Here is a 72,089-nt window from a genome sequence, read left to right as displayed (position 1 = left end):
GAACTAAGGGGTACTTATTCTACTATTATAATACAACAATCTTACATTTGGGAGCAATTAAGCGAGAATATACACTGCATACCTTTTTTGTAATAATAGTATCAATACATACTGTATAGGCTTTTAAAAATTACAGGGTACCTATCTGTGCATTTATACAGTAATTTATGTATTTTTTATAGCAAAAGTGCAGATGTTTATGGGCTTGCATGTTTCAAGGCAAGTCAAAATAAAACTATCACAATTTTATTTTATTTTTTTACTGTGTAAATATACTCTTGTTCCATGTAGTTACAGGGTAAGTGTGACATTGCGGGTCGTAAATTAAAGTGATGCTTGTTACCCTCTTGTTCCATGTAGTTACAGGGTAAGTACAATAAAAATACAATATAATCTGATATCACTGACTCTGAAACCTTTATTTAAAAAACAAGTTAATACATTTGTTTAAAACGACTTTTTCTTCCATCTTTTTTTTTTTCTACGCGAAAGCAGGTAGCCTACATTCCAATCTCTAGCAATGACTCCCCTATTTCATTCACTGTTTTCCACCATTTCCCCACTTGCTCCATCAGGTTAGCCCCATGTTCGTCAGAACTCTCCCCCACATCTGCGATTGCACGCTTAATGTGATCAGTAATGAATTTTGCGTTACATTAAGCCTGAATAAATGGATGGACAAGCGCAGACTACAAGTGTCCAGGAGTCCAACCTAATCTAATGACAGCCAGGCAGAGACACAACCAATTAGAGGGGCAGAGAGTGGGCCACCGCAGGCTACTGCTGGGACTGCAAATGAATAGACCAAAATCAAATCAGGGCTCTAATAGATGCGCTGCAGAGAAAGAGGGAGAGACAGTCAATGCTAAGCATATTAAAGCCTTGTGACCTCCCTACTCCCACCACTGCTGCCCGCAAAATTTACAGTGGGCCAAATAAAAAGGCCTCATTGTTCACATATGGAAGGGGAAGACAGCACCGTGTCCCTTTGAAAGAAAAAGAGTGCTATCTAAGTCCTATAGGAACCTTCATTAAATGTCTCACTGTCCATAATGCTTGCGTAAAAGCATAAATCAAACGACTATGACACATGCTGGATTTTGCTTAGCTGCTGTGTTTGTAAAAGCGTACTACTGGAGTGAAAATAAAATCTCACAATGAGAATTGAGTTGTATTGTGGTGTTTCTTCAATACTTTTATGCACTTTTATGTACGGGTTTGATTTTTATTAAAACTTTTAGATTTCAGGTGTTGGACAATTTTACAACACAGCCTTCATCATTTATTTTAGCTGCTTTTCAAATGACTTTCCTAGAGGTAGACTTTTAATATTTTAATATTAAAATCTGTTAAAAAATATGATTACACGTTTATAACTAAACTAAGCAGAATAAACTAAACTAGTTAAATTAAGAGATTAGTTAAACTAAACTAAGAGAGTGCAGCAAATATACTATAAACAACTAAATATTTATTGTGTGAAAATTATGCATACATTTTTCAGAAATTGTGACTATCACTCAGCTAGGGTAATTTTGCCCTAATAAAGGTTTTATTTTATTTTTTAACTTGCACTTGTTTATTAAGACACAGTGGCAGTGAAGACCCTGAGATGAAATGGGACGTGTGAAAAAAAAAAAAAAAAAAAAAAAATTGTAAATATCGTATTACTTTTGAGCAGAATATTTTATTACCATTTCCAATCAAGATACAATTTTGTCAAATAATGCCAAAAAAGTGATACAAACTAAAAAGTTAGCAAGACAAACAAATCTGACACTTAATTCCAGAAATGTAACAGATGTCATTTGACAGTCATTTACATCACAAAATGCTATTTAACACAATACATGTTTTGAGATGTTGTGGAAATGAAAAACAGTAAGCATTCTGTAACTGATTTCATTTGAAGCCATGTGACTCTATACCCAACCCAATCTGACTGTAATGTAAACGTCAATGTTTTCAAATAATAAAACGTTAAATTTTTACAGCGCTGACTCGGATATGAGGAAGTGTGAATGTCTGTGCACGCACAAAATTAGTTTATAAAAAATTATTATAATAATAATATTTTTTTATAATTAGAATCCAGGTCCAACACAAACCTTTTTTTTTTTTTTTTGTTGAGTCTCAGGTCAGGTGTGTAGACCTCTAATTCTAACTCACCATGGTGAATGAAGGGGGGAAAAAGACAAGAGTGAAACAATGTGTAGGGGGAGAGGAAGTAGTCTGGTCTGGTGGATCACGGACCCACAGACAGCCAGCAGAGATAGTATAGAATTGAGAAAAGCAGGAGTATGGGGAGGTGGGGAGGTGGGGGCCGGGGCATTTTGCTCTGTGGAAAGATACCTCACACATGAAACACTGCTGGGTTATCTGGAGGAACTTTGATGTGGGGCCCAGTGGCTATCTACACCTGTGCCTGGGGCCTGGACTCCCTCAACCACACACTAAAGCCTCAGACAGCTGGTATTACACAGGGGAAAGCCTTGAACCAGCAGCCTCTGCACACTCGAGTGAGGGGTGGGGGACAACATGATTTCGGTATGGAGGGGCTGGAGAATGAGAAGACACTGCTATCTCCTGGTAAACACTCAAGCAAGCAGACTGCTGGACAGCAGATAGCAGACAACTATAAAGCTGTCTGAGCATGTCTGTCTGTGATTCTGCAAAGGGGAGGCACTGTTTGCAGAGTTGTGATTCTGTCAGCAAAGCACCTAAGGAAAGTAGTTGGATTTGGTTTGGACTGATGCATTGGAGAAATATCCTGGAATTCTAATTGAATTCATAATTTGGAATCATAATTTGGAGAATCTTTTTGGGATCATCAAACAAGCGTCTTATAAAAGCTGAAAGTCTACAAATATAAACTGAAAAATTAATCAGAAGTTCTAGTTCCAACAATTAGGTTACATGAGAACAATGTACTAAAAACTGAAACTTTTTTTTTTTTTTTGCGTTTTCCGCGTACAGGCGACAACATTGTCCAAAACGATCCCTGCTCACACGGATCCGTGGAAACGATTAAAAGCGCTCCATTATACTGCCAGGCCAGTAGTTGACGGGGTCACTTTGTGAAGAAAAACAAAGCAACATCTATCTCTAAAACAGCTTGTCCTGTAGAGTCGAGGAGGGAAACACCCTAGATGGGGGTCAGTCACACACAGATTCACATTTACACATACAGGCAATTTATTGTCTCCAATTCACCAATCCTACATGATATTAGATTCTCGGTAAACCTGGAGAAAACCTATGTCACTACAGGTAGAACATGCTGCTGAGACTCAAACCAAGGACCTTTTTTTGACAAAGGGAGAATTTGCCCTATTTCAGAAGACAACCACATGCCATATATGTACTATGTGAAATGTAGAGGCAAATTGCCATCTTATTGACAATTAGCCCTGGTCACTCCTATATATGTTGGTGTGATATCGGACTTAACATTTTTTTGATTTGTGTCCTATGCAAACATGCTTCCCACCACAAAGACATTTGACTTGAGTAAAGGAAAAAGCAGTACTTGCTACAATTATTTTAAGGCCTTAGTCCCAAGACAGGGTTATAAAATGGATTACCTGGATGTCAAGATTATGAGTTGTCCGATCCCAGATATTTTTCTTTTCGTTCTTCATGTCTCCCTTGCTCTTTCCTGATTTCCTCCTCACATCTTCTTTTTCCTCCCCTCTCCCAAACTGTCTGAGAGTGAAATATTGAATGCATTCCGTAACTTTCACACCCAGCTTTTAAAATGGCACAATGAAATAATAATGTGGAGAGAGATCGAGAGAGAGAGAGAGAGAGAGAGAGAGAGAGAGAGAGAGAGAGAGAGAGAGAGAGAGAGAGAGAGAGAGAGAGAGAGAGAGAGAGAGAGAGAGAGAGAGAGAGAGAGAGAGCAGCACTTGAAGCTGTGGCCTAGAAGGTTGGTACACATGCTCTGATGTGGGTGTCATGAGTTTGAATCCAGACAATGAGATTTCCTGATTCTGTTCACTCTTCTCCTCCTCTATCTCTAATTTTAGCTATAAATAAAGTGGAAAAAATCTCATCAATGAAATTTTAAGAAACAACAAAACAGCTGTTGGCAACCATCTTGGTTTATCTTAAAGCCTAAAGAATACTTCGGTCTCAAAAATTGGGCTGCGCGTGGACGGGGTTTGCGGTCGTCTGCGAACCCTCCTGATGACAAAAATTACGTCACGCGAACACCAGCAAACCCCGTCCACATGCAGGCCAATTTTTGAGACAGCACGGACAGTGCGGGTATTGCATTGCATTGTATTGCGCATGTGTTGAACTAAAACTCGCTCATCAGCAGTTGAGTCAAAGCCACTGGAAGACAAGCCTGCAACCTTTAGCCAAAAAAGTTATATTATAAGAAAAGGCAGTTATTTTATAAGTTATTTTATAAGAGAAGGCAGAGAAGGGAATGTCGCAACAGGTAGGACTAATTTGTGGCATTACCATAGTATTTAAAGGTCCTGTTCTTCGTGATCCCATGTTTCAAACTTTTGTTAGTGTGTAATGTTGTTGTTGTTAGAGTATAAATAATATCTGTAAAATTATAAAGCTCAAAGTTCAATGCCAAGTGAGATATTTTATTTAACAGAAGTCGACTACATCGAACGGCCGGATTGAACTACATCCCTCTACTTCCTTCTTTAATGACGTCACTAGAACCGTGTTTTGACTAACCTCCGCCCACAGGAATACAGGCGTATTGATGGCGAAATGTCAACAGGCGTGGTTGATGTTTATCTATAATCGGATACCGCAAAAGTTTAATTCGAAGTTGTTAGTTTGCTCTGTCCATTTCACCGCGGACTGTTTTTCTAACCTGGGACAATATCAAGCAGGCATCTCTCAGCGTTTCATACTGACGAAGGGGGCAATTTCAACTATATTCCAGCAAGTGGTAAGTAGTGATTTACTATGGAAGTAGTGATCAACTTCACATCGTTTCTCTTAGTAGGATGAAAATAATCTTACTTAAACTGTGATTAGTATATATACAGAAAGCGATCAAAGAACAATCCCTTTCCAATCGCCCAAGCTGTCAATCACACAGCGCGAGTTTATCTGGACACTTGCCAAAACTCGTTATGAAATCAATGACGCTGTTACACTGCACAACGAAGCTCTTACTGTATTTATATACCTCATGTTTGCATTGGTGAAATCATTGAGAGTGCAGAAACTGCGTTGCAATGATAAGATCTTTTTTCACGCGATCAACAGACTTTTATCTGCTCAATGCTCATCACTGCAACCTTTTATGTGATGGGAATAGATCTAAATACTTTAAAAACTTCTCACGATTCGTTAATCCCGATAGCTGTAATAGTAAAAACGTATAATAATAGCTGTAATAGTAAAAGTTTTCCAGATAGTTCCACATGTAATGCCAGATATTTCATATGCAAGCATGTCAGCCAATCACAGCAGTGGGCGTTTACACTGAAGTCTCACAGCAGACACGCCCCTTCAAACAGAGCATTCAAATCAGAAGATGAAATCAGGCTAGGAAATATGCCTTTTATTTCTAAATCATAACAACTTTTGATCTAAAAAACATACTAACATTATAAGAGCACCCCAGGAAACATTCTAAAATAATAAAATAATCCATGCAATGGGACCTTTAATAGTAATATTGATTGATATTGTAACAGATATTTGCTTTCTTTTGCTTTCAGGTTTTACCAGTTATGATGAATTGATTTGTAATGACTATTATAACGTCTCAGGTTACGACTGTAACCTATGTTCCCTGAGAACAGGGAACGAGACACTGCATCAGAGCGCTAGGGGAACGCCTCAGCGTGACTGATGACTGAAACACTGTATAATCACGACAATCATATTGGCCGGCATCAGCCATGACGTCATACACTAGCGTGACCAGGAAGTATAAAAGGGGCGCCTAGAGAACATGTCATCCACTTCTTCGCCTGAAGGGACTGTGCAAGCAGGCTGGAGGCATGGCGACGAGACGCAGTGTCTCGTTCCCTGTTGTCAGGGAACATAGGTTACAGTCATAACCTGAGACATTCCCTTTCAAAAGGGAACTCGCACTACCTCAGAGCGCTAGGGGGATGATCTACCCACGCTGCCATGCAGAGGGGATGCTTTGCCAATTATGGCTGTTACAAGCACAAACACATTTAACCCTAACCCTAACTAAGTTAAAACCCCTTACTGCTTACACGTTAGGCTGTCAATAGCACTACTCCCTACGGCCACTGCCCGAGCTTCATGCTAAGCGAGGACTTGAAGCTTCACACGAAGGACTTGACCCAGAACCAGCTCAAGGGCATGGAAACCACAGCCCGACTTTAGAGGGGGGCTCCTTTAAGGGATTACGGCCCAGAGCCTATGGGCCCTAGCCTGCTACTTTCGGGGGGACCGGTGTCAGCCTGTCTACGTTCGTTTTAACTGGTGGAGGCACAACTACTCTGCTAACGGCGCTGTGAGGCTACAGGGGATGTTTCTCAGTATGATCGGTTGGTCTTTGGTTGGTCACACAAAAAAGGCCTCAGCCAGACCGTCAGAATAGATTATCATCATCGGTCCAGCTCGTTATGGGCGAAGGGGGAAAGAGAAAGAGGAGGGTGTGCACAGGGAAGGAGGCGATTACCTGCCTCTACTTGCCAGGACGCTTGCATCTGGTCTGAGCTACTTCCCTGACACCCTGCCTCTTCCTCCTGGACTCGTGCCGACTGGCCCCGTCTACGATCCTCGGAACGAGACGGGCCAGGACCCCCAGGCTGTCTGGGTGTGGGCATGGACCGGCGCGGTATGCAAGATTTGTATGCCGCTGAGCGCGCCTTCACCTCCCTGAACTTTCCGACCACCGCCTCAACGGAGGCCCCGAAAAGCTCAGAGGATGAAAAACTGAGGCATTGAGGAGAAAAGCCTTCTCTTTCTCCCTGATGTCTGCCAACTTCACCCACAGATGCCTCTCCGTGGCCACCATGGCCACCAACGATCATGCGATCGTGGCAGCCGTCTGTTTGGTGGCCCGGAGAGCCAGGTCTGTAGTGTGCCACAACTCAGCTACCGCGTCTGGGGTTAAACCCTGACCCCGGTCCAGGTCCCTCAGCAAGTCAGCCTGGTACGCCTGCAATACTGCCATTGTGTGCAGTGCAGCACCAGCCTGACCTGCCGCCGCGTATGCCCTGCCATTTAGACGAGATGTGGTCTAAAGTGGTCTAGATGGCAGGGTTGGAGCTCTTAGTGTCGATGTCTCCCCTTGCGAGAGATAGCTTGCAAACGTCTCCTCAACGGGAGACATCGACACAAACCCATGTTGGAAGCGGTGAATGCGAGCAGAGTACGGGTTCTTCCATGCCTTCACGACCTCCGCGTGGAGGTCAGGAAGGAATGGAAGGCTCACTAGGGCTGGTGGGGTGTGGCCAGAGAGAAACCGACGCGCTGCCATGGCTCAAGCCTGGCAGTGGTGCACTCCATCACCTCCACCAACTCCGCATACGCGGGGCAGGGGGGCTGGGCAGGTTCAGCCATTTCGGCATCTTCACCCGCTTCAGCCCCCTCCTGCTCATCCTGGCTCGAAGCCAATAGAGCACTGGCTGTTGGACCAGAGGATGCATCAGAGAGCGCATCCCCACCCAACAGCTCATTATCGTCACCCGCTGACGAGTGTGAGAGATTCACTCCTCTCTCAAACTCGTCGGCGAGCTCCCTCTGAGATCCCCATGATCTGAGTCTCCTCTCGGCCTCGGCACGAGCAGGACCCGAACCGCGGCGCAGAGATGACTGTCCCTCCTCCCTCGAGAAGAGAGACAGACGAGAACAGAGCGTTCTCATTGAGAAACGCTCACAGTTTGCGCACAAAGTCCCTCCAAGGACCGAGCATGCATGCTCTTCACCCAGACAAAGCACACATAGGTTGTGAATGTCACTGGGTGGATATCAAACCTCTCACACGAGTCGGCACACTTCCTAAAGCGCTTGTTTCCAGCCATAATCGTAATCTTAACAGTGTAAGTGAAACAGTCCCTGAAGACGAAAAGAGGATGATATGTTCTCTAGGCGCCCCTTTTATACTTCCTGGTCGCGCTAGAGTATGACGTCATGGCTGACGACAGCCAATACGATTGTTGTGATTATACAGTGTTTCACGCTGAGGCGTTCTCCTAGCACTCTGACGCAGTGCGAGTTCCCTTTCGAAAGGGAACTGCATGTATTGCATATGACGCTGATATTATGTATTTTAATGAGTAAAGACAAAATGTATAATTTAATTATAAAATAATTCTGGGGGCCATGAAAGTTTTGTGAAAATGATCACAAATTATGGCGCTGACTGGCAACTTTTTTCCTAAAACACTGGCGGGAAAGAGTTAAGCAAGTGAAATTTCCACATAGATTTGTAAAGAATGCTATGAAGAAGCAACATCTCTATTTTTCCACACTGTTGCAGCAATAATACAATTCCCAACAGCGACTGTATCTTTCGGACACCTGAATTAACAAACTATGATAAAACTGCTTTCAACTTCAGCTACTTCAAAAGCACTTCTGCTCCATTTTATCACGCTTTTACATGGGAGATAACTATTTTCTTTTGATAAAGCTGTACAGTCACCTAAATTTGGCTTCGAAAGGTCGGTCCTACAGTTTGAGACCCCCAGGAGTTAAAGAAGAGAAATAACATTAATTTGAAACAGTGTAAAGTCAACACCTCCTTGTAGTCCCACCGTATAAATCACACAAGGAAAGGGAGTGTTCTGCCATTTTGAAATAACATTTATCAACTTAGAATAACAGGCATAAATTGTAATGCTGGATATCTGTGTTATTGGGTTCGACAAAGCTCCATTAGAGATTTGGTGCGCATATTCACATGTGGGAGGCGGGATTAGATGATATAGATCTAGTCGAGCCTTGATCAAGACCAGGATGAGACAGCAGCCTCAAGTTTTCTCATTAATTTATTGTCTTTCCATCAAAATCTACATCATCTTGTTCTGCTGGACCTTTACTCTCTTCCAGACCTTCAATCAAACTACTCTGTTTTCCGGTTTCTCAAAAAATCCTGGCAGCCACCACCTCCAGTGGCGCTCTGTGTGATGTGGGGGTGTTAATGCGGATGTGAGCCCTCTGGATTAGCAGAATGATGGGCAGTTCACAACACGATCTCTGATCTTCAGCACTTTCAGAGAGCTAGCTGTTAAATCATTTACACACACACACACACACACACACACACACACACACACACACACACACACACACACACACACACACACACACACACACACACACACACACACACACACACACACACACACACACACACACACTCTCTCTCTCTCTCTCTCTCTCTCTCTCTCTCTTTTTCTATCACTTCTGTCCTTAGGCTGAGAGAGTGTGAGTAATCCCATCAACTGACATCTGTGAAAAGACTTTTTACTTACGCTCCCATTCACACAATGCATCTGCCTTTCAGCTTGCTCCCTTCACGAACACACATACACATACATACACGCCAATGTCATCTTAAAAGCGATATATTGAGGGGGGAAGGAGGTGAGCTTGAACTCAAAGCATTAATGGAGGGGAGTGCACCCACAGCTGTTTGTTTATGTGCACATGGAGTGTGTTTAAGGATGTCTTCTCTATGTTTTAATAGCTCTTCTCTATGCCAAAGGGCATCACAGTGTGCTTTTAAAGTGTACAAAAGTTACATATGCATGTCCGACACCTCATGAAAGACTGGGGAAACAAAAAGCCATCCTTAGCGCATTGTACTGCAGCTCTGTTCTTGGGTTACTGAGTTCTTCAACACAAAATGAATTTTGCATACACCAGACCTGACCTTGCAGAGACACTGCAGATTCACTCAGTTTATACAAAACAAGCATTCACCAAGTTAAGCTGGTTCAATCATCACTTGGTACTCAGTCATCGTCAGCATTTGAAGATCTGTCATCCATTATACAGAGCTAACCAAAGTTTGTATGGTTGCCAACAACTAAGGACAAGTTAAGACATAGCTCAAATTTCAAATTTCACCTCAATAATCTAGTTTTCCAAATAAGCATGTCCAATTGACTATTCATCGACTCAAGCCACAGGACAGGCTAATTTTACCCAACTGTCTCTTTTCATCTGTGTTCTTAGGAATTGTCATAGAGAAGGATAATGCAGAGTTTAGTTCCAACTCTAAGGGCCCTATTTTAACGATCTAAGTGCATGGTCTAAAGCGCACAGCACAAGTTCACTTAGTCCGAATCAACTTTTGTTAGTTTAACGACGGGAAAAATGGTCGGCGCACCAGGCTCTTGGTCTAAAAGCGTTGTCCCTATTCCCTTAATGAGTAATGGGTGTGTTTTGGGATTTACGTGCATTAAGAGTCTCATCGCGCCATGGCAGATTCGCTATTTACATGACGGAATTTGATAGTGGAAAGACCGAATGCGTCTCCAGAGCGCAAACAGAACTGCTCGTGTGCGAGGTAAAAGTGCGCAAGCAGACCATCTACGGGACAAGCTGGATTCCACCATATCTTTATGTACACAATAATAATCTTTTACATTGTAATCCTTTTATTTTAAATATTTGGCATGTTTGTGTGCTGCTGTGCGTCCCTGTGTGTTTAATAAGCAGACTGTACATGCATTGTAGACCCGCCTATATGCGCACATTACTAACACGCTCATGAAATAACAAAAAAAAAATATTGCGCCATTGATTTTAGACCAGATTTCCCCAACAAGATTTCAATGTTGGTCATGCAGATTCGAGTAACAGCAAAAAAAAACAAAAAAAAAAAAACTTGATTTGAAAGTTATTTCTGTGTAAGCAGTGCTTCATACATCGCTGCACTATTGAAAAGATAATGCGGTAATTTCAACGAAATTTTGCAATTGTGATCACACCTGTGTAAAACACACCTGAAGAAAATCTTCATGATTACTAGAAATTTACAGGTAGGTGTGTTAAAGCAAGTTGAGGCTGAAGGTAGTTCTCCAACAGTAGGATTGGATATGCCTGTCCTAGATGGAATTCTTACCTGCACTAACATTGTAAAACTTTTGAAACTGTTGATTCTAAACACCCCAACCTGTTCAACAACATGCTTAGCCAATCACCAGCATCTGTTATGGAAGCTGAACACCAGCATCAAGTCACCAGCCTCCAAATATCAGTTGCTCATAACAGGCTTCCTAACTAACCTAACCAATAAGACTACTTGGCAAACATAACTGACCAGACAGATCATCCAAAACAGTCCATCCATTCTCAAACCACTTGTCCTCATACCTACAGGCAATTTACTGTCTCCAATTCACCTATTGTGGGAGAAACTAAAACACCCGGAGGAAACCCACACCAACACAGGAAAAACAAAACATGCAAACTTCACAAAGAAAGGCCTCCAAATCAGGGACCTGCATGTTTTGAGGTGACATTGCTACTCACTGAGGGACCTTGTTATGAAGTGACATTACTACTCACTGAGGGACAATGTTACCTTCCAAAAGCAACCAATCACAGCATACAGTGATAGATAGACCAGTGTGGAAAAATCCCAGCTCTAGACCGGATGTACAGAAACTGTGTACTGGACCCCTATAATACCAAACCACTGAGTTGAAATCTGTCTAATTATTGCAATGGCATTGACATCATGCCTTTTAGTAGGCTATTAGTTCTTAAAAGTTTTTCCACACAAAATATTAGTTGAGCATGGTTGTGTGTTAAACCTTTAATTGTATGTACTTATGTATAGTATGCTTCTTTCACCCCTTTTTAACATCTGAAAGGGGTTAGGGGTTGGTTAATAGTGTGCATGGGGGACTCGGCAAAAGCCCAGTCACAATTCAGACACTGAACAGAAAACACAAAAGAAATGAGCGGAAACATGTCCAGACTTTGTAATCACAATTTATGCCTGTCCAAAAGTAATAAATACTGATTATTTCACAGACATTAGATTTGCTGTTTACCTGCTACTAAGCTCCTCAAACAAAATTCAGAGAATGTGATGCCACAAGCATGGAAATCTTTAGAAATTCCAGTGATGAGTTCTTCCTCAGAAGCAGCCACTGTGTCACTCTGACTACTGGGAGTTAACATCAATGCTTCAGGTGGATAGTGAATGGACAGAGAACGTCTGGGCGGTCTGAGGGCAAGCTTTCTGAGCCTCTGTTACAACCATACAACCCAGCTCAGTCATTACAATCACCTAGCTCTAATGAGTTTAAACCCTCTCTATGCTAACTTACCCAGCAAGTCCAATTCAGAATGAGGCGACCACCAAACTCGTGTCCGACAATTTATTTCTCCCTCCCGTCTCCAGTGTTATGAATGATTGGGATGGTTGGTGGTGCACTAAAGTTACGCAGTACCATCAATAATAAATAGTTAGCAAAAGCCTAGCAAGCTCTTGTTAGTCCTCACCCTTCCAGGCAGTAATGGCTCTTGGTGAAAGTGGTGTACACAGACAGCTGATGGAGCAACTGCATGTTTATTTTGAACTGGTAATGTACTCTGCAGGCACATCGGTGGATGGCAATACTAGCACTTCGCTCATCTGGACCTACTAACGGAGATTTATTGAGAACAGCTCCATCATACTCAGTCCACCAACAAATAAAAATGATTTATTAAACGGCATTATAAACAATAGCATTATTGTTCACAGTTCAGGAGGGGAAATGGGAAGAACGGCACCAAAAACATATGGCTTTTGTGTGTGTCTCTGGATGTGTATGGGATGGAGAGAGCTTATGCCTGTGTACATATTTCTACATCTAAACACATCAATTACAGAATGTGTAGAGAAATGTAAATGGTGCTAGAAGAAAAGTAAGTGACACTCATTTCATTCTAGCATCACTATTTGTTACATTAATTACTCTGGCACCTCAGCTGCGCTCCTCTTTCACGATTAATGACCACTTTAGTTTATCTCAGCTTCACCAGCCCTGGCGTTGGATGTTTATATTCCATCAACACAACAAAATGTAACAAACCATTTATTATAGTCCCAGAGCAGCAAGCTCGCAGACTCCTGACATTGCTTGTTAGCATCAATATGGTCTTCACCTCAGCACATTTATACTTTAGCTTTTTGTGCATGTTTATGGAGAATACTCTCAGCAGTGTGGGGGTTTGATTTCACACTTCACACTCAGTGTGTGTGGGTACACGTGACAGATCACTGAGGGATGTCTAAGGCCAATAAACTCATGCACACAATCTGTGAATAAAAGTGTATACAGTTGCAAGAGAGGGAATGGAGATGCACAGGAACTAAATGCAGTGAAGTGTACATTGAAATATTGGCTCTAATTCAACCACGAGTGAGTTGCCTACCTAGATGTCCAATGTATTTCTTAGGCGCCGAAATAACACCACAGACACAGTTTAATCACCATGGGAAAATCTCAGAGTAAAACTGGGAGTTGTGGAAAATATGATAAACCGGTGTTATGCCAGATGAGAAGTTTATCTATGTATCATCTTTTACTCTTTTAATTAATTTTATAACTGTTTCATATATCTCTTTTAATTTCTTTTATAACTGTTTAAATTTTTCTTGCTTTTATTTTGTGATTATTTTAATTCCTTTCTGTAAAGCACTTTGAATTGCCATAGTGTATGAAATGTGCTATATAAATAAACTTGCCTTGCCTTGCCTAGACAGCGTGCACTGTTGAACTTATGTTTAGCACACTTCATGTGTTCTATATATGTGAGTTTATCAATGTTTTTGAGAATAAAAGCCTAAATTCAAGCTGTTTATCATTTAAAGCTATTATGTCTCTTCAGGAGATGATTAAATAGCTCTATTTACTTAGATTACTTTCATGTTGTCTTTATGAACTTTTAGAAACTTAAAAATATTCATATATTTTCATTAACTTTCAATGGATGGGCAAAAATAATGAGATTATTGAGACTATTAAAACTATCTTCATTTGTGTTCTGAAGTCTTTTGGCTTTGGAACACCAGTGGGGTGATTCAATTATTATTTTTGAGTGAAGTATCTCTTTAGTTTCTGGGTCAGTGACAAATACGTGTCGACAATAAAGAATAAAGAAATACTTAAAAACATTTTTTTTTAACAAATATCATGAATTTTTACGTTTTTGGTATTATGTTTTTGGGAAGTCGTGGCCTACCACATCTCATTTTAAAACCTAAACTAACCTTGCCTTGTCATAAAAAGGTTTAAAAAACTAAAATTTTAAACTAAATGTATAATAAAACTATACTTCATCCTTTTAATGAGACTTCCTTAATAATTATTTCAGAATTTCAAATGTAGATTAAATCTGATGAACTATTGAAAAACAATAAAATATTCTAACCTAAATAATCTAATAAATCAACTATTTCACTCAAAAGTTGTATGATTTTTAATGTAGAATTGAGTTCTTAACCTAGCAGCATGCTAATGTCATACTAATGCTGAAATGTATATGTAGCTAGCTAGCTAGCTATTTCAGTCACTTATTGTTACTTTCTAGTTCTGTTAGCTTGTTTGTTTCTAAAGTTACTCTTGAGTTCCGCACCTGTTTCAGTTTCTGTTGATTACTCCCTGTGTATTTAAGCTCTTAGTTTCCTCAGTTCCTTGTTCAATGATATCTTAGTTTAATTTGGTTGTGATAGCCGATTATTTACTTGGGTATTCTCCTTTTATTTGTGTTACCTCTTGGATTTATGATTAAAGACCATTCATTGGTACTCCTCCGTCATTCTGCGCTCATTACAATCACCCTATATGTGACATTTATGAGGTCCTATTTTGGTTAAGATATTGCCTTAGGTAGACACCAAAACAGTACAGTAGGGTTTGAAAACAAAAAATTATAATGAACAAATAACACACACACACACACGCACACAAGTACTCCTATCATTGTGGGGACATTCCATAGGTATAATGATTTTTGTACTGTACAAACTGTATATTCTATCCCCTAACCCTACCTCCACCGCTAAACCTACACATCACAGAAAACTTTTAGTCCAAAAGACCTTTGTCCCCATAATGTAGGTTTACCTGAACCGCACGCACACACGCACACACACACACACACACACACACACACACACACACACACACACATCTCTCTCTCTCCTCTCTCTCTCTCTGACCCAGTCAGAGTGCATAAGGTATGCCTGTGCTGATGGCTGTCATAGCATGTGCTGTAAAGGAGAAAGTGATATGATTAATGCGGGCTGCATGTTTCCTCACAGGCCCCCTGTAAAGCCCCTGTCCTGCCGAAAGTAAAACCTACTAGTCAACCGTCAATAGATGTGCTAAATAGTTTAAATGCTGTGCCTGTCTAAAGTGAGCGGAGTATGTTTAGGATAAAGAGAAAGAAAAGGAAAAAAAACGTGTGTATGTGCACTGTTGGGACTCATACTCGCAGTGACAGAAGAGGTGTCATATGCCTCCCAGGTGTTGGTGTGTGCTCTGTTTGGTTGGGTAGTCTGCCTTCTCACCTTAATCCAAACAGAAAACAAGACACCCAGCAGAGATCCCAAATGACCCACTGATGAGCATCTTCACGACACAGAGAGATGAGTTGGTTTGTTTGTGTTTGCGTGTGAATGAAAGATGAAAGAATGGCTTTATTTTTATTTTTATTTTATTTTAGACTGTCAAGAGTCTTCCCTTGAATCTTATGGCTAATATCTGTGAAAAACATTGCACAATATAGTCTCTTACGAAGCAAAAGCTTTCTCAAAACTTAGTGAGCACATTGATACAAAATTATTCTCTTCAGAATTATTTCTACTGGAATAAGTTAGTTTGGGCAAGAATTAAGGTAAAGTCAATTCTAAATTAGTTCTAGTAATCTTGTAGAAATAAAAGCGTAAATATGAACCTTATAAATTTAAGTAAAACCTATTCAACTCTCTGAAACTGGCATTCCCATAATGCACTGGGGCATGAATAATTAATAGTTTGCATTTTTCACTGTTTTCCAGCTGTATTTACACTGTTTTTATCATTGCTTTTGTTGTTAGGTTTAGTAACTTTCTGTTTTGTGACATCTGGAGTTTATTGTCTACTTAAAATGACACATTCATACATTCAATGACCCAAAGAATGTTACTGTTATTGTGTATTGTGTGGTCTCTGTCTTTGGTTGATGGGTACCACATTATTAATATTATGTATATATGTTGTCCACACAATATCTACTGTATTAATTACTTAGACGTTCCTAAGTAAAGCATACAATTTAAAACCATGACTTTATTCATTGTTATATAGTTTCAGTAAAAAATCATCAGAGAAAGAAATCCCAGAATGCACTCATAATTCATCTCAGTGAAAAACATTAATCCAAGATGGTGGGGAAGTTGAGAGAATAGCATCTTATATTTTATTCAGAATGAGGTTCAATAAATCAATAAGTAGGTTCCAATTGTTCTAATGTATTGTAAAGCATTATCTGATGTGATTTTGTGCTCATTGCAGTTAGCTTAGCAATATGCTAATGATAAGTTGAGTTTCTTGAATTCTTTGCATGAGTATGAAGAGTGTTCCAAATTAGTCACCTGAGTTTACATTTCATTTGGGATGTTCTTTTGGAATACATCTGCTTATGTAGGCACAGTAGACACTAAGCTTGAAGCTGTCTAAATATTCATGTTTAAATAATCTCATTATTCCTCAACAATTAATCATTATCATCCTTATGAGATCCATTATGGGCTCTTTGGACCCTGCGGTTTAAATCTATGGCTTTGTGGTTACCCTTTTCTGAAAGTCAGTGTGATATAAACCTTAAACACGAGAAATACACAGAACTTTCAACTCTCAAATCTGCTTTTGATCTGTGCTTGTAAAGGTGAGGTTATATGTTCAAGGGCCGTATGGCAACCTTTGATAAAACTGCTTCAACTCAATTACCACAATAAATGCATCATGCTGTGTCAGCAAAAAATACACCAAAAAAACAAAACGTATTAAAGAATGTACAATAATAAAATATGTTATAGGCCTCCACTAATATGCTTGGAGATAAATACAGGGTGTAGAGTTATACACAGGCATAAATGAGACCCTGTGACCCAACCAGGGGTGCGTTTTCTAAAAGCATCATTAGCCAACTTTGGTCCCAAGTTCCATTGAACTCTATTGGTAACAATGGAACTTGCAACCAAATTTGGCTTTGGGAAACGCTCGCCTGGCTGGTACTGTCAAGTATTAAGACCAAACCCAAAATTGCTCTTGTAAAACCAGACAGTTTATTAATGTTGGTAGTGGACCTCTGTTAGGGAACCATAATTTTCTTGTTTGGAAGGTAAAGAATAGTGAGGAAAAAAGAGAAAAAAACTGACTGGTTGATAGGAATGTTTTTCCATGGCCAGCAAGGATGTTGATCCAGGAAAATGTCCTGCTTGGAAATTTCACAGTTCTAACCAAATTCTATCACAACATTGACAATTTCACTCTTTGTTTTGGCTCAGGTATTACTGGATACCACACAAAATTGTAATTACTGAGATCAACAAAAGAGGAAGATTTTGTCTTTTTCTCATTTGAGGCAATGTCACAACACGTCGCAATAGGGCACATATTGGAATTGCTAGCACAAAGGCTAAGAGGCAATTGGTTTCAAATAAAAGAACAAGTGAGTGAGACAAACAGCATAAACATTTAATATGTGCTGACAGAGGCTATAAGCCTTTGGCCCTGGACATTCTCACTTTAAACTGTGTGAAAACAAGCAGCATAAATCCACACAACTGTGTCCTGCCATAAAAGTGTCAAGAGGTTATTTTTATTTGGCCACACAGACACAGAGAGAGGGCCCCAACTCAGCCCTCAATGTTGAGGCCAGAGTCCTGAAAACCCTGGAGGTCTGGCAGAGTTGGAGTGGACAGCTTTAGCAAGGAGACATTACACCAATACACTCGCACACAACTCAGTTTTCTTACTGTCTATTATCTTCAATTTAAAGTCAATGTTGGTCCAGTTTAACATAAGCTAATATTTAATACATTTTGAAGTGGATGGAAATTACAGCTCTACCAGTTCCAATGATGAGGATGCGGTCATGAAGATCATGAGAGAGGAGATCCATCTGTGTGTCTTTACAAGATTAAAGCTGAGCTGCTTCCTCTGCAGTGTTCGCACTGGGACAGGCAGGGGAGTAGCAGCCATCATAACCGGGGGACATGCTCTTTATTCCCCCCACTTTTTTGGAATAATCATTATATTTTAACATTTTCAGCCACTGTGTAAAGGAACATTTCCATAAAATTACAACTTTAAGATCAACTAGCTGCTTTGCGGTAAGATGTAAGTGGCAATATACTTTGTCTAGTGCCCAATTATCTACCTTTCAACAAGAACTACAGGGTAAACATCACATAATTAATATCAGTGAGCACCTAATTAATATTTATTAGATAAGTTGATGAAGTTTATAATGTATCCCAACTGGTGACATGATGCTCAATTCGGCTCCTGGTTGAGGTTAATCCCAGCAGCCACCTATCATTTTTCAAGAGAACCAAAGACCTTGATTAGCTGGATCAGATGTGTTTCATTAAAACTGGAACTCTACTCCGCAGGAAGGTAGATCTCCGGGAGTACGATGGAGAACTCCTGCTCTGTGACAAATGACAGGATAAGGAAATGGTGGACTTGGATGAGAGGAAGTATAAATATAGGGAACATGCAGACTGTGGAAGCATCATGTCCCAACATTGGGCAGAACTTCACAGACTCAAAAAGATTCCAGGGACACCAGAAATTTGGATGATGTTGAGGCACGTGGTGTGTGCATAAATGTATATATATATATATATGAATCTGTGTATGTGTGTGTGTTCATACTGGAGACATCTGGGGCGGCAATCAGTGGGCTGCTCTCAAGGGCTGCCAAGGCAAACAAGGCAATAACAAATCCACTTTGCAGATCATCGATCTGCCACTGCCCTGGCCAAGGTAAACACTCCCAGCTTGAAGTTTGCTTTTCAAAGAAGGGCTAAGGGATCGAGGGGAGGCCACTTCCCCTGCTCGGGCTAGTTCTTTTAGCTTTCTTCTCTCCTCAACGCGTGCAGATAGATACATTTACAAATGCCAGGGAAAGAGTGCACAGAAAGTGATATAAAAACCAACCAGAATCTCATGTTCTTGCAACTTGTTCAATATTGTCATTAAAGGTGCTACCTGCCCATCTATTTTGTTTTTAAATTATAGTGTGTTTGTGAAGATTAAGTTAACCAAGTCATTCTAGTTATTCTGAGCAACTGTGTGTTCTTTTTGTAGGCAGTCAGACATACAGTGGTTCTAAAGCACTAACAGAGGGAATTATAAGCGAGGAGCAGCAGATGGCATGAAGGGTTATGGGTCAGCATGACAGACAGAGCAACATTGATTTTTGGGGACAGTGGATTAAGCGAGGGACAAAATTAGAGTGAGTTTAATAATGTGTTTGGGGAAGAACACAATATAGCAGCAGAACAACTGCCACCTCTGATCAGAGGTGCAACATCAACCTCAGCTAAAGCTAAAGAACAGATTTATAAGAGACATAACAAGTTCGGCCTTAAGCTCGGGACACACCAAACCGACGCCAAAGAACTAGCGCTGATGAAAGCCGACTGTGTTGTCGCCTCGCGTCGCCTGCGTCGGGGGGAAAAGCTGCACTTGAACACACCGAGAGAACTACTGCCGACTTTCAGCTAGAATGCGTGTTCCATAGAAACCATAAACAAAGCAGTGCGTGCTGTTTTGAATATCAATCCTGCTAAACACTTTCTTTATTCCACTCCGCTCATGTTAATATTGAAATATTCACCAAGGAACACTCAGGTAAGATGACGTAACATTAGAAAAACAGTCGGCAGACACACAAAAACTGCCCAACGGCCGACAGTCGGCTTGGTGTGTCCCGGGCTTTACAAAAAGGTTTTGTGATACTGCTATGGTACAGTGATGGTAATTTTGTAAAGTGATGGTGATGGTACAGAAATTCCATGTTGGATCAGGATGGTTTATTGTGGTTAGGGCTGTTTTGGAGCTAGTCTAGCTGGTGACTAGAATGGCTTTGCAAAACTTGGTGAAACTTGCTGAAGCTGGTTGACCAACAAGATCTTTCTGGTGAGACCGGATGACCAAAGGAAGTCTTACTGGTTCAGTCAATTAACACCAGCACACTAGCATCCCATTCTGGGGAACCAGTGAGCAAAGCACAACATTTGTTGGGAGATGAGATATGAGTTCATGAGTTACTTTGAAATAAACCAGTGAATGCTAACCATATTGTTCTTCCAACATTATATGTGCATTGTAAATATATACTGTATATATAATACTATGCTAAAATCATAACAGTACCACTTTTTTGTTATAATAAAAGTTAGATGATGATGATGTATAGCTTACAGTGTTCTCCTTTCTGCACCCTTCTTTTTAGTCAGTCTTTGTGTCTCCAAGGCTTTGCCCCTCCATCGATCACGCTCCTTCCATCTCGGTTTCTCTTTCTTTCTCCTTCTCTGTTCCTCATAAGCAAAGAAAAGAAATGCGTTGCAGTCCAAAGAGAGTGCGGTGAGGCGCAGGGCAGGAGACAGCCTCCATTGAGCTAGCAAATGAGCCTTGCTACCCTAGAGACCACAGCTTACAGTACGGAAACACTGGCCAGTTCTCTTGCCACAAGCCCCAGTGCTCTGGCCAGCCTGCAGAACCAGGGTTCGAGGGAAATGAGGCCTGATAGCCCAGCTGCTTGGTTTGGGGTGAGACCTAAATGAAAGGCCTGCAAATGTCTGGGTCACTGCTTAAGATCCAAGACATTCCTGTCATCAGAGACGGGATTGAGAATTGTATGATGTGGGATCTTGTGCGCCTGTTTGCGTGCCACGGCCGGATGTCTGGTGTCTTTGTTTTAGCTGAATTTAAACTGACGACAAAGTGAAGATTAGACAGAAGGATGAAACTTCTTCAAAGCTTGCAGAATTATCATTTGTGAAATTTGCTGCTGAATAACTTCCAGAATTGTCAGTGTATTACAGATGAGTGAAAACACAAAGAATCTTCGTATCACAACTCTCCTGCGCTGCCAATTTGATGACCCTGTAACCTGTTGATGTCATAGTACACACCTTTCTAGATATTTTTAGTGTTTGCATTTCAGCACTCCACTTTGAGGATAAGACACCCTGGTGTTGACCTTCAAGCGACTGGTTCAAGGGAGGCTGGAGATGTAATTTCCTTCCTGGCTCTTTTTTCTGATAATTAGAAAAGCAGCCTAGAAGAAAAAGAGGAACGAGAAGGTACTGTAGGTGCCTTTGCTGACGTTTTCGTTACTGTATAATCTACAGTATCTGTCTATACAACGCATTCTCATCCTAGGACGTCATATACTGACGCTTTTGACATTTCGTCTACATCCAACGCACATGGCACCCTTTAGCGTCAATATGAGACGCAGATAGCTTTGTTCGGTTATGGGTAGGTTTAGGTCTGGGGTAGGGTTAGGGTTAGACCGCTAGGAGGCGCCTTCTGGCCCATATCTATCTGCGTTTCATATTGACGCTAAAGGGTGCAATGTGCGTTGGATGTAGACGAAATGTCAAAAGCGTCAGTATATGACGCCTTGGGATGAGAACGGGCTGGTCTATAATACCTGGAGATTGAAAGATGCTTGTCTGATGTTTGACCTGCCAGAAGTGCACAATTTGAAATCTGCTATTTTTCTTAATGGGGCAAAATAAATTTTATAGCTAATACCTAAACGGCAAATGCCATGTGATTGATCACTATGGAGCCACAGGAAAATGTTGTCATGACTGTCAGATTACAGTTGTCATGGTCATTGCTGAAACATCTATAGTAAAATTAAATATTTGTTTAGATATTGGTTTAGAATGGTTTAAAATTTAGAACATTTGTGTATTTCTCAACTGGAAGAGATGTGTTCGACTTGAAGCACTGAGCAGACCGATTGGTGTATGACATCATTGTACTGCGAGAGCGATTAGAGAGATCATACACTGATCGGTCTGTGCTGTGCCGCTTCAAGTCGATCACACCTGTTAACAAGGTCACTTAACAGCCAAACCCCTTGCCGTAGCCAGAATTTGGACAATCAGCATTAAATCGTGTCCACTTCGCACCTTATTCTGACCAAGAACGAGCCACTTAAACTGAAAGAGCCAGTTTGACTTTGTAAAGTCACAGTTCACTTAGTACATAGGAATGGGCAAATCTTAAATTAGATATATCCCAGGGGGTAAAGTGATTGAGGATTTCTCACTTAATTCCAAAAAAAACCTCTTGAATTATGTTGAATATGAATGAGTTAATGTCATTAACCTCACAAACTTTGGCAAAATCAGCAACTTGTTCTGTCTTAAAAGAAGATGCACTGCACAATGCATGTTCTGGGAACTGTGATGGCTTTCTTTCCCAGCAGATAAAACTGATTTAAAAAAGCATTGCAACTCCCTAAAACTGAGAAAAGCCAGCCAATCAAATTGGATCATGCTATTTTAAGAAAGTTCTTGCCATGTTTGTGATGGCTCTTGCCATTCAGTCAACTCTTCCTTTCTTTACAAATTATTATTATTATTTGTTTAATTCTGTACTCTGTTTTTCTGAAGTGTCTATACTACAAATAATATAATACAAATTTGAATCTGGCTTGCAACATTTCATTAAGGATCCTCTTCCCATCCAGTCTTCTCTCCCCACTATAGCTATAAATAAAAGTGGCAAAACAAAGTTGTAAGAAATGTATAAAAAAAAAAAAAAAAAAAGCCTTTTTGATTATTCCAAACGTTTTACTCGGAAAATCAACAGAATTAGGAACAAATCTTCTGAGCGCGGCATATACTTGATTACCAGAGGAAAGCATTGCCCCCCCAACACACACACACACATTTAGCATGATCTCATTACAACTCTCATCACTCATGGCCGGGAAGAGGAAATGAGGGTGGACCCAAAGGAAGTTCAGGGGTGGCCTGGCAATGTGCTCAGACTTGCTGCATACTCAGTGTGTGTATTATAAGGCCCTGCGGGTAATTAACAGTAATCACAGGAACCCTTTCCCTGTTTGCAACCTCATAGGATTCCCTCAACTCTAGCCTAATGAACTCTCTCACACACACACACACACACACACACATTCTTGTACATCTATCTTTATGAGGACATTCATTGACACAATGCAATCGCCTAACCCGAACCCTTACCCTAAACCTACCCTTAACCTAATTATAACCTTATCCCTAAAACCAAGTCTTGACCCTCAAACAGGCCTTTAAAGGGGTCTCAGAAAGTGAGGACCGGCCAAAATGTCCTCACTTTAGTCTCTTTGTCCTCACTCCAATGGTCTTAAACTCAAACTGGTCCTCACAAAGATAGTTGTACAAGTAGGCTACACACACACACACACACACACACACACACACACACACACACACACACTGGATTTTCATATTTTATAGTGACTTTCCATAGACGTAAAGATTTTTATAATGTACTAACTGTTTGGTAGGCCTAGCCCTAACCCTAACCCTAACCCTACCCCTAAATCTACCAATCATAGAAAACTTTCTGCATTTTTATATTTTCAGAAACCTCACTTAGTATTATTTATAAGCTGTTTTCCTGATGAGGACAAAAAATATCCCCACAAAATTCAAGGATTTGAGGGGACAATTTGTCCCCATAACGTAGGGTGTACCAGGTCTACACACACACACACACACACACACACACACACAGACACACACAACTAGCCTCCACCTTCACACCACCTGAGCTTCTTATCAAGAGCAAGTGACTGGAACACTTTGGTTTTGTCACCTTACTCTGATCTGAACAGCGATGACCCTCTCTGGCGACATAATCACAGTTTCTATCTGTCTTAAGCGCTTTAGCAGTGTCATCGAAGGCCAGGTGCCAGGTTCAATGAAACGTAGAGTAATGCTTTAAGGCCTCTCAAAATATATACTGTAACCTTGCTTATTATAAGAGCCAAACAGTCATTGGTGGGTTTCAACGACAATTAGGGGCTCTGATAGTTTTAGAGGAACAAAAGCAGAGAACAAAAGAGAACATGAGTATAAAGGAACTATATTTAGTAAAGCTGTCTGATCAAAACACCTTTAAAACCACCTGGCTCAGTTATGGACCAGTTTACAGAACTATTGTCTTATCAATGTTGCAATTGATAAACTAACTTTAAAAGACTCAAAAAGCACATTCTCTGGAAGTACTTTAAGTGTTCCCTTTACCTTGAATACATTTGAGCATAGACATCGTAGTCATTATTTTCTTATAGTCAACATAATGTTCAAAAGGGACCATCAAAATAAAGTGTTACCACATTTTTAAATATATTTTTGAATATTTATGAAATTATAAGTCACGCCAAATGACAACCTTAACTAACCTTCCCTTGTCTTATTGCAAAAATATTGAATTAAACAATCCTTACGTGTTTTAATTGAGTAACTGAACAATTCTTATTCGATTATTCATTATTCAAGGATTATTTTATTCAATTTTACGGAATTTTGCTATTAATTAAATTGCGTAAATCTTTAAAAAAAGGGTTTTTTTGAGTGAGGGTGGGGGCTCTGAAGGAGGACGTGGAGCAGGTGCATGGCAGGAAACAGGACAGGGGGACGGCGAGAGACACCAGGGCGGCAATGATGGTGGGAGTGCGGAGCCAGGAGCTGGAAAAGCCAGGCAGGGACCCAAACAACAGCCAGGACGATGGCCTGAGGTCGAGGGAGGGAGGAGTCATGGAAGAGATTTGGCTGATCACACCAGGGGGATGACTGACAGAGACGAGGCCGATAAAAATGGAATCTTAAGCACAGACATAGAGACAGTGAAAACGGACGAATCCAATGGTCCTAGAGGCCGAGCCGGAGCCGCAGTAATGAGTGTCCGAGGTGGAGCCAGGGTGCCTGAGGACTGAGTTGGAGCCGGTGGGACTGAGCCAAACGGCTGGAGAGACGGAGCGCAGCGGAGGGCTCAGAGGTCAGAGGAACACCGAACAGAACAGGAACGGAAGATGTTGCCGGCTCACAAACCTTGCAGCACAGACAGTGTAGGGGGATCCACATCTCACCAGCACCAACTCAAGGTATTCTGCAAAGCTCCCTCGAGGACCTTCCATGGGGAGGCGTGCCAAGGACCTCTAGTTGAGGCTGGTGTTATAGAAGACGCAGAGCGAGCTGTCAGGGCAGTGAGGGAGGCACGCCAGATATATAAAATCTCTCGTGTGGTCCTCGAGGGAATGCACCTCCTGTTCCAGGAGGAGAAGGCGAATTGCAGGAATGTCCATTCTTACTTTTCTTTATTGATGTTCTGTCAGGTTGTGGCTGTATTAAAGTGCATGACGATGGAAAATATTTAACAAAAAAAAAAAAAAGAACATGCAGATCACAGGTGAAACCTCAGCAAAATAACCATTTAATTTTGACGACACTGACCAAAGAACTTAATGAACTGAGCCCTTAAATACACATTGGAAGCTAATTAACTTTTTCCCAGCTATTGTTTAAAAAATAAAAAATAAAATTGCCAGCCACAGTTTTTGATAATTGTCACAAAAATTCCATTCCATAAAACTGTTTTATTCTGGCTTCATGCATTCTTTTGTTATCAACACCTGAATATGGGAAAGTTTCATAAAAAACACACATTTTGAGCAAAAAGCTGAGAAAATTACGTTTTTGTCAAATACTACAGTACATCTGGATCAGGTTCAGAACAATGAACAAAACATAGATGGAGTAAATCTAGTCCATCGACACCCCCAATGGTTGAACAGTCCTGTAGCTCATCCTGAGTCGACATTTCATCCAGTAACATTAGGTAGTTTTGATTTATATGCTGTTTAATGTTTATGATCACGTTATTTTACATGACTACATGAGATTGCTTGTTTCTGCATCTTCTTAGCATGTGCTTTTATCAGGAGATTCAGTACTCTTGCAGAAGATGTGTCATAGCGCCCCCTAGCGAATAACAGTGAGAACATGAAAACCCAGAAAATTCTGTGTTTGGCGGGAAACGTTTTCTCACAAATAAGGTGTTTGGCGAGAAAAAAGTTAACAGAAACTGAAACAGTTGTGTAATTCAAATCAGTAACCAGGAGAAACAAACTAGTGGCGGGAAAATTAAAACAAAGGAACTATAGAATTAATCAAAACATAGCATACACTTGGCAGTTGCCAAAGCAACATTTCTCATTTTCGTTTAGTTTAAATTGAATATTACGGTATACACTCTAACATGTTTGACCTGTTGTTTGACGTTGAAAATATTGAAAACAAAACGATTTTTTATTCAGAAGCTGCTCATAGTATGAGAGATGCTCCAAATAATTAATCTCATGTCTGTCACTGTCAGATGATGGAAAATTTGCATGAGGTTATATGGTTTACGGAAAGGACAATGTGGTAGTGACAATTTTAATCAGCTCTTCAGATAAAACAAACATTTTCCACGCACACACACAAGCAAGAATAGATCCTCCGTCCAAAGCACGTAGCTCTATCCCACTGGACAGTTCTGTGTTAATGGCTGCACTGTTCCATGCTGCTGTTTCTTACAGCAGTCTGGTGAAATATAGGCCATTTGGTGGCAGGGACATAAATTGATCTGTCAGGATTACACACACAGCACAGGAGTCCTCATCATGCTTGCTGTTATTCCACTGAGGGCCCACAGACAAGAAACAAGCTTTTAATTTCGGGATGCGAGGCTTTATCTAACATTTTGCCTACTTACACCATCTATCAGCATCTGTGTCTTTTAATCTCTGTCTAAGTCTGTGTCACTGTTCCCTTTGCTGTGAGTTTTTCTCTGAAATGGCGACTATTTTGACACTGTCGGCTCTGCTATCGGGTGAGGTAAATCCGGTTAAACCTGGCAATAATGTCTCAGGGGGTGAAAAGGATTATTAAGGAATGGCTCCAAAGGCTTTGGGATGGATAAGAATCTTAACCCAGTTAACCTGCTTTACACCATCACCAAATCAGGGCACAAAAGGGCCAAAATTAAATATTGGTCACTGAATCATGATTTTGTATGGGTTAGGTACATTTAGGTATATTTCAGGCCAAATGCATCTTAAACTGAAATTTGTTTGTGGCATGCTGTTTGATTTACCACAAACATTTTTAAACTCCTCTCTCAATTTGTAAAAAAAATGTGTTATTTTTTTTACAGTGCTGCACAATATTTACATTATTTACGGAGTGTGTAAGAGAGTTCATGATAAAGAAAAAGGAATAATAATTTTAAAACAACTTCTTTAAACACGTGTGCCGATTTCTCTCTGTATTCATATTGGTTTCATATTATTTTGAAAAACTTTTATACCATTTTCAAGAACCATTTACATGGAAGGACTCATGTGGTGCCACTAAACATCATTACGTTTTTGGGGAGCCGCACCGCATGATGAAATTACGACAGCAGTATTAACCTGACAATTTTTTACTTTATAACCCCCCTCATGTAAATGAATTTTAAATAAAAAATAAAAACAAGCTCATCATAGAAGATGCATATTCACTGCATTTTAATACATTTGTGAATAAATTAGGACAATGTATGACACAAAAGAGAGAGTCACGTCATTGTCCCTTAACTTATGTTGGAGTATTTCTTTTGACTCTTCATTCAATGTTTTTGATATTTTCAGCCTGCTGTTGTGTTATTTTGCAAATGCAGCTTTGTAAATCACACAGAGACCTTGACATCAGGCAGCTTGTTTCATCCTCAGATAAAAACCAAGTAAAGTGGAGCCTCACATGTGGCTGTGACAAACAGCTTAGACTAGCCTTTAGCACTCAACAGTGTAGCTTAAGAAGGGAAACGCTACATGCAATATTCACCCATAAAACAAAGGAAATGAATATTAGAGAGATGAAGAGTAGAGGACAGGAGAGAAAGCCCCAGACAGTCAGACTACTCCGCCAACGTAATTGGTTGTGACTGCACTCCCCCATCTTTGACATGTAAATGGATCGAGCCGTTCCCTCCTTAACTACTGCGTCTAATGTTTCTTTAATGTAATGGAGTTTGATCTTAGGTGTCCTATGTCCAATATTTTTCTGTAACGTCGGACTGAAGAGGTCTCTGGGGCCTATTGGGTTCATGCACACACAGACACAGGGAACTCAGTTTGAGGTTGTCTAAAACTACAGATCTATAGATTTTCAGAGTTCATGTAGAAAACTGATACACTGCTGTACGTGATGGATTTGACGGCATATCTGGCATAGCACACATCTACACACACACATTGTCCTGTCGGCCCCTTATACCATGACAACCGACCTCAGACATCTAAATCAATGAGGCATCTAGAGTCGTCTTAGTCTTCATTTGTTAAGTGACTCTAACAGCATTGCAAAATTTCATTATAGTCATAGAGACTAATGACTCAAGGCGACAGGCATAAATAAAGTAAATTGCAATGGGTTGACATGTGCCTCAGGACACCTAATGAACTTATGACCAATGGCTTTTTTACTCAACTGGCCAGACCAAATACCAGCTTTAAAGCTAATGGAGAAAGTTAGACAGGGTCTGAGGATGATTCTCTAGTTTTGAGGGCGCATGAGACAAAAAGAAACTGTCTGGATTGCAGAATCCAATGAACAAATCTTAATATTAGGCCTGCATGGTCAAATCTTCATGTTCGAGTCCTGAAAGCTGGGATGCAATACGCTTAACATGATTTACACAAATAGGACATTTTCCTGGAGAAACATCCTTCATTGTTCCTGCCACAACATTTAAATCAACCAGATTTTACATGGCAACAATCTCTTTTTTAATCAATTTTTTGTCTTGTTTTCCAGGAAAATATGTAAACATCCTCATAACAAGATTTTATTTGAGAAGTACACAATCTTAAGAATTGATTTCAGAGAATATATGTTGCTTTAAAAATACATCTAAAATCAGTAAATTGTAAATGAAGTAAGATAATTAAATAAAAGAAACAAAGAAAGAGTAATGATATAATATAATATAATATAATGAATAAATCGTTCGTTCGTTCGTTCGTTCGTTCGTTCGTTCGTTCGTTCGTTCGTTCGTTCGTTCATTCAATCAGTCTCTACCCTATCCTTAGATTTAGGTTGGGCTGCTATATCGAAGGGTGATTGTTTGAGTCTCATAAAGAGCAATGCAAGAACTACCATCGCCTCAATCCAATGAACAAATCCAAAAATGTTCAGTATGATTGTGATTAGTGGCAATGCACTTAACCTCAGCTGTAGGGGGGTGTACCAGAAATAAGTGTACAGGAAATTAAATTGAATAAAAGCAATAAAATACAAAGTATTACTCACTTAACAACTGATAGAAACAGCAAAGGATAAGGATCCAGGAACAGACTGTACTTGCGTAAATCAGATTGATCTTAAAAGTACTCATACTTTCATCGCGGAAATCTTGAGCTAGACATCTTGTTGATGACGGTATTGTGGGGAATCTACCCAGTGGCAAGCAGATAAGCATTCGATTTACTGTGATCCTGGACTACGAGTGTTTTGTAATTCAACCTGCCTGTCGTGATGCGTCATGGCCATCAAAACCTCCATGCCAACTGAGCTGTCCTTTTAAACTCACTGGGGCAAACAGCTGGATGGAGGGATTTGGTCCCTAAATAAATATCCAGCAAAGCAAAAAACTGTTACTGCCCCAAGTGCCACTGCCGACACATCTTTCCATCACAAACATGCAACAGAGACACTTCCTCTCTTCAAGTCTCTTGGCACAGTCTCAGAATGACAGAGTCTACAAATGACACAATGACCTTGCTTCTATCCCACATTGAGTTCTCTCTGCCGGTCCCTCCCCTCCTGTCTGTGTGAGTCTGAATGCTGAGCGCGACAGGATTAGCACCCTGTTAATGGTGCTTATCAGTGCATGTGAGTGCAAACAGCATGGCCATTTTGCGGGCTAATCTGCGCAGAGAAGGAACAAATCCATCCTGAACTCTCCGTAATGTTGTCGCCAACACCCCTGGCCTGCCTCTCAGCGCCCTCTCCTGCATTCTTCACACATTTTAACCAAATTTCTGAGGCTAAATTATAAACATGATCAAAACTTTGTAAAAAAAACAACAACAAAAAGCTGTTGTACACAATCCTGTATAACATGCCTTTTGTCATATGTCATCTGGCTTTTACTTATTAGCCAGTAAAAGGCTTTTTAGCATGGTTTTAAAAACATTCCCCTTCAGGTCATGGTGCACACGTCTTTTTGCTGTGAAATCAGATTTTTATAAAGTTAAAGATGCAATAGGTTATTCTATACAGAAACATTTTTGTGTTATGCTGATTGAAAGTCTCCTCATATCCTGATAGCAATCACTGTTAAGCGGTCTAAATGTATTTTTATAAAATATATCATCTGTATTGGACCATAAAATGTTCGTTCAATCATTTCATTCGGTCTGACTTGCGTGGGTTTTATTTTGAAACTATTTATTCATTTAAAAACATAAGCGTTGAGAAAACAAAGCAAAAGCAAAGAGAAAACAATGAGAAGTTCAAGCAGTGAATGTACTATATTTTAGTCTGATAATGTGTTTTTTTTTTATATTTTGTATTTTTAGGGGATTCTATGGTACTAAATTATATGTATGCTGTATTTATATTCCATTTATTCACTTTTTGAGCATAGACCTGAAAATTGAATTTCCAACTTAAACTGCTGTAAATCTTGAATGCTTTAGAGCACAGACTTACGTTTGATTTCTTTGCAAAGACAACACTTGGCAGATTATTGCTGCAGAAATTTACATTTATTGTTATGAAAAATGCACATAAATACAATTTTCATTTTTTATATGAAATATATATTTTCAAAAACAAGTTTTACACTAAAACTGCAAGAAAATCATAGCCATAAATCTAAACAAGTTGTGTTCCAAATTTGAGCTTGATATCTCCAAAAATTAGCTTTCAGTAAGGACCAAAAGTTTTCACTAGATGAAATTTGTCTCCCATTAATTTCCATTACGGTCATTTTTGACCACGAGGAGCACAAGTGTGACTATTTATTTCAGGACCATTTAACTTCTTTGAATCATGTTCATGATTTTGTATGTGTGTGTTCACATAGCAAGTGCCAAAACCTTTACCAAGTTTCGTACTAAAAAAATATATATATATTTTTTTTTTTACACAGTTAAAATTCTGCTTTCACATAGCCTGAATATGTGATCACTTTGATTCCATGAGACAGATTCTAAAATTATTACTCAACATCAGTCTGTTGGGTTTTGAATTTGAGCGACCAGAAATCTACATTTAATGACATTACCGTGAATTTGTCTGAATAAGGACTGTTGAGATGTGACCAATGTGGCCCAAATGACCAATACTAAAAAGAGGAAAAGGATAAAACAATATAATTTGTGAAGGACAGCTCTCTCATTCTGGATAAGAAGGGAGGCAGGACAAACCCTTAGGAAAAACGAACTCCTGTAGCTGTAAGTCTTTACATTGACAAGAGCTGCAGGCGTATAAGCAAACCTATGGAGCTGACGACTCATCAGATATACTAGTGTTTTCTTTGGTTAAGGAGGGAAGAAGCAACACAGAGAGAACGGAAACTAACAGGGAAAGAGATCCTACAGCAGTCAATCAAAAGATTCATGAGCTTCCTCAATATATATATATATATGTATATTGAGGAAGCTCATGAATCTTTTGATTGACTGCTGTAGGATCTCTTTCCCTGTTTGTTTCCACTCTCTCTTGCTCCTTCCCTATATATAAAGCTTTATTTATTTTAAACTTTATTTGGCAATGATGCATTAAACTGATAAAGAGTGACTGTAAGGACACTTATAATGTTACAGAAAAATCTAATAAATGCTGTTTTATTTCTACAAAAATGTAATGCAGAAAAACTGTTTATATTATTATCCCTAACTTTTGAACTTTAATGTACATTTAATTTGTGTGTTTGTACCTGAGTAGTTTTTGTTCATCTGAGAAACTGATAATGTGAACTTTGAACTGTGCAGCATTTGCGTTACAGCATACTGTACCCGTACACAAACGATAATATGCTGTACCATCTATTATAGTAGGATGGATGGCTGTATTTTCCCAAGCATGGAGCTGAACTTGTGGGCCTGCGTGCCTGCAGACTGAGAGATCTGGGTGTGAGTGGGAGCCGGGGCATTTTCTTTAGTCAGACATGACCATGAAACATTAGCCAGACCACCTAGAAACCAGGGAAAAGTGCAGTAAACTGTTTGACTGTCCTGCCTCCGCTCCTTCCCAAAACTATATTTAACTGTTCCCATAAAGAACGGCCCCGAAATGAATTTGGGAATTGCCTGCCCTTGAAGCAAACTGATGAAGAGGAAGTGCCATTTCACCTCTGACTGGCTCAGACAGTGTTTATTGGCCTTTCATGTGGGTCTCGGGTCAGTTCTTCTGATCTGTATCTAAACCTCATCTACTAAGAGCAACAGCAAGTCTGATCTGAGATAAGCCTGAAGGCTTTGCCAATGTGAAATGTCCTTGTGTTGCATTTTGTTTTTGTTTTCTGCTATTATGAGGCGATTTAGGTAATAAACAGAATGTTAGAGACTGACAACCTCAGTCACCACTCACTGCATTAGGGGGAAAAAAAGAGGAAATAAAAGCGAATGAGGCTTCACTCCCTAACTTTTTGATAGTAATATGGGCTTGGAGGGAGATTATGGTGAGTAAAAAATGAAAATTTCAGATATCTTTGCTTTGTGCATATAAACAGTCTAAATCCAATAATGCAACATATCTAGTGAATGGAGCAATATGGTTTTTCTGCAATATTAATAGTAAAGCTTGATGGATTAACTAAAGATCTCATAGCAAACATCCCAGATCATCACAATTGTACCAGGCTTTCATTTACATGAAACATGATAATACCATGGCATTTTTTAGAGTACCACATGGATATTGGTATATGAATATGGTAAAAGATGCTATTATTTTTTTTTCATGGTATATGAATTTGGTAACCAAAATAACCATTTAATACCATTACTGTGCCATTACTGAAAACTTAAAATACATTTACATTTACACATTAACCAAAGTTACTTGCAGTGTATTCAAACCATATGTTTTCATCAGTGGATTGTCCCCTATATAATACACGACCTTGGCGTCTGATTGCAAAGTACATGATTACATGCAAAATCGCAATAAACAATATAAGAGTAAACATGGAGAGCAGTTTTTCCATTTTTTAAATATGGAACATTATTAAAAAAAATAATGAGCTTGCATGGCGCTAGCAATGTGACACTTGACTGATCTAGGAAACTACCTACTTTCATCCCTCAAAATGTACATGAAATGATTGATGACGAATGGGAAACGTTTTGTAAATTATTGATTTGTATGGAAATAATTACACTGATTTGGTCGGTAAGTCAGTGGTTTTATTATGCAGCATGTGACCATTTAAATGTGCTCTGTTTTGGTTGGTTGAACCCTTATGATGTCATTAGTTGTGGATGTAAGAGAGCAGATGATTGTCATATATAAAGATTGGTCATAGAAATCTGTCTCTCAAATTCTTCAAAACAAACACCTCTGTCTCCTCTGAATATGGATGTTGAGTATTACATGCAAGTTCAAATTTCGGTTAAGGTTATGATTGAAAATGTGTGAAAATGTGTAAAAAGTAGGATGTTGGCCTTTAAAAATTCCAAGCCAGGCTGGTTCTGGAGTGGGTTATAGTGGGTTTAGTGAAGTCGTTCTGAGCACAGAGGCAGGTTGGCGCTTTCTCTTTAATCTGAGCTGATTTATGATCTGTTCCTCTACAGCATGTCTGGAGACAGTCTGGCGTCCTCTCCGCTTACAGCCCGTCCACACGCACACACGCATAAACACAGACGCACAAACACATACACACTCACAAACAAGGCCACGCAAACTTACAGTCATAAATGAACTCGCTCGCATAGCCTACAGACACATGGATTCGCACACAATAAAACAGAGACTTGCCCCACCATCTATTATGGTGAACCTCACAGCAAGGATAATCAGCAAACATTCATCTTGTGTGCATGTCTACATGTTATCTGTGGGAATGACAGTGTATCCAGACTCATCACAGACATATTGATAACACCATGCCATTTATTCTGACAGTGTGTGTGTGTGTGTGTGTGTGTGTGTGGCTCCATGCCTCCTAATACACAAACAATCTCTAGAATCTGTTACCAGCTTTGACTCTTTCCTCTCTATGTAAATTACGAGGTATTGAATCATGCACTATCTATTTAGATAAACAAAAACAGTTGTGCCTGTACGCTTTCAAAACGTACAGTGGTTGTACCATGTAAATTCAGGCAAATCAGACGACATTTTGACAATTACAGTATGTTAATGCTAAAATGACAAAAAAAAAAAAAAGAAGTGAAAATGACCTAAATTACCTGATTTTAACCTACAGTGATAATGAAGATTATAATATCATACTTTTGTATATTCCATGACCATTGTATTTAGAGCGCATGCATAAAACATGGTATAACCACATATGTTTTATATATATATAATAATACTGAGTAATGTGCTCATGGATATCAAAGTTATTTAAATAAACAAAAATGGTCAAACTGCCAATTTAAAGAATCTTTCACCAAGTATGAATGACATTTTCATGCTAACAATTTGAGAATGTTTGTCAAACCATGATAACCATGAAAAAATATTAATTTAACGATACTGCTACATTTGTTTTTTTCAGAGATTCTAAGTTTAGACTAAGTCCATGTCCAAAACACACACACACACACACACACACGCACACGCACACACACACACACGGCATTTGTGTAAATTATGCACGTACATGTTAACATTTTGTCAGTCAAAAAATACACTGTAAGACTGTGGTACTTATTTGTGCAAAGAATTATGGGATCTAGGAAGTCTTCACTTGCTTTAATGTATATCATAGCAGCTTAAAAACAACCACAACCACATAAACACACTGTACTTAAGTGTGTTTATATGACTGTGAACGTGTGTTCCTGTCTATGTGTAAGCATGTATGTGTGTGTATGCTCAAAATGGCCCAGCAAGTTCATCCGTCTCCTGTAGAGCTCAGTGTCAAAGCCAGGGACCATTATCTCCTCAACTTTGTGTAAACTCGAGATACCACAGTGCCCCAGACTCATCCTTTTATAAACACACCTCAGATATAACACACACACTCTCATGACTCACATTACATCTGCCACATGCATCATACATCCAAAATTAATCCAGTTTATTTGCATATTCTTTCTCTAGAGTAAGTTCACGTGCCTTCACATAAGAAGCTCATGCCCATTCAGAATAATGGGTCACATGCCATATATATGTGTAACTTTTGCATTTACATGTCATTTAGTCAGTAAAAATCGATTGACGTCCTTGTTAAACATAAAAATATTATGGGCATGGGAGTGATGGGAATAACTGATAGGGTTTGACCTGGTACAGCCCCTCTGTGTCTGTCCTCAGTCATCTGTTTTCTGTTCTCAGGACCACTCTGTCCCATCTGAGCACAGCCTATGGGATTCAGCGTCGACCCCTGGCACTTGGAAACTCATATTTTTTTCACTTTTTTCAGTTCAATTTAGCTCAATAGTGCAACAAAAATTAAGCTTATAGCGCAGTGAAATCACTGTAAAGAAAGGGGTAGAACAATGTGCACAAGTGGTAACACATTACAATAAGGTCCCATTAGTTAATGCTAGTTACTGCATTAACTAACAATGAGCAATACGTTTGTTACAGTATTTTTTATTATTTGTTTATTTTCCTTAATAAAAATACAACTGTTCATTGTAGTTGAACTGTTCAGTTCAAGTCAGCTCAGTTCTACTGATTACAACAGATACGACTTTTGATTTTAACAGTAAATGTCAAAATAAATATGAACTAAGATTAATAAATGCTTTAGAAGTATTTTTCATTGATAGTTCATGTTAACTACTTTAGTAATGTCAACAACTGGATCCTTATTGTAAAGTGAATAATAAAACATAAATAAAAGAAAATTAATAAGCATAGATCTCATTTATTATAGACTCCCTTGAGCAGGCCTTCCGGCATGTCTGGGCCCGAAGCGATCACCTATTGCCTAAAGGGGCCGGGCCATTTCTGGCTCAGAGTAAGGCCAAGCCAAAGGGTGTTCAAGTATAAAGACTGGAGGTGACACCACACAAGCTACCTACAACCTGAAGGTGTCAGAAAAAGAGAGCAACTACAGCCACAGTCTCTGTGGACAAGCTTGAGCACTGTCAATGTAAATACAGTGAGAGCAGCGAGAGACAGCACAATGTAAACAACGACAGAATCTGTTTGCTTACAATTCTTTAGGAGAAATCAAAAAAGAAACAAATGAGACCCGTTGCAAAGCACTTGGATGGTTACTTGTGTAACAGAGGCCAGCTAGAAAAGATCGGTGCAGGTAAACCTCACTCCCCTGATCTCAAGAGACGCAGTAGCAACTGACACTAGAGGCTGTGGTCTTTAGCGTCCTTGTTAGCGTGCATGCCTCCCATGCCAGTGAAGTTGGTTTGAATCCCACTCGGAGCGGGTGAGTAGGACCATTCTAATTGATGCCGTGACCCGGACGGTAGTGAGTTTTAGGGGGGGTGAGTGTAACAGAGGCCAGCTAGTAAAGAGTTGTGCAGGTAAACCTCACCCCCCTGGCCTCAAGAGGCATATTAGCGACTGAGGTTAGAAGCTATGGTTTGTAGCGTCCTTGTTGCATGCCCACCTCCCATGTCGGTGACACTGGTTCGAATCCCACTCTGAGAGCTGTGTGCGTAGAACCAGTCACACTTGCTGTTGCTGTTGCAAGGTCTGAAATACTATAAAATGAATGTAGATAGCTCAAATAATGTGGGCATTATAAGAATCTCATGAGAAATGTTTAGGGTCATACTGAAATCTCTCAATTTGGATAGTAATTTGGTATCTTGGGAAATCTGAGCATAATCTGAATATGACAGATTATCGAGATCTTTTCTGAGTCACAAGTTAGATGAGGCTTTTTTTTTTCTTTCTTTTTTTCAGGAAAAATATCAGAGAAGCAGGTCTGTTTCTGGAGATATAATTGAGATAAAAAAGAGATATAATTTGTTTTTTTTTCTGTGCTATGGGGAGTCACGACATTTTAACTCTGAGTCAGTCAGCGTGTTTAAACAGTAAATGTCAGTGCATTTATACAGTGAGAGCACAGCAGTATGTTGAAACAGAAAAGGCTTTTGTGTTGCCACAGCCACAGAGTGAGGTCAAAATGAGAAGCCACAACACTCAGAGGAAGTGTACTGTCATGACTCAGTAGTGCTACAAAGAATAAGCCTCATGTCACACTACAATTTCCTGTATGTTATTGTGCTTGGAATCACTTTCATATGTAAGGGAATGTAGATTAAAAAGATGACGGATTAAAACTGCTCCACTAAATTAGATTTAAATACGGTGGCCGAGGAATGTTTTTGGACACTTATAGATAGTAAACCATATGTTTTTGTAATGTTGGTAAGGACCCCCCTTTAATTCATTAACTATCCTTTTAATTCACATTTAAAATGTATGAATCCAGAGTAACCACAGGTGTAGTTTATCATGAAACTATGAACATGATTCATTAATGTCTAGCAAACACAAATTGTGTCTCACACACACACAGAGATAGTAGTGGGAAGCCATTTGCTGTGGTGCCCAGGAGTGATCGGGGTTTTGGTGGGACACTTCAGTAATTTTCTGCCGATATCGAGAATCGAACCTGCAATCTTCGGGTTACCAGTCTGACTCTCTATTCAACCATTAGGCCAAGACTTCCCCACGACTGTCTGACGACTGCCCCACGACTAAGCATCTATAAATATCCCAAAATTGGGGCAGTGTGGTTTGTCAAGCACAGAAAGCATGAAACCGGGTAGCTGAAGACAATAAAGTATTTGTTTCTTTTTTTTTCTTTCACTTTAGTACACGTCTCCAGTGGGACACACACTACAGACAACAAGAATTCACTCTGCTGGTCTAGAGTGTGACTGATGTTTTGCCCACCAGAGGATTAGACTCAGAGAGACGTTTGTGTCTTCAAATCTTACACTAGCATGCTCATAAAACTGAATGCCCTTGTAAAAAATCATGGTCCATTTGAGGAACACACAATATTCATTCATATACAGTCTCCCAAAGACACATGAGGTACACTGTGTAGGAATTTCTCCCATCTAGCGGTGAAATTGGATTTTGCATTCAAGCGAATAGTGCTCTCTAGCGCCTCGCTTTTTCAAATGCGTGTTGCAACTACGGTAGCTGTTACGTACCAAGAAGCTATGACAACATGTCTTCCAATAGCACTTCATCGAGTTTTCTTTCGGGTGATGAGGTTCGTTATTTCTCTTTTTTTGGCAACGAGGATTCTTTCTGCATTATTAAGTACCATGCAGTGCAGCCTTTCAAATTTGCCGGGGCAGTGGCAAGCACCTCTCACTGATCTCCTTGTCCGTTTCAGCTGGTTTCAGTCACGTGACGCTGGCTCTGAACGAAAACGCGTCGTGGAAACGCGTTGAGGTAGGCTAGTGCTTTTTGTCCCTCTCTGCTATTATAGTTTTTCAAAATGGCGGAACGACATGGAAGCCTCCTTGGACTTACCCGTCCAGTGTAAATAAAGATAAGAAATTCAGATCACTGGCAGAGGTAATTTTACACCATTGAGGACATGTTTATGGATAAAGTAAAAACTACACAGTGTACCTTTAAATCCTAAAATATGAGTCACGAAAGAGTTATGAATTTAAATGAAATATATATATATATATATATATGAGATATACAATCTGTAAATTAAACCCAGAGGAACTTGTTATTGCTCAGAGGTTGGTTTTTCATTGCTCAAAAGTCCTATTAATGTTTTATTTTTATTTCTCAACTTTGTCTTGGATGATTTTCCAAAATTCTTTAGGCGCGATATAACTAAACAGTTTAAGCAATTTATATGTAAATATTAGTGTGCTGATGTTTACAGCTCATCTTTTTACATTTATTACATTTGACTTTCACTGTTCTTGAGGTTTGTGTGTTGAGTGTTGAGGTCCACATACAACCATTATACCAGATATATTTGCTTTGTTAGGTCTCTGCCTCAAAAACAAAGTAAAAAAAGATAGCATAGTTCATTTCACAAATGAAGTGTCTTTTAAAACTATAAGCCCATATAAAAGCTAGAAAAATTTAACTAATTGAAATTTGCTGAAAAAGAAATCTAGCTGCCTTGAAGAATTGATTGAATGAATGAGGCATTTTACGTTTAGTGAACATAAAGAATTCAAACAAACGAAACAAAGAATTGAAAGATGGGGAAAGAAGCTCCCCATAAGAACAATTGTAACATATTTAGATATAATTTAGATTCAAATTTATAATTTTTTTACATTTATACATTTATTTTAATAATGTGCAGGATGATGATGCATCAGCCAATTTGTTATGGGAAATAAATAGAAACATTAAGGTGTGCTTGTTACTGTGTAATTATACATCTAAGTACTGAGTAATATTAAAAAATTACATGTTCTTCCTGGGGTTTGTGTTACTATTAGGGTTTGGTTTGTAATAATTGTAATAATTCATGTAATAATTCATGATTTATAGTTATTAGTAAATACATGCAATAAGTGTAACAAGGACATTGTAAAATAAAGTGTTTCCTAATTTAGTTGTTATAGCACAAAATGTAAAATCATTCAAAGATAAAGAGGTCCCTGAAGTTAAACATAAAATGTGTAATTTTTAAGTCAGTCCAGGTAAATTCAAGAAAGTCTTTTAAATTAGGCTGTATATATACACTGTAAAGAGTCATTAATGTAAATTACTACACGCACAATTTTATTTAGAATTGTTTTGACAACTGACAAATCCCAGTAAAATTTTACATACTTAAAAAAAAATATATATATATATTTACAAATATAAAAAAACAATTATTGTGCCCACAAATCTCTCATTAACAAATAGATACAAAAATTGTCGTTCAACGTAATACAATGCCACTTATCGCTATATAAGGAGATGCAACATTGGACCAATTATTCTCCAAAGTATTTTAACAGACTAAATATACAAATGTTTATATTCAGATGATATGACAAAATCAAGAGCATAGCCATTTATCAGATGTGTTGAGGTGAGATTTTGTGCCATCTATGGTCAATAGAAAAAAAAGAAATAAGGTAAGGTCATCTTACCCCATCTTTTCTCTTTCTTTGTACCTAACACAACAAGCAAAGGCCAGTTTCCCAGGAATTGCATATTTATCCAGTGTTTTTTTAAAGCACAAAAATACTGATTAAAGATGGTTCATCTCACATGTTCCATGAAGGGGGAAGGGCAGACACTCCGGTGTCCTGATCTGAGACTGGCCTGTTAGGTGACCAAGGTCATGAGCAGTTCAGACAGAGACCTTTCCACAACTTTATGACTATGCTTATAGGAGATCAGACAAATAGTTCCTTTCACAGCAATATGGGAAGATAGAGACTGGGAGATGCAGAAAGAGATGGAGAGAGAGAGCTAGCATAAGTGCCTGTCTGTAACCGGAGCCAGGTCCAAGCAATTATCTCCGGTAATTAGATCACAAGCCCAAAACAGAGCCAGTTACACACACAGACACACACACATACACACCAGCACAGGCCTTTGGCTCCTGTACAACAACACAAGGACCTCTAATTCACTCAACCAAGGGACACTCAAACATAAGGCCCAATTAGGAGGCCGAGCAGGGCACCAAAACAGCTGGCCTTGGGTTCCGGAATGTACCCACTTTAGCCCATCGAATACTTCCATAATAAAGCTGACCTCGGCCGAATCTAATGTGTGTGTGCATTTTGGGAGAGCCACTCATAGTCAAGCCAGGAGCACAGGAAACAGTATTAGACAGAGTCTGTATTGGAACTGGAATTAATTGTCCTCTCCAAAAGACCGAATAATACAAGAGATCTCTGAATGCAAACATATCTATCTCCAGCACTCACAGGAACAGATGAGTGGACCATTCGTTTGAGAGAGCTGATTCACTGCCTGATGGGATGATGGATTCGGGCAAACAAGGTGAAACGGATGTCTGGAAGCACAAGCAATGCTCACTTTTTAATATGTTTAAACTTGTTGCAGATTCAGCGCTCAGCGCTCAGTCCTCCGTAAACCTAAACAAACATGCAGTTAGTTGATTTTACTACAACTAAGGTGATGTTAGCTATAACACAAAGTGGCTTATCTTAGTCTATTGCTTAACATGACATTAACTCTAATGGATTAATTAAAAGACACCAATATTCAATAAATGATCACATTTATTTACAACTATTATGAAAAACAAGTCTATTGCAATCAATCCATCCGAGATGTTTCCCTCAAGCCCAAGATGCTGGGATCCCTAGAACCCTACAAGGACAAGAAATTTGGAAGATGAATGGGTGGATGTCTTCTGACACAAATTATATGTATTCAAAATGTGATATTTTTGTATCATTTTAACCGTTTCATTATTTTTCGATATTCCACTTTAGACACCCTACTAACTTAAGTAACTTTGCAATGGCATGTCAAATAACTCTCATTAGAGTATTAGTAGACTGTTAGGTTATAAGGTTAGGGTTAGAATAAGTTGACATTCTTGAACAGTTTCAGTAGAATGAAAAAGTGTTAGCAGATATTGGGCAGACAGTCTGCGAATACTCTAATGACTTGTAGATGACATGCAGTTGCAAAGTTACTGACATGCTGTTAGAAGAATGTCTAAAGTGGACTATTAAAATAAAGAGTTACCTTTTATTTTAACAGGATTCATTCAGTCATATTTTAAAGCCGCAACTATTAGTTAAATACAGCCATCTTTCAAATTTTTAGAAATGTCCACTATCCAGAAAATATTGGCCTGAATTGATAGTTTCTGCATCCTATATTAACTGTTTCCTTTTAATTTTATAAATTGAGACCTATTAAACTAAAGAGCCAAAAGTACTTGTAATATTCAAACCAAGATAAAATCAGTAGGTTTGATAACTAAGCTTTATACCTTCTGAAACCTTCTGAAAAGCCTCTCTTTATTCATCTGGTAGAGTTTAGATAATTCCTGTTTTCACAGATCAGCTTGGAGAGACAGGAAAGAGTGAGGAGTGGAGAAATGCAGAGGAGAAGATGTGTTTAACTGCTCCCTTGGCCTTTCCGCTCGATTCTTTCTACCTGTAATGCTTCAGACAGACATGAGATTTGGCTCCAGGAACTGTGTCCTTCCACATGCTCTCAAGCTCACTAAGGCGGCTAGACATGCTGCAAAATTTTGAGGGGGGGTCGGATGCACTTTTTAACAATAGCAAATGTGGGGTATGCAAGAACTCATCCAATCAAATGGCCCAGTGGGAGTCTACAGATGGGTCACTGACACAAGCAACAGCCCATATTTGTGACCAGGAAACAAAAGATTTATCATGACGTGGTGTTGTGAGGCCTGCCATCTGTACCAAGGGAAACACTGAGCACAGTACATGTGATTGTCACAACACACACACATATATACACAGCATATATATAAACAAACACCGACACTGACAGACGTGCGTCTCTCCAGTTGTTCAGTGCTGAAATATCCAACATCACTGATCAGGTTTCCTCCATTGGGAACTTATGACTGCACTCTGACCTCACAATGACCTGGAAATGAATGTCTGTTTATGTAAGAGCTACAACGTGCCAAACATTCCCAGCTTAACACATTAACTATAGGTCACAATCTGTGACACAAGGATATCTGTACCCCATTAACAACAAGCTTAAGGGATATATCGTGGATTTAAACTGTATGGTGGATGGATTCTCCTTAATATGAAACATTGTCAAATTCACTTTTATTTTTAGCACCTTCATGAATGCATGACCAAGTACAACATTCCAATCAACCAATCAGATTTGAGGGACAAGTTTACAGTTTCTGTCAAGTTTAGGCTTACAACCAGGGTGAGGTGCTTCTACATCACTGTTATTTACCTATCATTTCCCTCTGATTTTAGGGATAAGTAGGGTTAGGACAATATCCAGTTCCAGGATCCATACTTGGCAAAATGACGGTGACCTAGAAGTAAAAAAAAAAAAAAAAAAATCGTATAAAGGCAGCAAAAACACTTTGTGAGGTTTGGTTCACAGGGATAAAAACCTACCCCATGTGTAAAATGAAACACTCTGCTGTATATTTAATGCTGTGGGCCTAATTTTCTGCCAGCGGTCCTGGACATCTTGTTCAGATACATGGCAACATACATCAAATACCAACAGATAAAAAATCTAAACCTGACAACCTCTGCTAGACATCTTATAACGGGCCATGTTTGGATCTTTCAACAGGAGAGTAATCCAAAAACAAACATCAAAATCAAAACAAAAATGGGTCACTGAGCGCAAAACCAAGCATCTGCAATGGCCATCCCAGTCCCCAGACCTGAACCCTATAGAAAATGAGTGGGCTGAACTGAAGAGAAGAAGCGCCAACATGGATCTGGGAATCTGAAGGATCTGGAGATATTCTGTATGGAGGAATGGTCTCTGATCTCTTGTCAGGTGTTCTCCAAACTCATCAGGCATTATAGGAGAAGACTCAGAGCTGTTATCTTGGATAAAGGAGGTTGCAAAAAGTATTTAACAAAATGGGGCAAATAATTGTTCCCAATGTGTTTTGGAGAAAAACATTTATTTCATAATGTGATTTTCCCCCACTTTACTTCAATAAAAGGTTAGATTTTTGCTTTTCTTTTTTCTTCTAAAATATCAAAAGCATAAACAATGCAGATTTATTTTTTTATAGTCATCTTTGATCATATTTACCAAGGTGGCAAATAATTCTGACCAGCACTGTATATTAGCATCAGTCAACGTCCAAATCCTTTACTTGGGAATGGCGAGCGGCATAAATTGCTTAGATTTCCAAATACCGTCAGTACTCGGACTCTCTGTCACAAGGAAAAGTTCACATCAAAGACCATCAATTTGAACATTGCTGTAGATTTTAGCTTACTTTAAGTTTAAATTTGTGCATACACACGTTTTATTTGTGACCAAGACTGTTTGGTCAAAAGGTCTTAATCAGAATCAACTCCTGGGACATACGAGTTTAGGATATACTCATAAATGTAAATGGGTTTCAAAAATGCCTAAACTGAAGAGTTGTTCTCACTTAGCATGAATCAGATATTGTATTGGCACAACACTCTGGCTATTAAATTTTACTGGCTTGTGATGCAGGATTTAGGATCCTGCTTTTAAAAAGTCTATGAGAAACCCTCGGTCCATGATTCCCACGCACTTCTCCTATCACTTGCAGCAATGAGTGGGGTTGTTCTTGGTCAAATTTAATTCACACAGTAGGAGTATAGTTAAATGAGTCATTCTTCTGTCTTAATGCACCATGTGTTGCTGCTCCAGGGAGAACATTCCAGTCAGGGATTGGTATAAGATGCCATTGTTGAAGTACATTAAGCCTGGAGCAGGAAAGACACTTTTCACTCTGTGAGCATGTCATACAGGCATATTAGTCCAATTTATTGCAACCACAGACACTTGCTCAAGTAAACATATGATTATTCTGAACTTCTCTGTGTTGCTTTCTTTTGAAATGGGCAGTTCAAGTGGAGTTCAAAGGTCAGAGGGTCAAAGCATTTGAGTGTCTGGTAAGCTTTGGTTGGGGTGTCTGTGAGTTAAACATATGGGGTGAGACAGACAGAAAGAGAGATTTCAGGTAGACAAGAATCTGACAAGCAGATAAAAAATAAAACCTAATGTTTCTGTTTATAAAAGCATCACATTAATTTCATTGAAACCATAAAACCAGTCTTCGTACGGAAAAGAATCTGGTATGTTCAGAAATTCTGTGAGTTATATCTGAAGGTACTTTAGACATTCAATAACAATAAAGAGTTTATTTTACCCAGACAGCAACATAGTGTCGGCCCAGATCTGGCCCACATCAGGGCTATGTGGAATCCACATGTACCAGATTTGGGCCGGATCTGGGCCGACACTATGTTGCTGTCGGGGTAGTTGTATAAATGTACTAATCACAAATGTTATGTATCATAGCTGTTAAATTTAGGTAGTCTTTATTCAACAGATGTGATTAAATCTACCCAAACAAATTCAGTGCAAATCGTACCTCAGTTTTATTGAGTAGATTCTATAGGTTTGTTTTTACAGTGTTGGGTTGAGAAAAAATCAATCCAAAAAGCAGTAATTCAAGGCACACTTTAAAATTGAAAAAAATATTCAACTAGCTGTTTCATAACATGAAACATTTTAGAGAGAGAGAGAGAGAGAGAGAAATTCATGCATTTCGGTCACAAATGCTTTTTAGCCGATTATTTGTACTTTTTCATGTTTTCTGTTATAAAATAGGCAGCTGAATGAAGGCTTTTAATTTTGAAATGTGCCTTGGATATTTCTTTTTAAGTCAAATGAATCTATTTACAGTAATACTGACATTACTCCTGAAATGCAATACTAAGATACTGCTTACAGAATAGTGTGCATAATATTTATATAAATAGCATGTGTATCAAAATGTAAATAAAAATTAAAAATTTCAACCAACGTCAGTCTACATAGTTGTCATTAATTTGATCGTTGCATTTAGTAAGTGGCATCCATATCTTAACTGTTGGTAATAAGATAATATTAATGCTTATAGAATCAGATCTTAGTTGAAAAACATGGATGACATTGCTTATGGTTCATTTGCCAAAGAAAGATGAAGGTCAAGCTAATTGTATTATGGTATGTAATGTTCTAAAAGGACAAACTAATGTATATGAAGGCTGTCATTTTATCAGAAAATATGCATCCATATAGAACATTATGGATCAGGACATGGATTGGGCATTACATTCAGGGCAGGATTTGTAGATTCCATAGATTCCACTTAATGTGCAATTTATGTGTCAAATTTTAAATTAATTCAGCAGAAATTGCAGATTCATAAAACTAGTAAGCAACATTTACAATTACACTAAGAGTCGTGCATGGGACTTTAGGATGTGACACCATTACAGCATGTAATAGCAAGTTTAGAAAGCATGTGAGAGGGTTTCATTGACTTGTGCAAGTAGAATTGTGTCAAAATGCTCGCTTTGTTTCTTGTTTCACAACAGTTAGAAATGGTTTTGCAAGCAATTGTTTTAAAACAGAGTGTGAGAAACAATGTGAAAGGCTGAAGGGTATTGGGGCTTTTCCATTTTATAACAATGCAAGGCAAAGTTTAGCGGGATCCATTTGGGAATTTAAAAATGATCAACATATGTGCACACAAATATCCTTGACAATAAACACAAGCACATTTGAAATGCAGAGGTCAGTGTGAATGAAGTTACGATTTCTAGAGGCACATGCCTCTGATTAGGCCTATCATCACAGACCTTGCACTAACCATCAACAGTCAATTGCATTTCATAATTCCACAGCACATGGAGGATATGAGAGCAGTTACAATCATCATCAGGCTGATGAGCACAAATTAGTGACACACAAACCATTTTACAGCATGCCACACACACACACACACACACACACACAGCACAGCAAGTCAAAATTGTAAACACTATAGATCATTCATTAGAAACGACATCAAAAAATGGAGAACACAGAATCCAAAGCATGCAATTACAGGGAAAAAAAAAGTAAACTCATTTTGCAATTACGTAAAAAAAAGTATAGTAATGACAACTTAGTACAACTTACAACAGTTGTAAGGTGAATAAAGTGTTTACTGTATGCACTGCAAGTATAGTATTGTACTGAACATTGAATAGTATTGAATGTCTGTATATTCAGCACTTGCATACTGTGAAAATACAGTGACCCAACTGGAAAAGCCAAAAAGGTTACAGTAAAAAAAACTCTAAATGAAAAGCATGTTACAGTACATAAAATCAAGGTCAGTGAGAGATTGATTCTGCTTCAGCATCATGTCTTCATATTGGTCCGGCCGGAGAATGTCATATCTGCAGGCAAAGGGAAAAACCCTAAAGCCAGATCCAGGCTTGACAACACTCTCCACACCTTGCTCTTTCTCGTCCCCTTCCTCTTCCTCATTGTTCACCACCTTTTATACACATACTCTTCCTCCTCTCCCTATTATATTGTTTCCATCCATTGTTGGCAACATTTTGAGTCAGTTTGGCACTCTGAACTGAATTAAAATAAGAGTCTCTGTATCTCACTGTTAGTGATTTATCGTGCAGCTCAAAGTGTTATGGGTAAAATCTCTACAATCTATTCTGAAACATCAACACAGTTTCACTGATGATCGAGAACCAACAGCAAACCCAGGATAGAGCGGCTGAGTGAATGTGGTCTGGACTGTGTGGACGAGGCTCATTGTGTCAGAGACGCTGTAGAAGGACAGAGTTCCTGCACTGTCATCCACATACACTCCTATTCTTCTGCTGAAGGACAACGCAGGGATATCAGTGCGTATGTTATTGTGTCTGAAAGAGTAGCTGGAGGAAGAGCAGTCCAAACACCAGGACTGATCATTGCCTCCAAACCAACGCTCATTTCCCAGTCCCTTCCTGCTGATGCTCTTATATGACAATGATATATACACACGACTCCCAGTCCACTCAATCTCCCAGTAACAGCGTCCACACACACTCTCTCCACACAACACCTGAGAATAACAATCAAATCTGTCTGGATGATCAGGATACGGCTGCTCTGTGCCAGTGTCAGAAATCACTCTGTTCCTCTCAGACAGATGGAGGAGTTTATTCACTGTGTTCAGATCCAAAGTGAGCTGATGGGAATCTGATGGAGAGAAAACAGGAATTATGAATCTATCTGATCTTTTAATGTATCGGAACTCTTCATGAATCAATGTTCAATGTATTAGCAGAGTGCAGCTGACCAAATATCCTGTGTAAATCATTATTTACATGATTTATTTATCCTTCTACATCAAAAACATGAACACATTCAGTGAGTTTTTTCTGCTTGTTGTCTTAGAGACTCACATTGCAGGAAGTCGTTCCTGGTCTTGGGATTCATGTTGGTGAAAGTGACTGAGGAAATAAACAGACATGAACAGCGTGAAGAAATAAATTCATTTCTGAGACATTTCTAATATGATGTTGTATGATATACTAATTTCTGAGAGCAGATGAATCTCAAGGGCCCTGAATTATAAAACACAGATATCGGATTAATCTTAAAAAACATAGATTTTATCCTTCGTCATGTGTATAAACAATTGTTCCATGATGACAAGTTCTGTATTTCTGAATCATCAAGGGATATTTGTGGTCGTTCTGTAGGTGGATTTGATGCACTTGTTCACATTGCACTTGAATTTAAGATGAACTGTGATTTATAAACTGAGATGCATTTAAGGTTATTTTTGTGCAAATGGACGTTTTATAAATCATAGGAATATTTCAGAAACTGTTGTACGTTCAGATTTAGGATCTTTCTACCCACATCTGTATAAACGAGGTGCAGGACTTTACCTCCGTCTGAGATCTTCTTGATCTCCTCTTTGCAGAAATCCTCCAGTTTGTCTATCAGGTGACGGACAGACTCTCTCATGCCATCAAAAGAGGAGAGAGAGCTGAAGGGAACACTGGGTTCGTCTGTAGATTCAGGAGGTGCTGAGAGAGACTGGAAACTCTACAGAAAACAGAAATTAAAACTCATCAGCTCCACACTTCAGCTAATAACCTGCACTAGATCTGTGCAGTTCTTGTTTACTTTCTTCTCTTTAACTCGCCTCAATCCAGCACTTTCACACAATCAGCCACATTCTTCTCATATTCATTATTTAATGCTACAATCTCTAGTATTTGACACTTAATGATAATATAATTTATAGAGAGAGAGAGAGAGTAGATTGAATGCAATGCTTTCAGACACTTATTTTAAAAATTATAATTAAAATAATTATTTTAATTAAATGAATGTCTAAATGTAAATGTAAACTAAATGTATATTCAATTCAATTAGCTAATATTTAGAGAGCTTTTTGACCAACTTAAGTAGGATTTAAAGGGATACTTCACCTCTGGAAAGATGAATGTGTATTTAAAATGGGTCATTTATGTAGAAGAAATGTGAAATTATTTTTGAATTTGGAGTAAATGTATTTTTGGCTCATGTGGATGAAAGACAACAACTCCCAGAATGCACTTGCTTTGCTGCCCGACGGAGGCCACTCCCAAGCCACGCCTACCGGTAAGAGAGCGCTAGGCTACTAGTGAGTCTCTGTGACGACGAGTCTGCCCGGGATTTCGAGATCGCCCAAAATGTCCGGAATTCGGCTTTTGCGTTCTACAGTCGCCATTCATTATGTTAACTGTGGCGAGCAGGATGAGACTGAGGGCCGTGGGAGAATGACGCGAGGCCGGTGGCGTGATTACTGATGAGCGGCACCTGTGAGACGCACCGGTCTCGTATCTCTCACGGAGGAGCGGGAATTTTCTTAGCAATGTTAAAACGCACATCAACCGATCACTTGTTTAGCGTTCATGTAAACACTACATTCAGATTCACCAATCGGAATTAATTCAGTTAGATTGAAACAAAAGGTGTGCAATAACAATGAATGGCGACTGCAGAAAGCAAAGGCCGAATCCTGGACATTTTGGACGATCTCGACGGCCGGACATGTCCGGGAAAAAGAGGATGGTAACCCCTACTACTTAGCTTTCTCCTACTACTCAGCTTTCTCCACAGAACAAGAGCCTGCTAGCTTAGGTTCCAAAAAAAGATGGCTGACACTGTACATTCTGTGAGTGAGATCCCACCCTCTATGGGCGGGTTGAAAACATGCGGGACAGCCCCTACTACTGGCTGTAGTCTTTAGCCTCTGGCCAAAAAATCCTCAGATGACACAAAATGACGATTTTTGCGTCATCGGAGGATTTTTTCCTGGCAAAAAATACATAAATCTCTCGTCTCAGGGGAATATGAGGGTGGAAAGCACGGTAATTCGAAAATACTACAGGTTTTCTACTAATACAAAGCTTAATGCTAAATCCTGAAGTATCCCTTTAAGTATCTGTATGTTATTTCATAATTACTTCTACTGTCATTGAATGGTTAGTTACTGCTGAATGACCAGCATTTATGATAAACTAAAATGTAATGTAAACTTTAATGTAATTTCTATTGAAACTTATTTGTTTAATTTCAAATATTGTATTGAATACACTACAGTTTTAATTATAATCAAGTACTTTGAGCTTTAGTATGTTAGTCAACACATTAAAATAAGTGCACTTCTTTAAACATGACAAAAGATTATTTAACATAATGATTTAAAATGTACAAATTGAAACTTTTAGTTTGACATTATTACAAAGTGCGCTTTTTAAAAGACTACTTAAAGTGTGTTAAAAAACAGTTCTCACATAGACACTGTTTAATTTGTTAGTAATGTCTTTTGCATTTATCTTCTTCGTCTTGCTGTCTACCTCTGCTAAACCGTCACAATAGTCATAAAAGTGTATATTTTAAATTGTACCTTTATTTTAATAATATTTAATTATCTGCAAGTCCAGTTTAAAAAAAATAAAAAAAATAATTATATATATATATATATATATATATATATATATATATATATATATAAGTTTTGAAATAATTAACTACAAATGCACATTCAATTAAGCACACTTCTTTTTCACAAGAGACTATGTGTGAACTTTCCAGGTGGTTTGGATGTTAAAACATTTGCATGTTGAGAAGATTTGAAGAAAAGCAGTTCAAAGGCTACAAGTAGATTGATTGACCATCATATTTCACTAGTTCACACTTACAAATAAGTCAGATAGAATAAATGCGTATTTGGCATGCTGTCCGAGGAGAGGGCTCCGGGCTCGGTATTCGGCCCGAACCCAGAGTACTCCCCCCGTATTCCTGGCTGTGAAAGAACAAGCCAAGGGTGAGCAGTCGGGGTGGTGGAGGGATGCTGAAACTGTCAAGGAAGTTAGGTGAGTTGACAGAGTGAATATATATATATATGCTTCCTCTCATGCTGATAGGGTAGACATGGTAATTGTTTGATGAGATGATTGATAGATTGGTTGATTGATTATTTGAACGTGCTCCTCCCGAACTTTGTTTATAAAACATCATGTCTTTTGACTGGTTAGTGGCACTGAAACTTCACAAGGACTCTTAAGGATCCCAAGTTCAGGTTTTGTTTGGTTTTTATAAGTATTGTTAATATGCAGCCTCACTTTCTGTTTGGAGTCTTCATGGACAAATTCATCAATGTGTTAGAGGTAAACAGTTATGGAAATAAAAATCAATCTTATCAGCTTTGAAGATCACCTGACCCAATTTGGAGACAATTGTTGAAAATATTGAGGGATTAATAAAGGCCTTCTGAAGCGAAGCGATGCATTTGTGTAAGGGGTTAGTAAATAATGGGCTAATTTTCATTTTTGGGTGAACTATCCCTTTAATATTTAATTGTAAATTTCCCAGGGCTTTGTAAGTATCATCTCTTTAAACAGAAGATGATCAGCTGAGAGTCTGACGGATGATTATATGATAACACAACACTTGACTGAATCTGACTGAATTCCTGACAACATCTCTGTCAACGGCTCATTTCATGAAGCAGAATCTTGCTCAAGTCCACTATGATCCTGTTCTTCTAGATCTCTGTTACCTGCAGGAAATGGACGTGATTGTGTGTGTGTGAAAGCTGCTCCAGCTCAGCATCTCTCTTCCTCAGATCATTGATCTCCTGCTCCAGTCGCTCCAGTCGTTCTTCAGCTCGACTCACTGCAGTCTTTTCCTGATCTCTGATCCGCTGTGTGACCTCAGAGCGGCTTCTCTCAATGGAGCGGATGAGCTCAGTAAAGATCCTCTCACTGTCCTCCACTGCTGTTTGTGCAGAACACTGTTAAGACACACATCACAATGGCTTCAGCAGGACTGAGACGAGACGAGTCCAAACTGAGACATCTCAAACTTCTCTTCTTCTCCAGACTCACCTTATGAGACTCCACAGCCTCTCTCAGCTGCTGAATATCTTTCTGTCTCTGCTGGATTCTCTGACGGATCTTCATCTGCGTCTCCTTCAGCTGTTTCTGGAGGACAAACCAATTACAGGAAATTACATATAAAACTACTAGCACACAAACATTATGAATCCAGAATTGGTAAAGTGGGTAAAGGTCTTGCATGGTAAGTTTTTACTGTCTGGTTCAAACCACTGATTCATGGTTTCCTGAAATGAATGTCTGTAGTATTTCATCAGTGCCCAGTTTTATATCATAATTTACCCACCCTCATGTCACTCCAAACCTGTATGACTTTCTGTCTATTGTGAGACACAACAGAAGATATTTTGAAGAATGTCTCAGCTGTTTACAGAGGACAAATAATAGATGGTGACAAGTCAGTAACATCAAACCTCATTGGTTCTTGCACATCACAGTCACATGACTAAACATCATGATGTCATGACACAAGCACCAGTGAAGTTTGATGTTGTTGATGTCATCATATTTGTTTTGCTCCACATACATGAGTTGATCAATGATTTTATTTGATTGGTGTATCAAAATTTGGCTATTTTAAAAGAAGCATACTTTTAAAAAGTGTACTTATTATGGAAATTATATTATTTAAAAGAATACAATTTTTAAATAAGTGTGAACTGAACGTATGTTTTCAGACATGTAATTGCATGTTAATTGCTATTAAATGAAAATGTGGTATAGATTACATTTAAATTTAAAGCAATTAGTTGAACTTAAGAGTGACTTTTTGAAGTAGGATTTAAGTATATAATGTAATTTCATAATTCTATCGAGTTAAATTGAAATATTAATTATGTTAAATTAATATGCCTGATGAAGGTTGTGAGACCGAAACGTTGATACTCATTTGCAAGTATTGATAGTGTGCGGGAGTTCCTTGTTTTTTTTATTTTTTTTTTATATGAAGTTCCTAAACGCAAGTTAGGGAGGAGTGAGCCCATCTAATCTTTCAATCAACAGCCTGAGTATATAAGCAGCCGCTTACCTCTCTCTTGCATCAGCTGTTCCAGTATCCCTCCACCTCCCCAAACTCCACCTTCATCTCAGGTACCTTGCCCTTCAATTATCATATCCTACTTTTAGCCACTGGGGGGGTATATCAAAGCTCGAGTTGAAGCTGCTTCATCGAGCCCCTCTTCAGTGGACAGCAAGCCAAATAAGTTTAACCTAATATCTTAAAGATTTTATGGGCAAACAAACTTGTTAAATTAAATATTAAAATGTACTTTAAAGTAATACTTTACATTATAAAAAGTTTACCTTATAAAGTGTACTTATGAAACAGTTTACTGTTGAAAGTTTAAACTTATGAAAGTTTACTCTCTTTAAATGCACTCAATATTATATTATCTGCAAGTACAGGTTTTTTAAAATACACTTTTAATTTGAAGTACACTAAAAGTGCATGTCAATACACTTAGCGTACTTCTTTTTTTAACCACTAGTTGTTTAGATTACTTGTGCTTTTTTCTTCTATTTGGAGCTTAAAACTTTTGTACCTCATTGACTTTCAATGTATAGACTAGAATATAGGAGACATTCTTCAAAATACCATATTTTACATTCCACAACAGAAAGTAAGTAAAACCGTAAATGAAGACAGCACTTTCATTTCTGTGTGATCAATCCCTCTCACTTCATACCTGTTTCACTATCCTCTGTGCTACAGTTGATACAGTGTTGTGGTTTTTATGTTCACACTCCTTACACCACACACAAATGCATTGCTGATCAGTAATACAATACATTTCTAGCTCTTTATCATGTTCACGGCAGATCATGTCCTGCAGTCGTCCAGTGGCATCAATTACTTTGTGTGGCTTACGAAAGTGAAATTCCTCATGACGGTCAAAATGAGTTTGACAGTAGGATTCCTGACACACCAGACAGGACTTGACGGCTTTGCATTTTCTTCCAGTGCAGACGTCACACTCCACGTCTCCAGCTCCAGCGTAACAGTCAGCAGGAAGTTTAGTCTTCTTCAGTTTCTCCACCATTTCAGCCAGAATGGTGTTTTTAGCTAAAGCTGGTCTTGGACTGAAGGTCTGTCTGCACTGAGGGCAGCTGTAGACTCTCTTCTCATCCTCCTGATCCCAGCAGCCTGTAATACAGATCTTACAGTAACTGTGTCCACAGTGGATGGTCACTGGATCCTTCAGGAGATCTAGACACACCGGACACGTGAACTCATCCTGAGAAATTCTGGCTTCTGCCATTTTACTGCATGAATACAGAGAGACACAAACACACAACGGCTCAACAATAATTCAGTTTCAGTTTCTCTGAACTGAGGAGTTGAAATAGTTTCCTGCTTCTGTGTTTGAGTGACGTGTGTAAAACAGGAGTGTCCGTAAAGCAGCTTCCTCATTCCTGGTGAAGGAGAGTCACTTTACTGCTGTCACAGTTATGTGCTCTTCAAGTGGAGTCGAAGACATTGTAATTACGTGTTCCAAGCACATGAATCAATCAATCCGTTAAATTCCGTGTTATACAGTAAATTCAGTTTTTTATGACTCAATTCCGTCCGTGTTGGGCCTTACTTTCAGTTTTATTTGCAGTAGTTTGCACGCGAAAATTAGTTTTTGCTAAATTGCACGATAAATACAATGCGTGTTATAGAGACGCATTTCATGAGATCAGGCTGGGCTATAACATGTCATATAGCCTATAACACGCTCGCAAATGTTTTTTTTTTTTTGCATTTTTGGGAGGAGTAAAATTTACATCAACAACCACATGCATTTAGACTTGTCTAGTTTTGTCTGGAATGCGGCCCAGACCTCCTCCTGATGTGGTTTGATCGATCGGATTTAAATCCATCGCGAATGCGTATCGGAGAGCATTTACACCTGGTCTTCAGCTATCCGATCAGAGAAAACACATGAAGTGACCAGGTGTAAACAGGCCCAAAACAACAGAGCGGTACACATTACTAGCGCTCAGGGTCTTTTACGGTTATTTTGATCCAGAGACAAACGCGTTTCATTTAAGCCTTTTCCGTTCCATGCACGTTGCTTTCTCCCGATAAAGACGCTAAAGCGCTGCATTAGAGTTTTTCTGAATTGCTAAAACACATTTCTAGAAACCATCACTCACTTTCTCAAAACCTTAAACACAAAACCAAATTTTCAATCTACATTCAGGGGACCTCTTACTCTTCTGGCAAAATCTAACAATTGGCTCAAAACCATTTTATCTGTGCTCAAAATCAAACAATGCTTTCAGATCATACACACAGCAAGTCAAAATTCTAAACACTCTAGATCATTCATTAGACACTACATAAAAAAATTAAGAACAAATAATCCAAAGCATACAGTTACAGAAAAAAAGTATATTGCAACAAAGTAAACAAATTTAGCAAGTAGTAATGACAACTTACAGTAAGGTGAATAAATTATATGCTGTATGTACTGCAACTATAGTATTGTACTGAATATTGAATATATTGAATGTCTGTTTATTCAAAATCAAACTTTTGCACGAAATGGCACACACTTCATTCATATTACTGTATCAGATTTTTGTCTAACCAACTACACACTGTTGGGCATAATGAAAAGCACTCTCATCTTTAGTATGCTTTGCCATAATACTAAAATAGTTCAAATTGTAGAAAATTCTTCAGATTGGTCACATGCACAGAAATATTTGCAGATACACACACATGCTGTTGAAACATTTCATTTTTTTAAATTTTTCACCAAACAAGTCAGTGCAACATGTGCACAGCAGATATATTTACATTGGACTGAACAAAAATATGCTCACAAAAAATAGTAAACTGAAAAAGATTGAAGTGTTAACAATTAACTATTGAGGTGTTTGGCCAGGTGGCACATGTCATGTATTGGCCAATTAGCTCATGTAGTTTCATTTTGAATGGCAGTGTTTGAAAATGGCAAACATGTGACTTTATGTCAGATTGTTGTGTCTTATGCAGAGAACCGTGTTCAGTGCATTTAAAAAGTTCCATTTTGAATTGCAAAATGTGTGTAAAAATAATGTGTGTGGGTTTTGCTATCTGTGTGTCAGTTTAAATAATTGTGCTGTGCATGTCATTTTAGTATGTTAACAATTGGAAGAAAAAACTGTATACACATACTCTTCCTTCTCTCCCTCTTGTATTGTTTCCATCCATTGTTGGTATCAACATTCAGTGCAACATTTTGAGTCAGTTTTGGCACTCTGAACTGACTTGTATTATGTACAGTTGGTTTGATCACATCATTAGAAATAAGTGTGAACAATTTTGAGTCGTTGTGTGTAAACGATGACAACTGTGTTGTAGTTTTGTTTAACTTTTGCCACTTGTGTTTACCGCTTTTGCAACATCAGTGCATCACAGTGCAAAATTTGTTTTAGTGAGTGAGAAAGTGTTTAGAGTTTTGCAAAAAGAGTGCATGAGATTTACAAATGGTGTCTAACTGCCTGAACTTGTTTAAGGTTTTGCAGAAAGAGTGATTTATTCGAAAATGGGCTGGATATGACTTTTATCCAAGTATTACGAAGCCCTGCATGCATATAGATATCGTGCCCACAAATTAAGAATTTGTTGTGATGAAGAGAAGAGAAGAGAAGAGAAGAGAAGAGAAGAGAAGAGAAGAGAAGAGAAGAGAAGAGAAGAGAAGAGAAGAGAAGAGAAGAGAAGAGAAGAGAAGAGAAGAGAAGAGAAGAGAAGAGAAGAGAAGCAATATTAAATGCTTGAGAAGTAAATCTCTGCGAGATGACACTCATTTCCTCTATGCGAGAGGAAGGGGGCAGACGGACAGGGAAAAAAATGATCCTGCAAAGCTGTTCAGTTCATGAGAGTTTGAACTTTTGGCTCCTGGCCGCCCTCTGATTGTTTTCTCTCACCAATCACTGCTGATAGATTTGCTTAGAGCCTCAGCTGCATAAATTGAAGCTGATGGGTCCCATCCGGCGACTTGTCATTTAATAAACGTTGCTGTTTGAAATACCTGCATGTGACTGTGATTGAAGGATAAAGAGAGCTTTAATACCGCAGTCAGAATGTGTAATAAGGCTTGTTATGTCTTTAGTGCACTTAACTTTGTTTCTGTACTGTGAGACCGAATGTGGCTTAAAAGTGAACAGAGCTGTGGTGCATGAGTAAACAGATAGGGTGATAGTAGTACATTTTGCTGTACACTTTTCATATTTGTAACCAATAACTGCAGAGGCTTTTGCTTTGTTTTTACTAAGGGATTTCAGCTCAACTACCCATTTCATTATTATCCATGGTAATTTACAGCAGGCCACATGTGCTGTCAATAGAGCTTAAAGGAAACTTACATGCTATATCTACAAAACTTAAAAAAACGTATCTTTACATACAATTATCCAAAAACACTTGTGGCAGTAAAAAAATAACCACTTTTATTCCTTTTTCTTTCACATAAATGATTACAGGGGCATATTTATTGATTAATATTTCCTGTGGTTCCTTGCACAATACTATGACCTCAAAACACTTTTGCGATAGATACATAGCTTTTGATGTTAGCATCACAATCAGTCTTATATGCATCCTTTTCTAACATAGTAAACTTGCTCAGTAGGTCACGCTACGTAAAAACCTTAGCCATGATAAACAAGCTCAAAGACAAGCTAGAAAGAAGCTAAAAAAAAAGTTCTGTAAATGGTATTAACTATATTGTTTGTCTGTGTTGCTATTGTTATGAGGGGACATTTTAGAAAAAAAATGAAAACTTTATCTTTTGTATAGTCAAGTCAAGTCACCTTTATTTATATAGCGCTTTTTACAATATAGATTGTTTCAAAGCAGCTTTACAGGGATAACAGGAAATTAATGCAACAAAGTTTGTTTCTGCTGTACAGCAGATACATTTATTTATTTTTAAATAGGTCTACAATTTTATCTCTGATGTCCTTACACAGCGTCATAGTCCAGCTTAAGTAAGATCAGTGATGGTTCATTTTTGTTGTAAAAAAGTTTTTAGTTTAGTTTCAATTATTTAGTTATTTAATTTAGTTTCAATTATATGCATACAGTGGGGGGGAAGTATTTGATACACTGCCGATTTTGCAGGTTTTCCTACTTACAAAGCATGTAGAGGTCTGTAATTTTTATCATAGGTAAACTTCAACTGTGAGAGTTGGAATCTAAAAAATCCAGAAAAACACATTGTATGATTCTTAAATAATTAATTTGCATTTTATTGCATGACATAATTATTTGATCACCTACCAACCAGTAAGAATTCCGGCTCTCACAGACCTGTTAGTTTTTCTTTAAGAAGCCCTCCTGTTCTCCACTCATTACCTGTATAAAAGACACCTGTCCACACACTCAATCAAACAGACTCCAACCTCTCCACAATGGCTAAGACCAGAGAGCTGTGTAAGGACATCAGAGATAAAATTGTAGACCTGCACAAGGCTGGGATGGGCTACAGGACAATAGGCAAGCAGCTTGGTGAGAAGGCAACAACTGTTGGCACAATTATTCGAAAATGGAAGAAGTTCAAGATGACGGTCAATCTCCCTCGGTCAGGGGCACCATGCAAGATCTCACCTCGTGGGGCATCAATGATCATGAGGAAGGTGAGGGATCAGCCCAGAACTACACAGCAGGACCTGGTCAATGACCTGAAGAGAGTTGGGACCACAGTCTCAAAGAAAACCATTAGTAACACACTACGCCGTCATGGATTAAAATCCTGCAGCGCACGCAAGGTCCCCCTGTTCAAGCCAGCGCATGTCCAGGCCCGTCTGAAGTTTGCCAATGACCATCTGGATGATCCAGAGGAGGAATGGGAGAAGGTCATGTGGTCTGATGAGACAAAAATAGAGCTTTTTGGTCTAAACTCCACTCGCCGTGTTTGGAGGAAGAAGAAGGATGAGTACAACCCCAAGAACACCATCCCAACCGTGAAGCATGGAGGTGGAAACATCATTCTTTGGGGATGCTTTTCTGCAAAGGGGACAGGACGACTGCACCATATTGAGGGGAGGATGGATGGGGCCATGTATCGTGAGATCTTGGCCAACAACCTCCTTCCCTCAGTAAGAGCATTGAAGATGGGTCTTCCAGCATAACAACGACCTGAAACACACAGCCAGGGCAACTAAGGAGTGGCTCCGTAAGAAGCATCTCAAGGTCCTGGAGTGGCCTAGCCAGTCTCCAGACCTGAACCCAACAGAAAATCTTTGGAGGGAGCTGAAAGTCCATATTGCCCAGCGACAGCCCCGAAACCTGAAGGATCTGGAGAAGGTCTGTATGGAGGAGTGGGCCAAAATCCCTGCTGCAGTGTGTGCAAACCTGGTCAAGAACTACAGGAAATGTATGATCTCTGTAATTGCAAACAAAGGTTTCTGTACCAAATATTAAGTTCTGCTTTTCTGATGTATCAAATACTTATGCCATGCAATAAAATGCAAATTAATTACTTAAAAATCATACAATGTGATTTTCTGGATTTTTGTTTTAGATTCCGTCACTCACAGTTGAAGAGTACCTATGATAAAAATGACAGACTTCTACATGCTTTGTAAGTTGGAAAACCTGCAAAATCGGCAGTGTATCAAATACTTGTTCTCCCCACAGTATATATATATATATATATATATATATATATATATACAGTATATATAGCAGCTCTGGAGAAAACTGAGATGTCATCGTCCAGCTCAGTTCAGTTCTCATACTGTATAATGGTATCAATGCAGGTAGATCAATAATATTGTTGGATATTAAATGTCCCCAACTAAGCAAGCCAAAGGCAACATGCATACTGAGCATGTACTCATCAAACATTTCATTTTCAAACTGCTATGCTAAATTTAATGCTAATCTGTTTATTAAAACTGAACGTGCTTTTAGTACCACTGAAATGAAAGGTATCATAGACTGTGTCTTGTACTCAAATAACACAAAAAAACTATATAATTCAGGTTGGTCCAGTCACTGCACAAGTAAAGTGTAGAGCAAAGGCTGACTGCAAATTTCATAACACCAAACACTTTATGGCTGTTGCAGTGAAGCTGTCATCAAACAGCAATGATTTGACTTCCGCTCTTTTATTTAGAAGACAGGGCTTTATTTTGGTAGAGCTGCCATATTGGGCATTATAACATTTCTCCCACATTGCTTTAATGTTACTCGTGCTCTCTGTAGGATATATAACAAACTACTCTGCAGTGTAATGTGATTATTTTGTAAAATCATTTTAAATAAGAGGTTTTGTGGTGTGAAAGTGGTGCGGATGTGTTTCTGGAAATGTAATTGAGTGTGTGTGGGTTGTTGGGGGATGTAAGGACTTGAGTTGTGGTGTCCGAATGAGAAGGACACACTCTCCCTCCTGAGATGGTGCATCATGGCCGATTATTCACACTCTTTGCACATCAGCTCCTGTGAGAGAAAGAAGTGTCTACTGCTGCAGGCGTTCTGTGAGTGTGTCTGAGAGTGAGTGTTGTGTGTGTTTTAGCATGTGCGAAGAGAGTTCAAGTTAAAGAGAGAGACAGAAAGAGTCTATGAGAGTGTGCACGACACTGAGAGGTAAGAGAAAGACAATTTTGTAGTGCAGAGAAGGCATTCAAAACACTTTTGTCAGCTGAACCCCTAATAAATTATTTATTTGAAATACCCACACAGTTTTTAAACAGTGTTAATCTTTTATATATATATGTACATTTCAATAAAAAAAAAAAATGTAAAATTATATATATATATATATATATATATATATATATATATATATGTATGAATGGTTTTTGAATGGTCATTTTTTTGAAGCCCAGAAAAGCGCATCCATCCATCATAACAGTAATCCACACGCCTCCAGGGGGTTAATAAAGGCATTCTGATGTGAAGCGGTGTTTTTATAAGAAACATTCATATTTATAACTTTATAAACCGTTACCTTTTATAGGCTTCTGGTAACAGCCATAAGCGAGTCTAGTTCCGGCAGAAGAGTGACCTTTGACCTGACGTATAACGTATTGATAAACGCGGAAGCTCAGGCTCAGAGGATAGAGCAAAACAAAACACCGGTCACGAAAGTCTAGAAAGTCTTAGAAGTCTAAAACAAGAATTTTTAAAGAGAAATGTCAGAGGAGCTTGAGTTTGTTGCCCAGCCCAATTAGTTTGAACCGCGAGAGACGTCTACTCTCACCTACGCTACGCCTACATCCTACGTCATACGCTGGAACTCGACTCTTCCGTGAACATGCGGACGGCTGTTACCGGAAGTTAGTGATTACAGTTTATAAAGTTATAATCATGGATATTTTTCTTACAAAAACGCATTGCTTCACTTTAGAAAGCCTTTATTAACCCTGTGTGGATTATTGTCCGATTGTGTTTGCCTGAAAGAAGAAAGTCATGTACATATAGGATGGCTTGAGGGTGAGTAAATTATGGGATAATTTTCATTTTTGGGTAAACTAACCTTTTAAAGATCAGATTAGGCTATATAGGGTAACAAATGCAAATTTACGTGCATCTATATAGAGTGGTGTGAAAATAGATAGTTAAATAGATAGCCAGCATCTTTAACCTCTCTCTCTCTCTCTCTCTCTCTCTCTCTATCTTCCTCATCCTCTTTTCCTTCTGGGGCACAACAGTGCCAGAGAGACAGAGCAGAAGAGCCAGCTTTGGGCTCTGTGGGTCCTCAGGGTCTGTGTGGCAACAACATCCCCCATGAAGCCACAATGATGTCTCATCCTGCTAATGAGCACACCCACAAGCAACCAATGTGGTAGCCACAAGAGGACTCATTCACCCCATGGCACGCCACTCAGGTCAGCTCATCCTTACGCCAGTACAGAGTCTGAGCCATCACGAATATGAGTGTGACAGAATGTGTATGCAGTGGGTTGGTGTTAGCGTAAAAGAGAAAAAGTGTTTGTGCGGAGAAAGGAGGGCATGTCATCTCCCATAAGAAAGAGGTGAAGTTCACAGTTACTCTGAAGCCTCAGAGGAGTTCCAAGGCCCAGCCATTAAAGCCCTGTTAAAACAGTTCTGATGTTGTCAGCTTAGAAGAGGGATAGACAGAGAAACAGACAGAGATGGAGGGGAAGAGAGAAAGCGTCCCGTTCTGGCTGGCAGCACTTTGCTGGGTCTCCAGCTTGCATAGGTGTCAGATCGGCAAGCTCCTAATTTCAACATCAAACTTTCATAAGCACACAGCAAGATTCGCCGAGGTGCATTGGAGGCCTCAGAGCTCAGAGCTTAAAATGCTAAAAGCCTCTCAAAGATGCTTTAAATGTCTTCTCAGATGATCAAAGCTGGTGGTTCCTCTCGTACGGGGGCACTTTACAGTCACGATCAGATGGATCGTGAAATGGACAGAAATGTTTGATGGCTGTGAACTTGTGAGACCTTTGCTTGTTTAAATGCTTGATTAGCATTTATGACATGTTGTACTGTAATAAGCAATGGAGGCTCATTGGAAATATGTGACTCTGCCTACATTTCTACAAAACTGCAAAAACATACCTATACATACATTTCACTAAAACGGCAACAACTGATTACAGGGGCAAATTGTCTCAAAATAAAGCCTTATTTTCGCATGGTTCCTTGCACAATACTATCACCTCAAATTCCATAATTCAATTTCAATTCACATTTATTTGTATTGCGCTTTTCACAATACATATTAGCCGCTTTCCGACCGGAGGAACCTTTTCACAGTTCCTAGAACTATTGGCTAAAGTACCCGGATGTCGGCGTGTTCGCACCGCAGGAACTAGGAACGATTTTAGTTCTAGGAACTCCATTTGGAGGAACTAATTTAGGTCCTACTTCAGAGTAGGGTCTAAACCAGCACTATAGGAACTATCCGTGACGTTAGTGTACGCTGATTGACCGAACGCACGCGGAAGACCAGCACCCGCCATTTTTAAAACAGATTATAGCCTATATATTTACTCCATAAACTAACTATACAAACATGGAAAACAGTGATAGATGGGTCTCTAAACCTTTATGCTGAAGAGAAAATCCAACGCAACTTTGAGGGGACCAAGCCAAACATGATTATGTTTATCTGCCCAGCTAGCAACACTGGACATCAACCACATAGGCTAATAACCTTTTTTTCATATACTGTCTACTTTCTATTACAGTTCTATCTAATAACATATTAAACTGTACTGTTAGATAGATTGCTAACTAATAAACACAGAGAATGCGAGCATTCATTGTTTACTCTGGCGTTCTCAGCGCCGCCAAAATAAAGGTCTGTCGCGCCGTCAAAATAAAAGTCACCGTGCCTGCGTCACTCCCTTACCCCTCCTACCAGTTCCTATGGCCACTTGGCCAGTGCGAACGCAAACAGCAAAACCGAGTTTAGGGGAGAGTAGTTCTTAGAACTGTTTAGAAGTGGACAGTTCCTAGAACTAAGTTCCTAGAACTACTTGGTCGGAAAGCGGCTATTGTTTCAAACCAGCTTTAAAGAAAATGCAAGTGTCTACATTACAATTTAGAGTGATCTGTTATCAGAGGTGACTCTGTCTAAGTAATGTATTTCAGAAATGTACATATACAAATCACGCAGTTAGCTAATATCATGTATAAATTTTAGGCAGAAAAAGTTTAAAGTAATTATTACAAGTTGTGAACATAATGATTACAATATATAGAACATTTTGCATTGGTGCATGTTGATTCAGAGTTTGCGTCATCTGAAGTCTTCGCAGGAGTTGGAGTCGTCTCTTCACAGGTGTTGGGTTATCTGAAGTCTTTGTAAGAAGCTGGATCCAAACTGAAGCTGACGTACTCTCTAGTTACCTTGGCATGGGCATCCCGAGGTAAAACAGAAAAGCAAATTGAAAGCAATGCATATTATAGACTATAATAATGCATGACTTGTAAAATAATACATTTTGATGTTTGCATCAGATAACCAGCTCCATATATTTAGCTTTTCTGACATGGCAAACTTGCTTATAATATAAAAAAAAATTATTTCACATTTTGCAGAAATGTAGGAAAAATCACATATTTCCAGTGAGCCTGGGATGGTAATAGGGGTCTAGAGCATTGTAATTGAAGGTGAATTTGTCCCACAGAAGTTCTGAGGTCTTTTTTTGTTCAGTGCATATTAATGGTACTTAATATGTTTATATGCATCGGTCCAATTATTCTTCATGCGCTCCCACTGTTTTATGGGTGACTGCCGGTGCCTGATGCAACGAAAATAGACACAAAGGTTCGTGCCTCTGAACTTGACCCTCTTGACATCTCCTCCGCTCTTGAGGGCTGTAAGGCGCCATGCCTTGCTCAACAATCCATGCCAGTAAGTGATCACACAGTATCTCGAGGCTCTCGTGTTATAAATGGAACACTTACAACAATGTGTGCATCTTCCGGCTGTTAATTGTTTAAAAGCATTGCTATTCACCTTTAATGTTATGGAGACACCCTGCCATGAGCTCCACATAAAAAAAATTGCCATAAGGTTGACAGTCTACACATCATTTAACAAACGGATATTGAGTTCCCAGCACACTCCACTTTGCATATGGTTTCCTTTTTAGTGGGGTGCATTGAAAGACTGTCAGAGTTAGCCTGATGCTACCGGACAGAGCACCCGCTATTAGCTCTTCAGCTAGTCGTTTTGATAAGTTGTGACAAGGCACTGAAGCTGACAAGCAGACAGATAGGGAAAAGATGGCATTTCCAAGTCCACCCAAGTATTTCAAGAGAAAGCTAATACTAAGACAAACAAAATTACACACTATTCCTTATCTTTCCACTCAGCTTTCCTCATCTTTATTTGATGGAATAAAAGAATAATTTGTTTAATAAAATCCAATCGGAATTGGCATCAAAATTGTAATTATACTGTCAAGATTGTGTAATACATATGTAGTTACACGTTATTACATTGTTATAACATGGCAATTGTGGCTCATGTTGTCTTTGGGATAGTCAAAAGCGTTTTTTATAAAAAAATAAAAAAATAAAAATAATACACAAGATATTAAAAGATTGAAATGTTGCCTTGGCCTCTGTTAAACATTAGCCTGACTTTCTAAACAGAGTTATTAAATATTGAGCAATGCAGGTATACATATTACATGGTACCATTTGCTGATTCATTTACTTATTAATAAGATCTTGCAGTAGTGTTAGTAAAAGATCATATCCAGACACGCATATCAGTGTGTGGGTTTTAAAGTTCCTGAAGAAGGACCTAAAAGAACCAGTCACAGTTAATTCATAGTGGCAGCAGGAGGAAAGAGGGAGAAGGTTATTTCCTATTTGGATCTGTTGCAATTTACTCCACTACCACAGTACATTGTAATCCTAATAGTAAACATTCACATTTTACATTTTTGACTTTACTTTATTGTAGCAGTAAAATGTACTTGTTCTTTTAAGGGTCATGGGGATGCTGGAGCCTATCCCTGCCCGACAGCTGGGAAGTCCATTGCAGGGCTTCCACCATCACCACTCCACCTTAATTTCACTTGAAACATTTTAAATAAAAATGGTAAACAAATAGGAAACATTTTTACATAAAACAGCAACTGAAAACAAATACATAGATACATAAATACATAAAACTGCAGATGAAACATATTTCACATACTTTCTTTTGGTATTAACACAATATATTTACAATATATTCAAATAAAGCAACCAATCATCTAAAAATGAAATTGTCATAATTGACAATAAAAGATATGATAGCATTATATCACATTTTACAGACTGAAATTAAATTCACATTAAAATAATGTTATTTTTAACTGAAATATCTTAAATTGTTCTTTTAACAGTACATTCAACAGTATTTTACTCTAAAAAAATACATGTAATTGTATCAGTTAACGTGTTCTAGCAGTAATTTTTTTTTTTTTTTTTTTTTTTCTGATCCTTATGTTGGGTTTAGTCTGAGGGAAAGCAGAAAGGAGAGGATGAGAGTAAAATGGAGAGGAGAAGAGGGTCAGCTGCTTCTTCCAGCCAGCTGGCTGATGTGAGGTGACGGGGCATTTCCAGCGAGAACACAACGTCACATGTCAGGCAGGTCAGCACGGGCCAAGCAGACAGCCACTGAAATATTCAATGCTCACATATCATGCGTCTTACGCCTCTGAGTATGAAACAAGCCTGGAAGGAAGAAGAAGAATTATGTAGAGAGGGACAATAGAGGTGTGCAAAACCACATTTATTGTTGGTATATTTAAAGAGGGCATCTTATCCAACTATTTTGGTAAGATCATTTTAATGCATTTCTGAAATGTAGTCAAGTCAAGTCAGGTTACCTTTATTTATAAAGCTCTTTATACAATACAGATTGTTTCAAAGTAGCTTTACAGTGATAACAGGAAAATGATGCAATCCGGCTGTTGTTCAGCTGATGTCAGTTCAGTGTTGATTCAGTTTCATTGTGAAGATCATCAATTATTAAATTAGTTAATTTCATCAATAAAGCAGTTCTGAAAAAGGGGGGGGGGGGGGGGGGGGACGTCATTGTCCATGCTCAGTTCAGTTATCATACAACAGCGTCAGTCACATCAATGATATTAATGAATATTAAATGTACATCTAACTCATGTAATTACTGAATAATAACCCCACAAATTACAAGTATTAGAAATAAGTGTAAATCGCAATATTGATTTACCATTTTTTACAAAGTAGGAAAAGAAAAAAATGCATGGTAATATGATTTGCCATTTTAAGTTAATGAATAACACAATCTCATGGCAATACGTAACAATTTTTGCCAAATTGGTGACTAATTTGTATGAATTTGTATGATCTCAATCATACGTTTGCGTGTAAAATGGTAAACAACTCAATTTTTCGTGTAAAAATTGCATGGTAATATGATTTGCCATTTTAAGTTAATGAATAACACAATCTCATGACAATTCGTAACTATTTTTGCCAAATTGGTGACTAATTTGTATGAATTTGTATGATCTCATTCACACGTTTTCGTATGATCTGCTTATGCCCCACTGACTTTAAGTTTAGAGGCAGATCTTTATGCTTAACTTTTTTTCTCCAAAAAGTTATGCATTTCTGTACGAATCACATTGTACAAATTCATACAAAATTGCCACCTAATAATATAGTTACTTTTTCTCACGAGACTGGGTTGTAGTGACCCAGTCTTCAATGAGCTTACTATAAAATATCAGATTTCCCATAGTCCCCATGTGGCAGGGTAGGTCAAGTGCATTCATATTATCACTGAAGTTTCCATCTATTCTGCACAGACTGGATCACTGCCCCATCACTCATGTCATTATTGATTGCAGAAGCAGAGACTCAATGGTACACCACCATAAAAAAAAAAAAAAAAAAACATACACAATAAATACATTAGCTTTAGCCTACCTAGTGTACTTTAAAGCCCCCCAGTTGTCTGTCAATGTTAAACAATCTCCCTTCCACATGTAGAGAGACAGAAACTGGAGCATATATGGCTGCTGAACACCTGCTGGGACTCTGGAGATCAACAGTTTCCACACACGCCACAATCACGCAAATACAAGCAGCCATCTTAAATGAAACAGATCTATAATTTCTTGTATCTAAGTGAACCACAACCAACAGAAAGCTGATGCTTTACTTTTACTGTAGGCTACAATAAATCAGTTCTGATGTGTTACTGCATTTAAATGTGCGAAAAACAGCACAAAAGGTGAATGTCTTCACAGCTTGTAAGCAATTATCACACATAGAAGACCACCTATAGTTTAACATGCATGGCTTTTAGTTAACAGTGCGAATCAAAATGCACTGTTAAGAGCAGCTGCCTGGATGAGTGAGTTACTTTCTGTTGGGGTCTTTATGGTGTGTTTGTTTTTTTTGTTTTGTTTTTTAGAGTGTAAAAGTTTAGAAAAAATTGTACAGCCTATCAGGGGGAGAGTAAAGAAAAAAAATTATGTTCTGCCTATCGCAATAACACATTCTTAAGACAAGATCTGTTTCCTGAGGGATAAAAGAATAATACCACAAATTTTATAATTTGCTGTTTGGCATAATACTTAACAACTCACCTTGTAGAAAATCCTCAATGCTTAGGAAATGCTTAACAGCTGCATAAAAAAATCTTTAAACACATAAATTGCTTTATTTGTTGTTTTAGTGCACTATTCCTTTCTTAGTATAGCGAAAGAGAAGAAATGAAGGCATTTCCAATGATCTAGACTGAAATATTAGCTGACCATAATTCTTTTCAACCATTATTTGTTTTGTGAACCATATTTTTTTTAAACTTTAATACCAACTGGCTGAGATACACCCCAGACTCTAGACATTGGTTAAAAACCTCAGAAATTAAGCTTTTTGGAAAGAAAAAATAAATCATGCACCAATCAAGGAACCAAATGAAGGCCAAATGTAATTGAATATCCCACGAAATCCATTGACCAACACTACTAGGAAATTACTCAGAATCCACAGGAAGTATGAATGAGGGAAATATCTAACAAATGGATATGATTGGTTAGGCAATAAGTGGAGAAGATGCCATCTAGCAAAGCAAACAAGAGAGATATTTGTAAGAAGAGAAGTTTTCTAAGCAATAGGACTTATGATTTTTGCCTGGAAGACCACAAAACAGATGAAGTCCCATAGACTTGCACCGAAAACACTCAAACCACATATGGAGACCCGAATATCACAGAGGCTTTGTGGGTTTTGACTTGGGCCAGTAAGAAATCTCCTTGCAAAACCATAGCAACCACCAAGATCACTCTATAACTGAATAGCAATGTGCTAAAGACACTATATAGATCACCCTCCCATCTTCTTCTGAATAGGTAAAAAAAGGTTGTTAATAATTTTAATAATCAAACATTGATTTTCAGGACAATTTTAAAATATCAGCAAATAATATATCAATCCAAACCTGCTGCAATTTTCTGTTTTTCTGAAATTTTCATAAATATTGGAAAATCAAGTATGATACATCAGGCTTTTGAGGAAAGCTTGTACATCTCTCAGTCATCATTCTGTTGCATTTTATGTTTTGCCTTCTAAAACTAAAACTACACAGCTCTGATAAAATAAAACTAAGCATTTAAACATCATCTTACTAAGACATTATTAGAAGATATATTGTGACAGCTGAAATGTATATGCATTTTATGTTGCTGTACTGTTATATAAACTTTTCATTGATTTACATGACAAGCTATCTGAAGTTCATCTTACTTAATCTTACTTTGGACATATAAATATCAGCAAATGCAACAAATGGAAAGATTTTTGCTCAGTTTGGTCCTCTGAATAAAACTGAGGTGTTTTTTTTAGTATGAGCTGAAAAATTAAGTATGAGCTCCATCTTGTCCTATTCTACATGAGCCTAATGTATCAAAAAAACTAAAATTGTTGCAGCATTTTTTCTCCACTTTTCTCCGCAGAAAGAGCTAAATCTAGAGGGCCACACCAAGGACTTCTTAGATCTGGCATGCCTCACAGCCTATCCAGATCACTCGCTTTGTGTGTTCTACTTTACCAGCCTCGGCGAGCGATTCAAGGTACGCCTGCTCGGTGTTGGTCTTTGGGGAGATTTTGACAACTATGTGGAGTGGGTGCTGGTGAATAACGGATCTCTGTTAACCATCTGCCCCGCCAGGAAGGACATCACCAGGCCCTCTCCGGACCCAAAGCCCAGCCAGCGTATGCCAGAGCCCATCTCAGGCACGGGACCCGAGCCTGCTGCAATGTCAAATGGAACAAAGACTGAGCCCGATCCCAACGAATTGTCTGACCAGGTGCGTGAGTCATCCGTCACTGTGGGAGTCCTTGTGGAGTTCGAGGGCATGTAGTGGAGCAACACCCACACTCCTGTCAGTGAGGGTGAGCTGCAGCTAGCCTAAGTGTTAACTATTTTGAGGAAATAGAAAAGGATATATCTGTGTCTCCTATCCCCCGCTAGTCTCCTTTGTTTCCGCTGGTCCCATCCAGTTCCAAGTCTCCTGTGTCTCTGAGGATCCTGCCCAGCCTCCCTCCCCCTCTGCCTATAACAGCCAGTCCCCCTGGCCCCATCTCCGCTGATTCCCTTCAGTCCTTTAGCTCCTTCTCCGACTCCACTCTGCTGTGTGGATCTGCCTCGGGTCTTCCGGTCTCCAGCTCCGCCTTGTCAAGAGGATCCCTTGACTTCATTTCCAGCCACCAAGCCCATTATTCCACCTTGGCTCATCAACCTGTCAGCTCGACCTTGGCTCCTCCCTTCCTCGACTCCACCTGAGACCATCGTCCTTACGGCTTCACCAGGCTCCCTCATCCCTCCGGCTCCACCTTGGTCAGATGTTGCTCCCAGGCCTTCAGCTGTGCTGCGTCCCTCCACCCCTTAAGCTCTTCTCAGGCTCTGTATATATCCTAGTGAGATATATAAGGATTTTATTTTTAAAGATTTTTGATTTATCTTTGTTAGTGTGCGTCTAACACGTTACAAATACAGCATCATAAACTTATTACAAATATCCAGTAAAACTCCTAATCAAGGCACATGCTGGTAGAGTGCTATCTCTACTCCACAATGTCCTCTATATCAGTCTTATTCATGCCTGAGCAAGATGAGCAAAACGAGCAAAACGAGCGAGATCCTTTTAAAGTGCTTTTCTGGCAGACCTCAAAGCTCTCCACAATGCACTTAGGAGTCAAATATTTGGATTAAGAGCGCCCATCATTCTCAATCAGTATAATATATCCAGTGTGGCGTTTATACTCTTTAAGAGCTGTCTGCCTTTATTTGTGGAGATGCTGGTGCTGTGGCCGACTCCTTTAGCTCCAATGGTACTGCTCAGGTTGACTGTGCACAAATAAACAGCAGTGTGTTGATTTAGGAAAGAGAGAGAGGAAATAAAAGACTGAAAGTTGGAGGCTGGTTCCGGAGAAGCAGTAAACATACAGAGGGTTGGCTCCAGGGCAGACTCCTCAGCAGAGCAATCCAAATCTAAGAGCAGTAACCTCTCAGCCCTGCTGTCTAGAGCCTGGAGCTCATTTAGATGGCATTTAGAAGAGCATTTACAGTACCACCCGTCCTGCCACTAATTACCCAAGTATAAGCTTTTGAGAAGTGAGGTATGAGAATAATTATTAGTGGTGTTTGCTAAGATGAGTATAATCATTACTAATGCTCATACTTAGGGTTGGGGATTTAAACAACCTTCTGACCTTACGTATTAAACTGTGTTGCGTAATGTGAGCTGTTTGTACTACAGACATAAATTACTCCTAAAATCATTGAGGGCTTACAATTTTCACCTGGTGGACTTGCTGTGTTTTATTCACAGCGTGATCTCCGATCTCTGTGTGCAAGTGATCTGTGTGTGTTTCAATGAAAGCCGCACATTAATATAGAACAATAATTAAACTGACCGGAACTACCTGTGCATTAAACAGTTTTAATGCACACCTTCCAGCCAATCAAAATCGAGTATTCAGACCACAGCACATATATACATTCACCGGCCACTTAATTAGGTACACCTTACTAGTACCGGGTTGGACCCCCTTTTGCCATCAGAACTGCCTTAATTCTTGATGTTCTTGATGACAATTTGCTGGAAACATCCCTCAGAGATTTTTGTCCATATTGACATGATAGCATCATGCAGTTGCATCAGATTTGTTGGCTGCACATCCATGATGTGAATCTCCCGTTCCACCACATCCCAATGGTGCTCTATTGCAGTGGTTCCCAATCCCAGTCCTCGTGACCCACTGCTCTGCACATTTTGTATGTCTCCCTTATTTAACACACCTGAACCAGATCATCAGCTCATTAGGAGAGACTCCATGAACTGAACTGAGTGTGTCAGATAAGAGAGACCTACAAAATGTGCAGAGCAGTGGGTCACGAGGACTGGAATTGGGAACCACTGCTCTATTGGATTGAGATTTGGTGATTGTAGTGGCCATTTGAGTAAAGTGAACTCAATATCAATGTCATGTTAAAGAAACAAGTTAAGATGATTTGAGCATTGTGGCATGGCACGTTATCCAGCTGGAAGTAGCCATA

General features: G+C 39.0%; 1 protein-coding gene across 1 annotated transcript; it reads right to left on the bottom strand.

Moving 5' to 3' along the window:
- Nucleotides 1-46,281: 46,281 nt before the first annotated feature.
- On the bottom strand, nucleotides 46,282-54,451 carry LOC311294293 (tripartite motif-containing protein 16-like protein). The gene is made up of 6 exons (XM_084415095.1): nucleotides 53,769-54,451; nucleotides 52,075-52,170; nucleotides 51,747-51,980; nucleotides 48,580-48,739; nucleotides 48,088-48,135; nucleotides 46,282-47,881 (listed from the first exon to the last, which is right to left on the bottom strand). The coding sequence occupies exons 1-6, from the start codon at nucleotides 54,339-54,341 to the stop codon at nucleotides 47,361-47,363; spliced, it is 1,632 nt and encodes a 543-aa protein (XP_084271221.1). The 5' UTR covers nucleotides 54,342-54,451; the 3' UTR covers nucleotides 46,282-47,360.
- Nucleotides 54,452-72,089: the final 17,638 nt, after the last annotated feature.

This window comes from Rutilus rutilus (genome assembly GCF_951802725.1).
Source record: "Rutilus rutilus genome assembly, chromosome: 7".
Taxonomy (NCBI): Eukaryota; Metazoa; Chordata; class Actinopteri; order Cypriniformes; family Leuciscidae; genus Rutilus; species Rutilus rutilus.
The sequence above is the reverse complement of the archived record's forward strand: the minus strand, read 5'-3'. Positions and strand labels throughout refer to the sequence as shown.

Bases quoted from the DNA above. Each gene is read 5' to 3' on its own strand.
- LOC311294293 (XM_084415095.1), bottom strand. From the start codon at position 54,341: ATGGCAGAAGCCAGAATTTCTCAGGATGAGTTCACGTGTCCGGTGTGT. The intron at 52,171-53,768 runs GTATGAAGTGAG...TTTGTCCTCCAG, and splicing joins CACAGAGGATAGTGAAACAG to AAACAGCTGAAGGAGACGCA. The intron at 48,136-48,579 runs GTAAAGTCCTGC...TTATTTCCTCAG, and splicing joins CAAGAAGATCTCAGACGGAG to TCACTTTCACCAACATGAAT.